The sequence below is a fragment of the Cavia porcellus genome, unplaced genomic scaffold (assembly GCF_034190915.1).
Source record: "Cavia porcellus strain 051 isolate PalLab524CR breed Dunkin Hartley unplaced genomic scaffold, mCavPor4.1 scaffold_27, whole genome shotgun sequence".
In the NCBI taxonomy this organism is placed as follows: Eukaryota; Metazoa; Chordata; class Mammalia; order Rodentia; family Caviidae; genus Cavia; species Cavia porcellus.
In genome coordinates, this window is record NW_026947510.1 from 32242015 (window position 1) to 32302962 (window position 60948).

Below are 60948 nucleotides of genomic sequence, written 5' to 3' on the forward strand. Positions count from 1 at the left end.
GTAAAACCCATAAAACATGCTATTCCTTTGCAGTACTAGTGTACCTCGGGGCACTAGAGAAGGTGTGATAGCAGGATCCTATGTGCTTGGAACAAGCACAGTATCTGCCGCTCCCACTCCTGTGGGTGCATCTGTCCTTAAAATCTACACCACTGCAGGATTTTTGACAAAGCACTAAACATTGTTTGGAGCCTGGTACATAGAATTACACTTTTTTCTATCCCTGTAGACCATTTGGTTACTTCCTTGCCCTTCCTATTCCTTCAGTGGACAAAGATCTGCATATTCCCTGGATTACCAGCATGACAAAGCTGTTATTTGCTCACAGTAGAGTGTCTGGGTGAGATTAAACAGACGTGCTGAGACCTTTCCTGTTCACAGAGTGATTTCATGACACTGCTCTGGTGAGGCTTCATGCTTACAGAGCCCAGGTGAGCAAATGGATGAGAATGCTTTCCTTATGAAGAAAAGAATGTCCTAATAATGTGGTCAGGTCTTAACTAATCAGCAGAAACCCAGGAACCTTCTTCTGGTAACTTGATGACAAAAGGATTGGAATTACTTTATATTTCTAAAACCAGAGGGATAATAAATCCATGTAGCCTTCTATGTGTGAATGAAAAGGAATCTCTCCTTTCAGAAGGCTACAGAACAGTGCCAGGACACACTGCCTATTCTACAGGGAATCAGGTTGCTTTCTGGCCTCAAAGCCTTTGACCTAATTTGTTTTAGCTAACAATAAACATATGGAACATTTCAAATAAATACTCTAATAAAGTAAGTTTAATTTCTGTAATTAAAATTTTGCTGAATGCTTTAAATGAAAGTTCTAGAACTCAGTGTTTTCTAATTCAGAGTTTGTTCTTCTATTTCAGTGATTGCTAGTATTGCATCAATACATGTGGAAAGGTATCCTTGTCTAAACCTTTGACATTCCACTCCATTTATGTGTGCCTGTCATCCATGATTTTTTAAGAATTAAATATGATATTTTTAGAAGTTTTTTTTTCATTGTAGAGGACAGATTTCAATGTGATATTTTGCTTTGATTGTTTAGTCTGGATTACATGGGTCACTGTGGAATACTAAAAGCATGAGATTTTGAAGCTAGAATTATTTTTACATTTTTTAATCATTTGTACTTATTGATGTAACTGTAGATGGTAAGTCTTTTATTCAGTTTGGTCCCCAGTCAAGCAATATTTGCTGTTTGTTGGAAATTTACAGTATCATGTCTCATCCCAGAACAATAAATCAAAATATGGCAAGAGTCTCAGCTTTGGGAACAAAAGGAGACTGGGTGCCAAAAGAGGCCATTTAATTTCTAATAATTTGTTCCCCCAGTCATTGACAAAGCTAATAAATTTATTATTATTATTATTAAGCTTTTTACTATTATTGAATAAGGTAATCTCTAAATTAAGTTCTAAAAGTGATTGCCAAATGTCTATCAACTTTACACAATGGGATGTATATCAAGAAAGTAAATATACTTCAGATGTTTTGGTCTTCAAACTTTAAGAAGTAATCTAAGAAATATTTTGAGCATATTTGATAAAAATAAATATATAAAATAATTTGAAATGAAATGCTTTATCAAATGGTGACTTCATATATTTTATTTCATTTAATGTCTGCATTGATATGTGTGGCTATCTTTCTTTACTTTCTTCAGTTCTGCATGCTTTAAATTATGTACAGCCTTCCTTTTTTTATTTTTATTTTTTTTTAATTTAAGAGGAAAAAGAGAAAAACACAAAACAAACCAAAGCGGCGTTAGGGTACACGCAATACAGAACTACAAAAAAAACAAAACAAAACAAAAAAACATAACAGTAAGAAATCACCTGCTAGTAGATTACACACTATCTTCTTGAAAAATAGTTACTCAAATCACAGTATCAAAGAACACAAGGTGGACATTCAAACAGGGAGACTGCAAACAGCTGTGTTCAATGTTCCAAAAACATTGATAAAGTCAGCTATTTAACACCCCCAAACACACTTGCTGTTATATCCGTTAGAGCTCTTTTTCTTTTTTTTTTCCCTCTCTTTTTTACAACAAAATTTACACATCTTGGATTTTATTACTCCTTAGTGCTTATTACTTTCTTTGGGGGGGGGGGAAGAATACAGTCAAATATGGCAAAACAAAGCTGTCAGTCAATACCAAGGATAGACATAGCACATGGTGTAGAACAGAGTACAAGTTTATCAACAATGGTTATCAACGTTGTCCCTTGTTTCCTTAAAAAGAATTGTCTATCTCATTAGATATTATAAAGTTGGACAAAACAGTAGAGAACAAGACCAATAAAACTTAGGCATTGTAAACATTACAGGACTTCCAAAGAAGACAATAGTCAAACCAGAATGGGTATCTTAGTGAATCTTATTGTCTTCAAAGTAGTTGCCTATGTCTTCAAACTTGATACTATCATATAGAATGGAACAGAGTCTAATCAGTCAAAACAAGATCGTGGGAGTACTACAGGACTTCAAAACAAGTTAATAGGAAATCAAAAAGAGTTACTATTTATATATCCTAATTTTTTTGAATTTTTTCTTTAATTAAGACAAACGTAAGAAATGACTAAAGCCTTCCTTTTTTTAACAGTATAACAGATGTTGGCATATATTCTAAGGACAATGTACATGCAACAAGGGCACTAAATCCACTACATGGGAGACTCAAGCTTTTGATCTAGCTCATGAACTGGAACTTTTCAAATTACTGTCAGTACTTTATTGCTTGCAGTACAAAATATATATTTTACCTTACAAAAGAAATGGACAGTTGTAATCTAATACATTGGTTTAGTAAGTATTTATTAGGCTATGTTTTCTCTAAACTCAGAACCTATTTGTTTTCAAGATATTATTCCAGGGAAAAGCACAATGCTTGAAAGATAATAAGTTTTCAATAAATATAATGCAATGAATATAAGAAATAGTTGAAATGCCATTAACTGAAATGATTTCTAAAGATTACGAGCCACCTTGGCCATAGAGATACAGTCTGGCTTCCTGTACTTCCTCTTCCTGTTTCCTTTCTGTGTTAGCTTGTGGAATTATAAAATACACATTTCAAGATAATTTTAGATGTAGGAGAGGAGTGAAATGTTAGCTAATATTGGAAACAGTCTCCCCTAACCTAGAGCTAGAACTTGTGAGTGCCAGAATTCCCTCGCTGCCTATCTTGAGTTGAGGAGAACATGAAGTGTTTGCTGTCAGGTCTCTTCACTTGCTGTTCACTCTGTGTGAAATGATCTCCTACGGCATATCAGCTTTGAGTACTTCCTCAAACATCAAGTACTAGTGAGGTCATCTCTTCCACTATATTTTGAACAATCAAGCACATTCAACCCCTACTCACTGTTTTCTCCAGCACATTTATTTCCATATTGCAAACTATGTGCTTCTCTTTTGTTTTTCTCAAAATGAAGACAAGTAATACATTCAGGACCTTGCAATGTCCTTTCCTCAGCCTTAGAATCAGTCATTTCTCGAAAGAGTTATGGTGTCTTTAGAGGAGGACAGTGCCTAGAAGTCAAGATTTGGGCGCTCAGTGTGTTCATAATTACTTGGTATCTTATTGCTAGTTCTCGGTGACTAAAAAGCCAGCAAAGGTAAATGATAGATGAGAGAGGAAGGCAGGAAGGAAGGAAAAAATGAAAGAAAGAAAGAAAGAAAGAAAGAAAGAAAGAAAGAAAGAAAGAAAGAAAGAAAGAAAGAGAAGGAAAGAAAGAAAGAAAGAAAGAAAGAAAGAAAGAAAGAAAGAAAGAAAGAAAGAAAGAAAGAAAAGAGAGAGAAGGCAGGAAGGAGAGTGAGGGGGAAATAAAAGAACTGAAAAGAAGGGAGGGGAAGGAGGGAGATGCATTATTAAGGTATTTAATATAACTAACAATTATGCTGATGTGACAAGGAAAACATTTGCATATACAGTTTTCTGTATTTGATTAAATTATTAGACAATATTTCTGGTCAGAAAAAATTAAAAGATCAGAATATTATTACAGCTAGCATATGAACTCTGTAGTCTAAAAGTGGAGTCTGACAGGCCCCTTTATTTACAAACTTATTGACACTGAAGAAATTGAAACCTCTCGGAGACTAACGATCTCATCTGTAAAACAAGCTAAATAGTGGTACCTATTTCATATAAGAATTAAGTGATTTATTAACAATAAAGATAGAATATGTGACATAAAAACTTAATAAATGTTAATACACATAAGATGATATTAGAAGCTTGACTTAATCAAAGTAAAAATCTTTGAGTTGGCTTCCTTTCTGCTTCTTCAGAAAGTGACCATTGTATAATATGCAGTTCTAGGACTCCACCTGTGTTTATACAGCCAATCTCAATGTAAGATTAACAGATATTCCAAGCCACAAAAAAGGATCGAATATTCAGAAACTCAAGTGTTCATTTGCTTGCTGCCAAGGCAGTGATTTATACTGTTCCAGGAAGGAAGAAGGGGCATAAATATTTTGCTGTGCCCTGGACGCTGAATAATGGATCTGACACCATACAAATTATGTCAGCCATATTTCATTAACCGAGTCCAACACAAACACGGGAAAGTGCTTCCTTGTCTACTTCATCTTTTATGGATCAAGGAAAAAAATACTCAAACCAAAAACTTAAGTGATATTCAGCTCTTTTAAAAGCCAGGCATTTTGTGTTAGTACTGATTAGAAGCACTACTCAGGATTATAAAATATGCTGGAATTAGCATAACACTAAAGTCTTTGTTTAAAACTTTTTAAATATCTATTTCCTTTATTTACTGACCTTGATACCAGTGATTTATCATATCTCTCATGTGTTATAAATAAGTAAAAGAAGTTATTAATGTCATTATATCACATTAAATGAAGAAATAGAAAGGTTTTTGGTTGGTTTTTCAGTAAACTGTTTATTATTCAAGACAGCTCTAAACAAGAGCAAAATTCTTTTATTTTTAAATCATGGCCTAGTTTTGATGAAATAACACAATAGCACACACTAATGCCTTATAGGACCAGCTGTTTCATGGCCTATGGCTTCACCTCTGAAATCTTTTACTTTCCTCGAGTTTGATCCTACTGCATTAATAAAATTAAGAAACATTAATTCCCATCACTAATTCTCACAGATTTTCACATATCTTTGAATCCTCCCTGCCTGAACCCCTCCTTTATTATTAAGGTAGGAACATTTAAGATGAGACCTATCCTTTAAATATTTTTAAATGCTTCATACAATATTTTTAATTATAAGCAGATATTGCACAAAAGATACCTAAAATTCATTCATTTGTATAAATAAAATTTTATGTCCTTTGAATATCAAATCAAATATCTACCTTCACTTCCCTTTTCACCCCCATCCGACTCTCTGTTTGTATGGGCTGCACTAGTTCATACGTCATATGTAAAGAGAATTTCACAGTATTTGTCCTTAAGCTTATGCTTCCCCATCTAAGGACAGTTCTCCCACCTGCATTTCAGATCTGTCTTAGAAGTCTTATTTCTTAAATAACTGATCCACAGTGGGAAGAAGCCAATGTTTTGAATCTTTTTTTTTTCCTCCTAAGATCTATGAGACTACCCATACTTAACAATGCCATTGCAATCTGCAATTTAACATAAATGCAAGTCAAAAACACATGAAATTGCTTCCTGTTCCAATATGCAAGTCAAATCCCAATCACTTTTCTCTGTCTTCAGTACCTAGGATTGTTAAGTTCAAGTCTATTTACTTTACTCAATCAACACTAAGCCTGAAGCTGGTGGGGCTGACCAAAAGGACCTGATCTTGTAGGGAGCCTGTGGAATGGATTTAAGTCAAGAATCCCCAAAAGCAAAAGATACCCTTGCAAGGCTCAATTTCGACCTGACTCGCCTGGTATCCAATCCATCTGCCAGCAGAGGCATTGTTCTTAGCTCAGCACCCAGGCTGCTCTCAACAAACACAGGATGTCTTAAAAGGGTTAAGAGGGAACACAGACTCTTGCAAGCACCAGGACATCTACAGACATCCCAGCATTCACACTGAGGATTTGAAGGACCTTGGTCCCTGAGCCTTGTGACATCCATAGAACTCTGACCACTGATGTTTACTAAAATATTCTCCCCAGTGCTGGGATTACGTGTGAGCATCCACAATGTCCAGTGTCACTTACCTCACTTGAGACTAACACAGGTTTCCTACTTACAGCTTGTTTTCATTTTATTAAGACTTAGTTTACTAAGTCTGAACTCAACAACTTCTATAACAAGCGTATTTTTTTAAAAAGTCCATTTGAACCTAGTGACAGCTATCCGTTTCTCAAGTGTGAAACATTTTGTTACCAGAAGAATTTTACTCATATTATATGATACATGACTAAAATGCTTTAGCTCTTCTTTCCTTACACTTGACTCAATGTCAAGATAATATGTTATTAAACCAAATCTGTAGGTTAGCACTATTCTCCTTCTATCAACATTTTTTGTTCTCCTTGTCTTTTATCACCATGTAAGATTTCTCCTTCATATTGCATTTGATTTGAAATTGCTGACTTAATATTTGCCTTCCTAATTTAAATGTGAGCTGAAGGAGAGCAAAAGCCAAAATAAAGAGGCAAACAAAAAGTATGAGACACTGTCTTCTTCCTTATTATATTTTCAGCAATTAGCACTATATAACAATATGGTTGCTTGATAAGTATTTTTCAGTGAATGATTATATTGTACTACTTATAATTTTATAATATATAACTATATATTATGTACTTTATAATTTTATGTCATAATATTGTATAACTGCATTATATTACAAATATATCATATTATATTAATTCTTTTATAATTATGTTGTGATTAATGCAAATATTTTGTGACAGAATTGAACAGGTATTAATTTTTATTAATATAACTACTAAATTCATATTTAAGGATTATATATATTTTTAATAACTACTTTAGTTTCTTTGATAAGAGTAGGCTTTATGGAATTAAAATCCCAAAGACTATCCAAATCAAAGAGGAAATGAGAAAAATGCACTGGAGAAGTTAGGGTAGCTTTGCAATAGGAAGTACCTTGGGACTTAGAGAAAAGAAACAATATCTAGACTTTACAATAGCGAATAATTTATCTGAGGGATTTTTAAAATAGCTGATCATAGTAGCTGATTGTAAAAGACGTTATCTAAGATGTTTACATAATATAAAACTTTCATAATTGTTACAATTATTATCTACTAAATACTTAACAAGAACTCAACATTTCTGCTGTGTTTTATGTCTGGACATTCCCTCAAACCTCTTGTGGATGATAAGAAAAAAAATTTTTTAAGAGGGCTGGAGATTTAGCTCAGCGGCATAAGCGCCTGCTTTGCAAGCCCGTGGTTGTGAGTTCGATCCCCAGTACCGATGATTAAATAAATAAATAAATAATTTTTAAAAACCTCTTGTGATCATGGAGTACAGGTTTTTAGAGGTGGCTGAATCTAGAGTCTGTGATTGATTCACGGTCCCATGCTGAGGTTAAGGGTGTGATTCCTATACCCACCCACCCAAGGGCCGGTATCTTGCATATAATATAGAGGACAGAAAGAGGTTTATAGCTCTCTTTGGTTGTTGATTTTGCTGTCTTCTGCCAATATGAACAGTTGCCCCTCTGCCATGTGTCACTCTGCCTTGGACCTAACTGATGATGAGCTGAAACCTCTGCAAACTCTGAATTAAATAAACCTTTTCTCCATAACTTTGAGTGTTGTGTATGTTATCTCAGCAATGAGAAAAGTAACTGACACAACTTTTAAATGCTTATGTGAAAAACAATTGAGATGTGCTATGTACATGTACTAACTCCACACAATGAATATAATCACTGTATACTGCAAACATACCCTAATACTATTTTTGAAAATAATCAATTGCAAGAGATAATCACTAATGCTTCTCTCCCCCTTTTACAATAAAGAAACTGGGACACAGTATAATTAGTTTTCTTCTTGACGGTCACATAGCTAGTGAGTGACAGATACAAAATAAGAATTCAGACACCTGGCTCTGGGCACCACACACCAAATGCAATTCTCAGACAATACGTCACCTTGTCTGTCTTGATATTCAAGTATACCTATTCATACTGAATATTTTATTGATATATGCTTGTGATATAAAACAATTGCATTTAATTCTGGGCAACACAGGCAAGCAGGATGCATCCCAAGTCCTGACTTGAAACTATATTACAAAGCCACAGTAATAAAATCAGCTTGGTACTGGTAAAGAAATAGACCTGAGGATCAATAGAACAGATTAGAAGATACAAACAGTACTACAAAGACACTCAACTACCTTATATTTGACAAAAGGGCTAAACATGTTCACTGGAAAAAAGCCTCTTTAATAAATGGTGTTGGAAAAATTGGCTTTCCATATCAATATAGAACCATGCCTATCACCACACACTAATTAAAATCAAAATGGATCAAGGATCTAAACATTAAAACAGAAACACTAAATCTACTGGAGGACAAGGTAGGTAGAAATCTTGGAGACATAGGGGTAGGCAGAGAATTCATGAATAAAATGCAAACCACACGGGAAATACTTCAAAGAATCAACAACTGGGGTCTCATATTACTAAAAAGTTTCTGCACTTCAAAAGAAATCACCGACAAAGTAAAAAAAAACCAAAGAATGGGAAAGAATTTTAATCAACAATCCCTCAGACCAAGCACTTATATCCAGAACACATAAAGGACTTAAAAATATCAACCCCCCAAATTCAAAGACCCTCTCCAAAAATGGGCATCAGAGATGAACATACAGTTCTCAGATGAAGATATACAAATGGCATATAAATACATGAAGAAATGTTCACCATCACTAGCCATTTGAGAAATGCAAATTAAAACAGCATTGAGATTCATCTGACCCTGTAAAGAATGGCTGCCATCAAGAAAACAACTAATAACAAATGTTGGTGAGGAACACTTCCCCTCTATTGGTGGGAGTACAGACTGGTGCAACTACTGGGAAATCAGTATGGAGATTCCTCAAAAAACTAGGACTGGAGGTTCAATCCAGCTAGTCCCCTCCTGGGTATTTTCCCAGAAAAATTGAAAAGGTTATGTCACATAGATATATGTGTACCCATGTTCATAGCAGCACAATTTACAATAGTTAAATATTGGAAACAACCAAAATGCCCATCAGCTGCAGAGTGGATGAAAAAGATGTGGTATTTTTATACAATGGAATACTACTCAGCTATTAAAAAGGATGATCTTGAGGCCTTTATAGGTAAATGGCGGCAACTTGAGAATATCCTCATAAGTGAAATAAACAAGACTCACATCAGTAAATATCACATTGTTTCTCTAGTGTAAAGAGTAATAAGAAAATACTAGCAAATTAGTTGGCACATATTTTATTGATTGAAATTCTTTCTTTCTCCTGACTGCTTCAATTTTTGTTGGTTAAATTTAGAATTGTTGGGTAGAAGCCATATGCCCAATAGCTAATGTTCTTGGCACCTTTGTCAAAAATTGCTTGTGAATACACAGTCCAGATGAATTTCTGGACTGTTCTATTCTGTTAGCCTATTTATATATTTATTTCTAATTTATTGAAAAAAACGCCATTAGTCTTTTGGTGAGATTACAATGAATCTGAATACTGAATTGGATGGTATAGACACTTTCATAATACAAAGTATTCCAATCTATGAAAAGCAGGAAATCTTTTCACTTTCCATGTGCCTTATCAGTGCTTTATAATTTTCATTGCAGATACTTTCCATTTTTCTTAGCTAAATTATTCCTAGATAATGTATTGTGAATATTGTGAGTGATGGTGTTTTTTAAAGTTCTTTTTCAGTCAGTTCATCACTGTTGTATTAAAATGCTACTGTTTTTTAATAGTCATTTTATACCTGCAATATTACTAAATTTCTTTTATTTCTAATGGTTTTTTGGTGGCGTCTTTAGGTTTTCCTACAGATAAGGTCCTGTGATCTGCATACCTATATAATACAATTTCTTTTCCAACTTAGAGGTCTTTTATTTTTTTCTCTTGACAAATTGTTCTGGTTAAGATACTGTGTGCTACATTAACAGGAGTGGTGAAAATGGTTGTTTGTGCTTTGTTCCAGATCTTAGAGGAAAGGTTCCTAGGTTTTTTCCATTCACCATGATGCTGAATATGGTTTGTGATGTATAGCCTTTTTTGTTGAAATATAAACCTTCTATTTCTAATTTATTCCAGGATTTAGTTATGAAGGATGTTAAATTCATTAAACGCTTTTTCAGTCTCTATCAATATAATCATATATTTTTGTCTCCAGTCTGTTGACATGTTGTGTTATATTAATTGATTTTCACAGTTTGAAACATACCTGCATATCTAAAGTCAATCCTATTTGAGTATAGGCTCTCCTCTATCTCATACATTGCTGGATTTGGCTTGCATTTTGTTAAGAAGTTTTGTATCTATGTGCATCAGGGTTGGTCTGTAGTTTTCCTTTTTTCTTATGGCTGTGTCTGGTTTGACAACAGAGCAATGTTGGATTCATAGCATCCTCTTTTTCGATTTTTGGAATAATTTGAGATTTGTATTGGTTCTTTTTAAAGCGTTCTGTATAATCCAGCAATGAGACCAAAGATAATTCCAGGATTATGTCTGCTGAGGGGACTTTTTAACCACTGGTTTAGTCTCATGGCTTTTTATTAGTCTTCTACTGTCTTCACGTGGTCCAACATACTATATGATCTGACAATTATATGTGTGGAGAAATTTATCCATTTATTATGTATTTTAAAAGTAGTTGATATATATTTGTTCTTTATAGACTGTAATGATCCTTTGCATTTCTGTGGTACAGATAATAATGCCTCGTTTTATCTCTGATTTTATTTATGTTTTCATTATTTTTTAACTGATTATCCTGGCTAAACATTTGTTACTTTTGTTTATCTTTTCAAAAATAACTTTATTTCACTGCTCTTTGATATTATTTTTTGGCCTTTAATGTTTTTATTTCTCTTTTGATCTTTATTATTTATTCCCTTCTACTAATTTTGGATTTAATTTGTGCTTGTTTTTCCGGTTTTCTATCTCACTGGTATTGCAAATTGAACCTGGGGCCTTTGTACTGGACTGCATCTCAGTCTCTTTTTATTTTCTATTTTTGAAATAAGTTCTCACTAAGTTGCCTGCTGGAGGCTTAAATTTACAATGTTCTTGCACAGCCTTCCAAAGTACCGCGAATACAGGTGTGTGCCACTGCGCCTAACCTCTCATTTTTTGATGTACTAATAGGTTTTTATTTCCATAAACTTTCTTCTTAGTACTATTATTTTCTTTAACTCATAGGTTTTTGTATGTCTTTGCTCTCATTTGCTTAAGAAAAAGTAACTTGTTCATTTCTTCATTAATTGACCTAATAGTAATCCAGCAGTGTGCTGCTTAGCTTTCAAACAGTTACACATTTTAAAGTTCATCTTGCTCGTTTAGCCTCATTCCATTGTGATGAGAGATGATACCTGATATTACTTTAATTTTTGAACTTGTCAAGGCTTGTTTTGTAAACTAACATGCAGTCTATCTGGAGAATGTAGCAAGATGAATTCTGCAGTTTTTAGGTGAAATGTTTTATAAATGTCTAGGTTCATTGCATTTATAGTATAGCTTAACTTGAGTATTTTGTGTTGTTTTTCTGCTAAGTAACATGCCCACCGATGAAAGCAAAGAGTTGAAGTCCACAGCTGTTATTTATTGGAGTCTGTCTTTAAATCTACTAATATTTGTTTTATAAAATGAGATGCTGAAGCACTGTGTGTATAAGAGTACAGATATTCTTTTTCTTTTCCAGTTCAGTTCCTCTTTTTGTGCTTTTCTAGTTTTTGACTTATGGCCTATTTTATGTGAAAGAAGTATAGCTGCTCGTGCTTTCTTTTGGTTTCTTTTTGCGTGCTATTTTTCCAATACTTCATTTCTTTTTTCATTTTAAAAAGAGAAAAGTCAGAAAATAAAAACAAGCAGCAAAACAAAACAACAACAGTAGAACTCAAAACAATAATAATATAGGTTTTCAAAACAAAATGATAGAAATTTCACAATGGTTGTTATATTGCGTGTTGTTCTCTCTTTTTCAAAGAAAGAAAATAGAAAAACAGAAAACAGGGATAGAACAATACAAAATTCAAAAAATTATCATCACAGAATCACTAGTCAATATGTTACTCAATGTCATCTTAAAAAATAGTTGCTAAAGTCAAAAAATTAAAGCATAAGTAGTGACTAAATATTCAAACAATGACAGTGCAAATCCTTGTGTTCAGTGTTCCAACAGAGATTCAGTAATGTGGTCATCTATCTTACACACTACACACACTGTTATACTCTTTAGAGCACTTTCCCTTTCATTTCCACCATATCTATTATACTTTTTGGATCCCATTATTCTGTCAGTTTTTATTAGTTTTTCACTGGAAAGATAATGCAATATTTACTAATTTCATTTCTTATCTATGTACATTTTTAGTAGTGAAAATTCTTGTAGACAAAATACAATTGGGTCTTGTTGTTTACCTACTCAGTCACTCTGTATCAGTTTATATTCAAGGTTATTATTGTTAAGTAAGAATTTACTTCTGGGGCTGGAGATTTAGCTCAGCAGCATAAGCACCTGCCTTGCAAGCAAGCAGTCATGAGTTCGATCCCCGGTACCAATAAAAAGGAAAAAGACCAAAACAACAAAAATAATTTACTTCTGTAATTTTGTGAAAACTTTTATTGCTTTGCATATTCTTTGTTCCTTTTCCTCTTGTATACATATATATGTTATCTTTGTGGTTTGGTTGTTTTCTAAAATGATAGAACTGGATTCTTTCTCTTTTTCATTTATGTATATCCTTAACCAGTAAGTTTTATTCCTTCCATGTTTTCATGATGCTGCTCATTGGCCTTTCTCATTTAGAAGTAGATTTTGTTCTAAGTTTGTTTTGAGGGTTTTTTGGGAGGTTTTTATTTTTGTTTTGGTACTGGGGATCCAATGTTTTAGTATTTTTTACAGGGACAATCTAATGATGATGAATCCCTGGAGTTTGCTTGTCTTGAACAGTTTCAAAAAAATCAAAACAAAGAGAGAGCAGATGAGATAACACACTGTTTCCAAGTTAAAATTATTATAAAGCACTGTTGTTTTTCAAAAAAAAATGGTGTTGTGTGTGTTTGTTATCTTTTCTTTCATTTCTTTAATCGCTGTAATAGGAAAGTTGAGCATAGCACCTAGCTAAGAAATCATATTATGTGTTGAACGTAGATAAGCATTTTGAATGTTGAATTCTCTATTATGAAATTCTAAAAGACTAACTTGACAACTTCAATCACCTGTAAAATGATCCCATATTGACATATCTGTTTGCATCATATTTTGGCAACATCCATAATACTTCTCTCAGTAGCTTACAACATTTACCTTTTGGCAAGTGGCATGGTTAACAGATCTTTATCAGATCTTTAGAGAAGTGTTTTCCTAATTCCTATGCATAACATTTTTGATGGCTCAGTAGGTCCTGTGATGGAAGTCCTAAAATAGTTTGAACTTTTAAGTGTCACACAACCACTTTGTTTTTCTCTTTCTTCCTGTCCAACTTGTGCTGCTGACTTCAAAACAGAGCAGCACCTGTAAAATTAAGCAGGAAATTTTAGATAAAGGAATATCCCCTGGAGAAGTAATGGAAGATGTACTCTAATTGTGATTGGTGGGTTCCAGAGTATCTGCTCCAAAAAGTAATTGATCTTTGACTGTGTGTAACTATAAAAGCAAAAAGGCAGAGAGGGAGGTAGAGTAGAAAGAGGGAGTAATGCAGAGAGAGGCAGTTGGTTTCTAGTAAGAGGGAAAAGAATAACTTCAATTTGTCATTGTTCAGCCATTGAGACAGAATGATGCCTACTGTTTTGCTATGCACCTTTTTGCTTCATTTCACTTTTGCTGTGGCTTCAAACCCGTAAGGAAATATTACGTTCTATTTATGTTAAAGTACTAGCAATATGACTTTATTAAAAATGTTTCATGTTGGACTGGGGGTTAGCTTAGAGTCGTAAGTGCCTGCCTGGCAAGCGCAAGGTGAAGAGTTTGAATCCTGGTACCAAAAAACAAAGTGAAACAAAAAGATCTTCATGTTAAATATGATCATATCTTACCATTTCAACTTCTGAGACAGTGCTTGTTTGCCCTATGAATTTTAAGCAAATGTGAAGGGAATGAATATCTATTCCTAACATACCACTATCTTTGTTTGCCAAGATTATTATAACTTTACATATGAGAGTGTATATGTTTCAGGAATACTTGACCTGCTAATATTGCTTTTTGTGGATGCTCTCCATGTCTCCTAAGCTTGTTTATAAGTTTTGGATACTTTCTTTGTACAGCCAATACATCCTATGGGTCTCCACTGTGGTGCAGCGCTACTACATGGAAAAAGCTTGTCTCCATCTTTTAAACCTTAATGAATCTGTATCTTTGAATGTTGTCTTAGAATATGATGGATCTAATACTACTATTTTTGATCTGCTTGTGGAAGAGGACACCGTCTATGCCTGTGCGAATTTCAAGGTAAGGTACTGAATTTAACATTGAAGACTGTAGATGGAAACATGAAAGCATTGCTTATGATTGTTTTTAGATTTTAAATCTTGATTTTGAATGACTTGTGAAAGATAAAAAAAAAGAAAACTAGGAATTCTAGGGAGGCAAAACATAAAAAGAGCATTTCTATATGCAGCAAAACATGAAATATTATCACTCTGATAGGACTTGATGAATTATTGCTGCATTTTATATAGCAAAAATGTTTTGCAGTATGAGTAAAACCAATTTAGATGAAGAGGCAAAAAGTCTCATCCATGAAAGAGGGAGAGAAAAAAGGAAGACATCAACCTAAATTATTATTCTCTCATAAATTAAGCAATTGTAACTGGCGATGAGCAAATCTTTCCTTAGGAAGTAATGAGTTTATAAGGCTCTCTCTGCCTGACAAGCCTAATTAAGACATGATCATTTTGCTGTTCTTCACTCTCCTGCATACACAGGTCTCTCACAAGTCCTCCGAACAGTTGGCTTTTATCACATTGTTGGTGAAGGGAGATACTCTTAAAATCTTTGAGAGAAGATCTGTAGCAGTCTCTTCAGAAGAAACAGTAACTTTTGGGCAGACAGATAAACCCATCTATAAACCTGGAGAGAAGAGTAAGATAATATTCTGACTTCATTAGTTTGCTTTTGACTTGTTTCATAAAATATTGCCCACCCTTTCAATGCATGCAAGTTCCAGTGACAAGCCTCCATAATGTAATGGTAACCAGCATGGAAAGTGAAGTATAACTATTTGGTCTAAATAATTGCTCCATAATTGGCCACTTGTGCAAGTAATTGATTCTCTTTATAGTCTCAATAGCTTTACCTATAAAGGTAGTGAAAGTTTCTCAGAGAAATATAGTAACAGTAAAATAAAGACCCAAGCTACAATTGTGCCTACACAGTAAATATCTTATAAATAATACTTATTTTTGTTATTATTTATTGGTGTAGATATAACCACACACCTGATAAATCTATGCAAAGCATTTCTATTTTATTTGTTATTTTTGTAAATAAAAGTAACAAAAAGAACTCCAACCTAGTATTCAGGAAGGTTTGGTTTTGATCTTGTCTCTCTGTTACTGGATTTTGCCGAGTTAACTTTTATTTTAATAGTTTGAAATTTAATTGTGTCATCTATAAAACAAAGGGTAAAAAATCATCCATACATTTTGTTTTCTTGATAGCACCAATGTATAATATTTATTGAAAAGAAATAAAATACTAATTCTTAAAGTGATAGCTTGGACACATTCTACTTCTTCTTCTAGACTTACTAAAATGTTATGGTGAATAAATATACATCTAGGTATAGATACATAAATACACAAAAAAGCTAAAATCTTTCTTTTGTAATGCTGCTAAAATTAAATTTTGCTATATTTATATATTTTTCCGGGATAATTATGTTTATCTTCCATCATACATATTCCACATTTGCGCTTCAATTGCTAGTTCTGTTATCAGGTCTGAAGAAATTTCTATGGGTTATTAGAGAAAAAGTTTCTTTTGGTTCCCAGTGTCAACCCATGTAGCAGCAAAAATCATTAATAGAACTGCAAACATACATAAGCGATCTTTCCCAGTAGAACCCAAATCTCAAAGGGTCAAATGAAATTCACAGAAACAGGAAGCTTAGTATTCTGCGATAGTAAGGCAATTAATTGCTATATCTATTAAAATTAAATTTAAAAGAAAATAAGAAAAGTATCACTCCATTCTCTTTTAGTTAAGTTTCGTGCTGTGACACTGGATACTCAGTTCAAACCTGTTGAGGATTTGGTGAGTTTGATAATTTCTAATGGTACTATAAAATTTAAAGATATGAAAATCCATTGGTATACAAAGTGTCCTCAGGGAGCTTTCCAGGTAAGGTTCCAAGGTGAAATAGCAAGCCAATCTCATGTTTAAATGTAAAATTTTCATTTATACTGAATTTGATTTACATTCCCTCAGATATCTGCATCACATGAAGAAGCCATGGGTTGCATGGAACTTGCTTTCCACATCGCAGAGGAGGCTGGGGATCTCTTTCACACTTAGAGTGTCTTTGGCATCTTTAGCTACAGACACTTGATTCCCTGGGGAAGTGAGAGTGCCAATGGGTATGATTTACACAATATAGTGAATATTTGGCAAAAAAATAATGTACTACTAATCTTCATTTTTCTTTTTCAGTATCCTTCAATCACACTTCAGGTAAGAGCTCTGTTTTACATACCCATTCTTTAAAACATTTAAATAATTAATGAGGTGTTTAAATTTCATTTTTGCACATTTATAAATTAAGATGACTGAGATAAGGGAAGCAGATGTCTTGGTGTGCATATATATACCTGTAGGTATCAGGTGAAGAGCTACAAGAAAGTTTGTTGAATTTAGTGCAGGGTATGGGGCAAATGCAATAATTTGACTTTTATGGAGTATAAAATATCATACTTTAATAATTTCCTAATTTTCTTAATTTTGGTTCCTGGTCCTTTCCTATCTTAAATAACCCATATCTTATTTTAAAAGAAATAGAAAACACAGACATTTTAAAATGTAGAAATACACTGTAAGGTGGTATCACTCATTGTAAAATGGATTCTGTTTTCAGAAGTTACTTTTCAGAAGTTGGTTAACAGTCTCCTTTTATTAGCCTTTTATAACAGGCTTAAATCTCTAGAGTAGCATGACCTTCAGAGATATTTGAAATTGTATGACTATCAATAAATTATATCAATCAATCCAGCATACATATTTTTTCTACTACAGTGTCTGCCATTATTATTAGCTAATTCTGAAGGATAGTTAATGATGTAAATATGGAGTTCGATTTGTCTTCTTCATGGTTTGAATGTTTTCAACTTTACATAGGTAGCAAATAGATTATCTTTACAATAAGCTACCTTTCCAGTAGGCAGTTCCATATTTTCTTCACAATTACTAATCCACAAATTGTATTATTTTCACACCTGCATTCAGAAAATGTCATTTCCCACTGTAAGCAACAGAAAACTAACATTGGCCTAAGTGAGCAATTTTTTTTTTCGTAAACCACGAAATCTAAGTTTAGACATTTAGAGTTAGAACAACTGCACAATATTATCAAGAACCCAGGCTGCTTCTGTGTAGCCTGTCTTCCACGTCCAACATGTGGCTTGCTGGCTTTTAAAGCCAATTAAATCCAATTCATTTTAAAAAAGAATTTTTACCCAGTGGCTTCTGCTACATTTAATTGACCAGCACTTGGTCACATGGCTAACCCTAGCTGAATGAAGACCTGAGAAATTACTTAAAAACAAGTAATAGTTTTGTTTCTTTTTAAAACTAATGATACACAATCTTGGGTTTTATACTAGTATGCTTTCTTTGTAGAGATCTTTTGTGAGGATTTGTGAGAATTAGATGGTATAAAATTATTAACTCATGTGATGTGAGCTACATCTGTTCAAATCAAATGAAAGGTAAAAGGTAATATTCTAAACTTTCCTTATCAGAGAGCTTCCATTTGACAGGTTTTATGTGCAGTGCATACCCATGACCATGTCATAAAGAGACCAAGCAAAAATCTGTGTCTATTTTGATACATATTGGTTAGGTGAATATTTCTTTTGCATTTGTTGGTTAAGTCCATTTTAATTTGGGGAACACAACTCAGAAGCAAATATATTGACTTCTCAATTCTTTTATTAAGTAACTCTGGTTCATAAAGATTAAAATAAAATTTAAATTATTTCTAAATTATGGATTTCAGTTGTAAATTACCAGTTATGAGTTTTATCTTTTTTAGTCTCAAGAAAGACATGCTTTATGACTGAATTTGAATATATTTGGCAAGTTACATGATTCTGATGATTTGAAATAATAAATTTAACATAATGGTAACACATCTTTTACTATAGAAAATACCAAAATGAAGGAAAAGATACTACTAGCATCTTATCTCGAATTGTCTTTATTTTTCAGGATCCTCAAAACAATATGATTTTTCAGTGGAAAAATGTCATTCCTTTCCAAAATATTACTCAACTCTCATTTCAACTGAGTTCAGAACCCATGCTTGGGGATTATACAATTGCTGTGGAGGGAAAATCAGGACAGACATGGACACATCAATTTACTGTTAATAAAGATGGTAACTGATTTCCTATTTTTGATTATCCTATGTAATGAGTTCAAATTAACTGAACAAAACCTTTATGTTTAGCTTAGGTAAAAGCAGGGAAACGATTTGATTTTCTGAGGTCTTCTCTCTTGCCCCTTTCTAGTGTCTCTTCAATCCTTTCTCGCTCCTTGCCCCGTGTCTACATTCCTGTCGTGCTTTTCCTCTAGGAAGCATACCCATTTCCTAGAATCCAGACAGTGTCCTAGAAACTATCTATGCAATTACAACAGAAAGAGAAAGTGAAGTTCAGAGGACAAATGAGAGAAAAATGAAAAATAAAAACTGATACTTTATGAGCTGCTAGCGCGTTCCGTGGACGAACCTGCTCCTGGTGTATCGGGGTAATTGAAACAGCCAGTACAGTGCGCCTGCAGGAAAATACTGGGTTCAAAGGCATAAGTAGCTTCGTGACTGCAGTAGTATGCTTCTCTGTGTTTTCAGTGTTGCCTAAGTTTGAAGTTCAGGTCAGCGCACCAGAAACAATAACTATTTCAGATGATGAATTTCAGGTGGATGCGTGTGCCAAGTAAGTTTTTATTCAAATTTGCCCCTGCAAGTAAACATAAAGCTCAGTGGAAATAACACTTAAATTTAATCATAATACTTTATCTACATAATTACATTAAAATACTTAGAGAATTTTTGAATATTTTAATAATTATAAGAAACCACACAAGCTATAAGTAATTCTATTACCATTAACATTGTGATTTATTTTCCTCTAATCTTTTATGAATATTTTTCATGATTGCAATGATAGTTTTCTAACTACAAAATTTAAGAAAATGTATTTCCATATTACAGTAATCTTTTCATCTGTTCCAATTCCCACTGCATAAACTTTTTATATAATCATACTAGATGCTGCTTAACTACTGTTTTACTGTATAACATGTAGCCTCCCCTTTTGTTTTCCTAGTAATTAATAATTGGTAGTATACACATTTTGGTCCAGGTGTATAGTAACGCATTTTTAATTATATATCTAAAAGATCTTGTTTTCTTAGAAAAGAGTTCCATAAACAGAGTTGCAAAGACAAATATTTAACATTTTTCTAGGCTTTCATCATTATTTTGTTCAGCAATTATAACATGCCAGTGTACAGTTACAACAGCTGGTATAAAAGCACCTACCTCACTGAAGCTAAATCACTGTTGAGTATTCCCATTTTAGAAAAAATATTATCAAAAGTATTCTAATGACATAAATGAATAATTTAATTTCAACTCATTTGAGTCTTCTTAAATAAAAATCTTAGGTGACTTGAAAATTTTTGTTTTCTTTTTGAGAAGTTACTTCTAATGATTTTGATCCCTTTTTGTGTTAACATAGTAAACAACTATGTATAATTGCATAGTAATTAACAACTGCGTAGTAATTGCATAGTAGTTAGCAACTATGCAACTACTACCAGACTATGAAATAGAAATGAGTATCATTTCAATTTTATACAGTTAATAAAGCACAAAATTGTAATAACTTATCAACATTAATGGAGTTTTTTATGACAAAACTGAAATTTACACCTGGGATGTTTTTCTTGGGTACCAATCTCACAGATAATTGAACACTTAATAATATTGATATTTTTCATATTTTTAAATCATTTTATTTAATTGGTGTCAGAAGATTCTTTTTTGTCATAGAGTTTTAAGGAAGGAAATTTTCCTAGAGGCAAAGAGATGTTAATAAGTCAAAGTTTTCAAATCGCAAAGGGGAAGGTTATTTTGTCCTCCCTGAGGATGTAAACCTCATGGTTCAGGGATATGTACTAACCTGTAGATAATACTACAAGAATTTTCTCTTTTTTTCCATTTTAATAAGTAAAAGACAAGAAATAAGAAAAACCATATTTCTTTATTTTGTGAATAAACTGAATTTTTTTATTCAGTCAACTTTCTATTTCACATGTAATTGATAAAATAATTTAAGTGATTTAGGTTAAGTTAAAATGTCAAAAACATAGATTAATTTAAATAGAACCAGAAAGTTTAATGTGGTGCAATGAGTGAGCAAGGACTGTAGGGAGAAATGAAACTGACTAATTTCGTTTCACTAGTAATGATGCAGAAAAGTTAGTGATGTGATCTCCATTTACGAGTCAGTCATTCAGAAAATAAATGAAATTGTATAGGTAAGCATGTAATATATATTTTACTGTACAACAATCAGAAAAAGTATCATAATCTATTAGTTTAATAATATTCAGTTTTATTACACATGAGTTTAACATTTGTTTTCTATTCCCTAGATGTAAGTGGAAAGAATCCTCAAGTTAAGAGAAAACACTCATAATCACTGAAATTCTCTTTGACTGAACTTTTAAAACAAAATATATATGCTTTTGTTTATCAGAAAATGAGATATATATTTGATCACATGTTCAGTCAAAATATATCCAGTTTAAGCAGTCCCCCTCCTTTTAGATTTATTCAATGGTGGTTAAGTAAGAATTGTTTAAAACGTTGATCTGGAAATTGTTCAAGATCATGAAACATTCGATCTTTACTTATATGCATGTTTTCTGGTAAATAAAATGTTGCAACTAATTTTATTTATCTGTTCTATAGCTTGCTATGATATCATTCCCCTGTAATCATAACCATACCTTTTCCACTAGGTACACCTACGGCGGCCCTGTACAGGGAAAAGCCCAAATCCGAGTATGCAGAGAATTGTTGGCTTCTACCGGCTGTGAGGAAGGCGTCAATGAAATATGTGAGCAATTTGTTGCACAGGTACAAACCATGATCTCTGCTTATAAAAGGTTTCACTCATATTTGTTTTTATTAATTCTTTGATTGCATTTATAAAAAGGACTTAACACTATTTTCATTTTGTGGATAATGGAGGTTGCAGGTAAAGAAAGAAGACAAAACACAATTTTTAAAATAATATTTTTCATTGTGATTCATCTATAGAATTTTTGGAATTTACAACTTGAAAACATCTTATTAGCATACTGTCTAGGTGGTCTTCTAATCCTTATTTGGAGAATCATTAATCATCCTCTAAAGAAATAATCCTACAATATTATTCACTATACAACCTAGAATTTTCCTTTTAAAAACAGCTTATTTGCAATATTTTAGACATGCAGATCTCTCTCTTTCTCTCTCTCTCTCTCTCTCTCTCTCTCTCTCTCTCTCTCTCTCTCTGTCTCTCTCTGTCTCTCTCTCTCCCTCTCTCTCGCTCTCTCTATCTATCCCTCTCTCTCTCTCTGTCTCCTCACGTGTCAAAAACAGGGGTCCTTGTGTGCTAGGTAAGCATGCTATCATTGAGCTCTACCCTCAGGTACTGCCGCTCAAATTGAAGCCTCCAGTTGCCTGTTCTATTTCTAGCACCTTAACCTTAAGTGAATAACTGTCCAACTATTTAAGAATTGCTTTTGGACCTCTAAATGTGAAATATTTACATGCAATACTATATGGTTGATAATTTCTCATCATTTAACATGAAGTTACCAAGTTTGGTGCATATTCTCTGGATAATGTCAATAATTAACTAATAGACAAAATTCTATCTTCACATAGAAATGGAGCTAAGAAAATCTAAGTGAAATTCATTGTCTATCAGCAATACATTAACCCATTAAGATTACATTATAGTGTAGTTTATTCTAATATTTTGCCATATATATTTTTTCATCAATTAATATTTAAACTTTTCCTGTATGGAAATACACTAGTAAGCAGTCAGATAAAACTATCTTCATATATTACAGGTCTTATTTATTTGAAATGGGTTCTTTAACATGAATTTCCTGAATAGAGGGAGATATGGAGAGATGTGGGTAGATAATTTAAATTTTTAGTTCTATTCAGAGTATTTTAAGTACTTGTCAGAAAATATATGAGAATATTACATTTCCTAAGTTATGTCTAACAATACATTTAGGAGTTTGAAAATTTTGTTATTTTGGTAGACACAAATTTACTTATATAACCTATTTATTAGCTAATTGAAATATCTTTTTCATACTCTTGTTATTTGGATTTGATGTTTTAAGAACTTTCAATTATATCTTTTCCTTGGTCACATAAAACTGCAACTGTCTTCTATTATAAATATCACCCTCCATCTTCTAAGAAAAAATTTATCATCTTTTATTTATATCATTCAAATAATGGACTTTGGGATTATAGTGTTTTTAACATACTGTACAAAATTTCTTAAAATTTGTGGGACCGCAGCAAAGAAAAAAAATCTATGACCTGCCCCTTTTATATATATAAATTGCTAAGTATGCTTTAAGATCAAATTTCTCCAGTAAACATATGATTAATTTTTATTATTTCTAAAATAAAATTTTTTCTTCTAGATAGGTATTGAGTTGTGTTAGCACTGTCTTATATGATTTTCTGTCCCTCCTTTAGATAATTTTTAGAGATTTGTGTATTTTATTACTTTTCATAATTTTATTTCTTTTGTTAATGTTATGTTCAAAAATCATTTATTCTATCTTTCATTGTATTAATTCTTTTCCCTAATATTTTTTGATCAACTTGTTTTTAAATATGTTTTATTCTTCAGCATCCCAGGAATTGGGTCTAGAATCTCCATAGGTACTAAATTCTATGGATGTTCAGCCTCCCTACAATAAATGACATTGATTTGCATGTAATTGATGCACACTGCAGAATACTTCAGTGTACTTAATTATTACATTATTTACTTGTATCTATTATTTTATAATTTTATAGTACCTAATATAAATGTAATGGAAATAGTTGTTGCAGTGAATTCTTTATTTTTTTTATTTTTTTAGGAATTTAACAATGGTTGTTACATTGCATATTATCCTCAGAATAATTGTTCAGGCTACCACATACAGGCATGCAAGACTGATCAAACAATAAAATTTCCCCTTGAGAAGTTTCTTTCTCTTTTACTAAATCTATTTTGGATCTTATTTACTCTTTCAGCTTTTTATACTACCAAGACAATATGCTGTTTACACATGCAAGTTTGATTTATTTCACTTGAGTATGGTTTCTAATTGCATTCATTTACCTATAAAAACCTCAAGCTTATCATTCTTTACGTCTGAGTAGTGTTCTATCATATAAAAATGCCACAGCTTTTTTATCCATTCCTCAGTTTATGGGTATTTGGGTTGTTTTCAAGACTTAGCTATTACAAATTGTGTTGCTATAAATATGGGCGCATGTATATTGCTGTGGTATGACGTTTTCAGTTCTTCTGGGAAAATACCCAAAAGGAGAAAAGCTGTGTCAAGTAGAACCTCTAATCCTAGTTTTCTGAGAAATCTCCATACTGATTTCCTAGTGACTGCACCAGTCTACTCTCCCACCAGCAGTGGAGAAGGGTTCCTTTTTCCCCACAGCCCTGTCAGCATTTGTTATTGGCTAATTTCTTGATGTTAGCCATTCTTTCCAGAGTGAGATGATGTCTCTGTGTAGTTTTAATTTTCATTTCTCGAATGACCAATGATGCCAAACATTTTTTAATATATTTATTTTCCATTTGTGTTTCTTCAATTGAAAAATGTGTATTCATCTCCTATGTATTTTTGCACTGGGTCTTTAAATTTGGGAGGCCTGATTTCTTTCAATTATTTATTTGTTCTAGATAAAAGTCCTTTGTGGGACAAGTGGCAAAAATCTTTTCTCAATCTCTGGGTTTTCTTTTCACTCTGATGGTGATGTCTTTAGATGTGCAAAAACTTTTTGACAAGATCCCAGTTTTTGATTCTTTGAAGTACTTCCCATGCAGTTTGGTTTTTGCTCATGAACTCTTGCCTACCCCTATATCCTCAAGAGTTCTTTCATTATAGGGAATTGTTTAAAGAATAGGAAAAAGTTTGTTTCTCCTTGGTATGGATGAATATTTCCCAAATATTCTCTATCGATGGTTGTTTGAGACCATGGCTGTGCACTCACCGATGCAGAGTATGTTGTCAGTGGCTTTATGTAGTAATAAACACATTCCGTAGTCTACATTTTTTTAACCAGAGCTTAATGTCATTTGATACAAAGAACTTTCCCTTTATCCTAATATCTAGATTTTAATGTTTTACCAGATATTTTTTCTGTTTGAGAATTATTGAAAACTAAAGTACTTCAATGTACTTCTCATTGCTTTATATTAGTGCCTTTTAATTTGATGTTCCTATGATTAAAGTAGAATTGTTTGCTATGTTATTGGTGTAATGGTTGACAGTTCAGAGGAGAATACACTCTGATACCAGAATAAATAGTTAGCTCCAGCACCTTTTAGTTGTTTGACCTCAGGTTAGAAAATGTACTTCTGCTTTAGTTTATCCATCCTTACAATGGGCATGATGTTGGTGCCTAGAACATATGATAATTTTGAAGATCAGATAAACTGATATATCCTTTTAACATTCAAAAGATAGTGACAGTATTTTTTTAAATATAGCTAAGTCTACGTATTTCTGATTCTTCACGTTACCAGTGAAAGATTACTTTCCTTGTTTTAAATAATCAGTTGACTTTAAATGAGACCTTTCTGATGTTACATAAAGAACACTTCTGTATGTTTTTAGTGTAGATAAAGATGGTTTTAATTTCTTTTAAATCATCACTCAGCTCTATTTTCTTAAACATTCTAATGTCTCTGCCCATCTACACAGCTTCCAAAAAAACTTTCCAACCACATGTACCTTCTTTATCTGCCTGGTATGCTGCTGAAATGTATTTTCTCCTCCTCCCCTCTTTCTCCCTTAATGTTTTATATCATTTCAACAATTTATGAGACTGAGCCAGGATAGAGGGGATTATAAACCTATGCTAAATTTTGGTATTTTTAAAAGACTTGAATTATTATTATTATTATTATTATTATTATTATTTTGTCTTTTTCTTTTTTATCAGTACCGGGGATCAAACTCACGACTGCCTGCTTGCAAGGCAGGTGCTTATGCCGCTGAGCTAAATCCCCAGCTCCCAAGACTTAAATTCTTAACTTTTCCATTACACTTTCTCTTTTATTTTTCAGTTGAAAAATGGCTGTGTTTCTCAAACTGTGAATACAAAAGTTTTCCAAATCAATCGTTCTGGACTTTTCATGACGTTTCACATCAATGTAATTGTGACAGAATCTGGGACAGGTAATGATAACCTTTTAAGGACAATCTGGGGCTACATGATTGCTCACTGAGATAAATTTGAGTTAGCAATGTGCACAAAGGGACATAAATTGTTGCTTAAAGTGGTAAAAAAAATTGCAGTTGTTGCCTTTGAATAAAATTTGCTTTTGAATAAAATTTTCCTAACAATATTTAAAATAAAATAATCTCATAAAGATTACACATGTATGTATGCTTCTACGATTGAATCAATCAGAGGAAGAGATTTTATTTGAAGTAGTAGAAGTGGGCTAATCAAATAGCTATATCTTTTTAACTTTGTGTAAATTAGTTGGTAAGTAATTTCCAGTGTGTGATCTCTGGTTTAATCCTCAGAGTTTACAATCTACACTTTTGAGATGTCAAATCCAGATCGCTGCTTATATCTTTATGAAGGATTTTTGGAACAGAGCCGTACTCATTTGTTTGCCTCGTTTAACTGCTACAAGCTTGGATAGTTTTATCAAAGTCCTTGTGTGGTCCTCATCTTGAAGTAAATATCAGATTCCTCGCAGAAAAAGTATGCTGACCCCAGATTTTGAACAACTGAGAACTTCTGCTTACCTAATAATCATTAGGGAGAAGTTTACAAAATTACTTACAACAAATTCTCGATAAATAATTGCTAAAATAATGAAAAAAGAAGACGTAAAAATTAATTTGGACCAGTTAAATTACTAGTTATTTCTTGTTACTTAAAAAGGAGTTGGGATCATATTATTTAGTAGGATTATATTATTTATCATTATCATTTAGTAAATATGTTTGGTCATTATTGTGATAACTTTTACAATAGGTAAATTTGTCACTTTTATACTATTATAGTAACTTAGCTCAATATGTTTTATTCCACCTATTCATTTGTTTTTATGAAATCACAAGGCATTTTTATTTACTGTACTTTCCTATCAGATACTTTTCAGTGCTGGCAAAGTCAAAATACTACACAGTTATTTAGTAGTCTTTAAAAAATAGATTTAAAAAACAAAACACTTTTATGTGAGATACTCATGACATTCTCCATTATAAAAAGAAGTTCCAAGCCAAAACTAAGTAGATTAGTAAGAGGAAAGAATTTAAATTTTCTCCTTCATCTATATATTAGTATCTCTACTGAGTTTGAAGAACACTATAAACAGAAATACACTGTGCTGAAACATACTTCAAAGTATATTTTCTTTTCTATGTAAATGAAAATATAAATGGGAAATATATTTGAAATGCAAATTAGTGTTTAGAAAATTATCAGCTATATCTTAAACTAGTTTTTCTTTTGATTTTTTTTTCCCTTTGCAGTACTAGGAATACCAACCCAAGTCCTTCTCTTGTAAGGCAAATGTTTTACCACCTAGCTATGTATGAAGTTCCAAAATTATTAAACAAATATTATTTCCTTTCTGACACTGTGTTTTGTCACTTTTTACAGGTGTGCAGATCAATACAAAAACTTCTATTGCTATCACAGAATTGCTTGGCAGTGTGCACTTTGAAAACATGGACAATGTCTATAGAAGAGGAATTTCTTATTTTGGAACTGTAGGTTTGGCCTCCCCCCAAAAATACTTATCCCTGATTTATTTTCATGGATCACAGAGTACTGTTTGGTAATTTCTGGATATTTTTTCCTACTTTCATGATACATTTTTGTCTTCACTGTGTCTGATATAAAAAAAAAGTCCTAGCTAAAGAACATATATAAAATTATACCTATTTTTATATTTATATATATATAATTTGTCCAAAATACAATTAGCTGAACATCTTTCTGTTCATCCACATTGAAGAAAATTACTATCGAGTGAATACAATTATGAACATGAAAACTTTTCCTGAAGAAATATTAAATGTTTATATTTTAAGAAAATTAACGCTTGTTTTTTTTTTTGGTACAGCTTAAATTTTATGGTCCAAGTAATGTGCCTCTGGTGAGCAAGTTGTTGCAATTGGAGCTCAATGGCAGAATCATAGGGAATTACACCACAGATGAGAATGGCGAGGCTCAGTTTTCCATTGACACCTCGGACATTTACGACCCTACATTCTCCTTGAAAGTAAGACACCAAACGACCAAATGATAGATGAGGACTTACATGGGCCCCAAAACATGTGACTTTTAGGGGTTTTAAATGTTAGCAATTCTTAAAAGTCAGCATATTTGATACAATATGTTTGTTTATTAAGTATGAGCATATTTGTTCAAGCTGAAGGGAATATGATAGCCTGTTACAACTGGTACAAATTCTATAATAACCACATTTTCTTCTGAGCTGCATGAAGAAAATTTTGCTTTTTTTCTTACATCTTTTCATGCAGAGATAAGAAAGATAATTCTCTTTTCTGCTGCTTAAACAGAATTTTACAGTTAAGATGTTTTAACTGCAAAATTGTGTTGGTTTTCAAATGTAGCTGAAAGAAACTGGGGAGTTTAGATCCAGTTCTCTGACTTCAATCAAAAAGCAAAAATTACCACCATTTCATTGTTAGACTGATGGACTATTCAGAAAATTGTGATCAGTTTTGTGATAAAGTAGTGGCAAACACTATTTTATTTCATTTCCAATTAACACTGAATTATCAGCCACAAAGTAGGATTCCTCCTTGATTTGCAGAGATGGGAAGGCTTTTGTTCTGTGGGAGCTCCTGTCCTAGGAGTCTTCAAGGCTCTAAAATCCTCTCTCTTTCACCATGTCAGGCCTCATTCCTTCAACCCCAGAGCTGCCATCTTCCCAGCTGGGTGACACCCCATTATTCGGATGCCTTCTTTGTTGTCTCACGTTTTTACTCCCGGACTAACAGCTTCCTGAAGATTGTGCCCGAACCGAAGCAGCTGAGATGTGACCAAGAGAAGATTATCACTGTGCTTTACTCCCTAAACCAAGAAGCATATAAGAATGTCTCAAATGTGAATTTCTTCTATTTGGTAAGTCTGAGCAGCTCCATCTGTGTCTGCTGAGCATAGCAGTTTAGAGTGCACCGTGCTTTGATCCTGTTAATCTGAGCAACCTCAAGCTTCTCACCTTGCTAGTGAATTATGTTGGATCCATTAATAACAAGCAAATACACAAACACATAACAAGAGCTCAAGCAACCTCACTTCCCTAAGCTTGGAAAATCCCTCCAGTCAGTCTGCTGTTTTAAGTTATGGTAACTCATTTCGAGTATTTAAAATCTTTTATGATGAAAAAAATGTAAGCAGAACACAGAAAATAAAATAGAGGGCTCATTTTGGTAAGCAGTAAAAGGAATTAGTTATTTTGATTCTGTCCACTTTGTCTCATCAATACATACGGAAGAGCAAGAAACACACACTTGGAAATTAAGACCCCTTCAGAGTTCAAATCATCCTAGTTCTCTGGTTGATCGTGCAAATTGGAGCATCATATTTAAAATCTCTTAAACTTTTGTTTTCTCAGCTGTATTTTGTAATTGGAAGTAATAAGGTTTGCCTCCAAGGCTAAGCATTATGTGTCAGGTATTGTTAAAGAATCTCCTGCATATTCACTAATGCAATCATGACTTACAGCTATCTCATTTTTACAGACTCCTCACTTTGCAGATTTTACAGATAAAGTTTGGGGATCACATTTTTACAAAGGCAAAAGGCAGAGCAACTTATTTTAAACCACGAAGTTGATACATTAGATGTAGGCAGAGTGGAAGCCATTGATCTGGACAACTGCTGCTACCTTGCACCCACACATACTGATACATAATAGGATCTCAGGCCATTGTAGTCACTCTTTTCTTTTACAAAATATGCAAAGTTCACTTTCACTATTCACTGGAGAAAGCTACCTAATGCTATGGAACAGAATTGACATTAGAGAATTGTATAATGACAGAATATCATATTAGATAATATATCTCCTGAAAATTTTTCTTTCTTTTATACAGTTGATGGGGAAAGGCGCTATCATCCTCAGTGGACAAAAGGAACTCAGAAACAAAGGTGTTTATAATACATTCATCTGTATATGTACTTGATATGCATGTTTTTACTTTTTAAGGAGAAATAAAATGTTGAAGTTAGAGTACTTATTTCAATTTGTGGGTAGGGGCAGCAGTTAGCATGACTTGAGGGAAGCTACTAAATATTTTGATAGAGAAGATTTCTGTTTCTTTCTTTTACTGTTAGGTCACCAAGTACATTATAGAAAAATGATGCTTACAGTCTTTCTATTGTCATGTAAATTGTGAAATATTTTATTTGTATATGCATTTCTATTTATTTGCCTTTAAAACAAAAGTACAATTTATTCTTTCTTTTCGCAAGCCAATTCACTTTTATCTAAGTACACCCAATGATGCAAGACATTGTTGATATTGTGTCTGTTGATCTATTTACCCAGCCTGGAATGGGAACTTCTCATTATCAGTCAACATCAGTGCTGACCTGGCTCCTATGGCTGTCCTGTTCGTCTACACCATTCACCCCGGCGGGGAAATTGTCGCTGATAGTGTCAAATTCCAGATTGAACAGTGTTTTAAAAACAAGGTGATGTTTCTTCTATGTCTAGCCTGTCCAGGAGGTAAAGAGTGAGCAGTTTTTTCCCTGCTGACCCTCTTTTATGTTACCACTATAATCATGATGTGGAAATTACACAATAAATGTTGACATAATTTAATTACTAAGAGATGAAAGATCATCAAGTAGACTGAATTATCTTTGGCGTCAGTGCTGATCCTGAGACAACAGCAGAATGGTGAAGTAGATGTTCCCGCAAAAAGAGTTTAGCTATGAAATTGCTAACGGCATTTAATAACCACAAATCATGATGTAATTATATACTTTGACTCTGTAAAGTTAAAATATGTTTCAACTTCTGAAATTACTTAGAAGCTTCTTAAATACTCTATAAGGAATATTTATGAAGATTATTTATAAATAAATACAAAGACTTTCTAAATTTCAAAGCCTGAAGAAATATCAACAAATAAAGAACAAATTTACCAATTAATAGAGAGTGTCCAGAAGAAATATCTTACATAAATCTATCAGGATTTACTTGGAAAAAGTTGAATTTATTCTCACATAAAATTGTTTCTACCCATATTCCTTTTCCTTCTATGCTTCAGGTTAGCATACAGTTCTCTAAGGAGCAGGAGCTACCTGGCTCCAATACCACTCTCTATCTTCAAGCTGCCCCTGACTCACTCTGTGCCCTCCGGGCAGTGGATAAAAGTGTCCTTCTACTGAGACCAGAGCAACAGCTGTCAGCAGAAAGCGTAAGCCTACCAATTTCCTCCTTTTTGCCTATCTCCTAGTCTTACCCCTTTTATGATATTTTACTTGAGATATGATATGTTGAAAATATTAATTGTTTGTTTCCTTTATTCATTTATGGGTGTCTTTTACTTTTTTCTCATTGCTGAGACAAAACACGTGATGCCCAGAATTAAGGGAGGAAAAATTTATTTAGTTCAGAATTTGTGGAGATTTCAGTTTATAATCAGTTGGCTTCAAGGCAAGGTGTGTGGCAGAGGAGCAACAGTTCAAGGCAGAAGACAGCAGAAGCAACAGTTCAAGTTGTTGCAAAAGCAACAAGAACTTTCCCTCCCTTACACTGTATATAGGTTACCTGCCCCAGGGTGGGCGTAGCACTCACACTCATAATCCCAGAATTCAACCAATAATTAATCATAAACTCTAGAAGCCTACCCACATGACTGCATGAGGCTTTGGGGGGACATCAAGACACAAACCATAACAGTGGGTTAGATACTTAATTATCTTTCTTGGCTAACTCAGCACTGGTAATATAGAATTTGTGTAGATAATTGTAACAGGTTAAGTTTTTAAAAATCATAGGTATAATCATAGATATAGATGCCTAGAGAGAGTTAAAGATAAATCTCTGTTTTGGAGGATATGCTTAGAGACAGTCTAAAGTTATTATTTGATATCTGAGATAGAATTTTCTTAAAAATTTCCAGGCCTAGGGTGTAGGTCAATGATAGAACTCTTACCTAGTATTGTGGTAGCCCTGTGTTGGATCTCTAACACCAACACATCAATAAATCAATAAATTAGTAGATATCTATATAGACAGAAACATCAGAAGTCCACATCAAAACTATTTTTAGTTCATAATTGTTGGATTTTTCCCTAGTAATCTAGTTCATAATTGTTGGACATTTTACTTGATTTTGTACAAATACATATTGAAAACATGACCTTTCTGATATGTATATGCTTAATTCAATAATTAAAATTTTTCTGATTATGAAAATCATATCTTTCTGTTGCTGTAGAATACATGCAAAATACACAAAGTCATAAAAAAATCTTTAAAACTGCTCATAATCCAACACATTTTTGCATTTCATTGCAATTTTTAAAACATCTTTTCTAAAAGCAATCTTTTATAAACTTGAGATCTAATTTTAAAACTCCAGCTTTGTGTTCTCCTTTCAATATTTTACCTTAAGCATTAAGTATTAAATTATGAAATTAATAATATTTAATTACTATAGATCATGATATAACTATATTTTTCCAATACAAAGCTATATTTTAATTTCTGAAATTATTTAGAAACATCTAAATAATAATCTACAGATTATTAATTAAGATTATTTATAAATAAAAGTGAGAAACTTCTAAATAGTTTCAGAATCTGAGGACAAATTTTCCCATTAATGTGGAATAAGTTTTTTTCCCTAAGGTTTCATGGCTACTGCTCACTCTTCCTTCAGCTAGAGACAACAAAAACTTAGGAAAACTGCCTTTAGAAATAAGTATCAAGAGATCTCAAATAGAAAATTTCAGAGGCATTTGCATGGGTCTCAGAATATATTAGAGTGAAAAGGAGTTGTCCTTTGGCTGGGACATAGGTCTGTGGTGTAGCATTTGTATCTCGTATATGAGGCATTGCGTTCCACCCTTTTGTCTAAAAATGTTATCAGTCTCCTCTAATGTCTTTTGGTTACATAAGCCTCAATCTCTGCTAAACTTTCTCAGATAGTCACTTCGTAATTATCCTTCTAAAGCCTTCATACGTGAAGAACAGGTTATCTGCATATTAAATCCTTGGTCATACTTTCTTAAATATTTTTGCAATACTGTTTCACTCTTGCCTTGTATTGATCGTTGCTTCAAAATGTTTTTGGCATCAATTAAATCCATTTTCTGTAGTAAGTTATTTTATTATTTTGTTTGAAAGCATTTAAGGGTTTTTTTCTTTTTATATTTTAATTCCAATAGTTTGTACAATATCTCTCTGAATTTATGGCATGGGAGAAGTTTTACTGGATACACAGTTGACCCATATATTAATCCCAAATGCTTTATTTTCAAAAATTGGTCCCGTATTGTAATTTTAAATATTAAACTTTCCATTTTTCCCTTTTTAAAAAAAAACTCCATTCGCTTTTCTTTACCTGCTTTTCGATTTAACCGCTTTGCCTATGACCTGTTTTAATTTATTCTTTTTCTCGTTTTTTGTTTTCTATGCTTTTTAAAAAAAACATAGTCCAGGCCACCCTTGACGTGACAATGTAGCCCAAAGTGGCCTGGAATTTAACCTTCCCGTATCAGATTTCATTGCTGGGATTATAAGCATGCATCACTAAACCCAGCTTTTCTATGCTGCTCTTGAAGATTCCTTTCATCTGGGGTGGTGGCACATACCTGTAATCCCAGCACTCAGGAGATTAACGCAGGAGGATCAGTGGGAGTTTGAAGCCAACTTTAGCTAGGTTTTGAGTTCAAGAAAAATATAGTTTTCTTTCAATCATTTTTTTTCTTGAGGTATTTATACCTTATAATTCATGTCTGACATTTTTTGTCTATTTCATCTATACCTGAGTTCAATAAATTCTCATTTTACTTCCCTTTGTATTTGTCTATTTTATTCTTTTATTAAATTTTTAATTCATGATACATGCTAGGCATATAAATCTCCAGCCCCACAAGTGATTTCTAAATACCCCCAATGCATGTTTGGAAATATTTAATTTATGCTTGGATTTTTTTTTATTTAAAGAGAAAAAAACAAAAAAAAATACATGGATATAAAAAAGGGTAGAAATAATACAGAATTACAGAAAAATAAACGGTAAGAAATCACCAGTTGATAAATTACATATTGTCATCTTAGAAATAGCTGTTCAGGTTACAAAAATAAAATATGCAAAATGTCATTCAAATAGTGACACTGCCAACAGTTCTGCTTGATGATCTAACAAAAACTTCGTAATATGGTTATCAGTCCTACACACTTGTTTTTTATCTTAAAGAGGGTAAGATTAAACATATCAAAGCAGAAAAAAACAGTTCAAAAGAAAAAAACAATTTAAAGAAATACAGATTTCAAAGCAAGTCCACTGGAGATCTTCACTGTTTATCTAATTGTCTCTAGTTTCTTTCAAATATTTGTCCCCATCTTCACACACATTAACTACATACTGCATATTATAGAATTAATCAAATCATTACAGGATGATGAAGGCTTTTTATGTCTTCAAGATCTGACATTGAGGAAGATAATAATAACTACCATAGTGTCTCTCATTCTCTTCGTAGTAGCTGTCCTTATCTTTACATATGCTGAAATTGAACTTAAGAGACTAGACTAATATCACTCTGATCAGTGAATAATAGTATTGCTAGATTTTATATCATAATGCTACAGAATTAGCATTGGGTTTCTTAGTGTCTCTTCTTCTTCAGAGTATCTGTTCATTACATCTTGTATTATATAATCTGTTCCCGTAAATAGTTTTTAAAAAATCTTCTCATGTGTGAATTTCTACATGTATATCTGTCCTCTTTGTATTATAGGGAAAAACAAATCATAATAAGACAGCAAAACAAATTCCATCTCTGCCTCATGTCTGCTACTCCACTTTACTGCTATAATTTGTCCACCTTACTCCCTCATTCCACTGTCTGCCCCATTCATTGAGGCCTCTCTGCCACTGTTGCTGGAATCCTGGTATCCCTTCCTCTCTTTCTCTGGAATGTCCTTCAGCACTCTCTGTAGGGTTGGGTTGGTGGCCATGAACTCCCACAGTTCGTCCTTGTCTTGGAAGCATCTTGTTTCTTCATTAATTTTGAGAGAGAGTTTTGATAGATATATGAGTCTTGGTTGCAAATTATTTTCTTTCAGGACTTGGAATATTTCTGCCCATTCCCTTCTTGATTTAAGAGTTTGTGTTGTTAAGTCTGTTGTTATTTTGATAACTTTCCCGTTGTAGGTAATCTGCTTCTTTTCCCTGGCTGCTTTTAATATTGTGTTCTTTTGGTGGATTTCTGAAATCTTGATTATTATATGTCTGGGTGTAGATCTGTTTTGGTTGTAGGTAGCTGGTGTTATGCTTAGATGTTTGAGAATAGTTTTTTATTCCTATTTATTTGCTTAGTTAATTACTTTGGCAGAGCAACTTCATCAGCAGAAATGTTTTGGTTTGCATTTTGTATTCTTTTGTGACTGTGTGGAGTTGTGTTTTTCTGGTGTGGACAATGTTCACAGGTAAAGAGTATCCTTATTATGTTACTTTGATTTAAAATTTTTTAATGACAAATGTTGCTAATGGAAATAAAAATGACAAGACTAACATGTTTATTTCTCTTGTTTCTATAGTGTCCTTAGCGTACCTTATTACTTCCTTCCTTCCATTAAGTGCCCTGTCTCAAAGGGTCAGTACCCTTCCTGTGCTGATCAGATGCTTTTCCACTGGCCACATAGCACTCAGACGAAGCCACTTCCAGAATGATTCAAACCCTTTCCCTGCACTCTTTGAGTTCAAGAGTTCATATTTAAACATTAAATGCTTTCTTCTACAATTTTATATCCCTTAAATTTTTACCATCCCTACAATCTCTGTTCATTTCTTTATTAACAATTTGAAGATCATAGAATTAGCCCTGTGTCCTAGTGATGCTAAACAAATAAATTATGGGCATCATTAATTGTTATTTTTTATTTTATATTTCCTTTGGAAAGTTATGTAAAAATATTTGAAAACAGAAAGCTAACATTTTCCTATACCGTTAAGAATTCTAGCATTATAATTTCAATGAGTTATCTATGCATAGTCTTTGGATTCATCAATAAATCCAAGCAATCTCTGTCTTACATGCTGTCCAAAATCCTGATCAACTCCTGAAAAAATTAATAAACATGGCATTGACTGTTGTCCTCATTACTGAGATACAATATCCAATACTCAGAGGTAAAGGGAGAAAATTTTATTTAGTTCACAGTTTGGAGAGGTTTCAATTCATAGTTGGATGACTCCAAGATGGAGTGGCATGGCAGAGGAGAAACAGTTCCGAGCAGACAGAAGGCAGAAGGTAGCAAGGCACAAAACAATGAAGCAGCTAAGCAGCAAGTGACAAGCAACAACTGCAGCTTGCTATCTGTTCCTTATATCCTATCCAGGCTGCCCACCTTTGGTGTGGGTAGCATTCACACCAAAGGTGGCGCACTCTTAATCCTAGCATGGTACCGTGTATCAGTTCCAGCATTGCATCCTTAATTCCAGCATCACACACTCTAGATCCAGCCACTTCTGAAAGATCCCCCCTATGAATACATGAGGCTTTGGGGGACATCTAGACATAAACCATTACAACTGCCTAAAATAAAATTAATTTTCTCTTTTGAAGAATTTGAATAAAATTGTTGAATTACAGTATAATTTCCATTCTCTTATAGAAATGAGTAAGAATAAGTCATTACAACTCCAAACTTTCTAATTCCATAATTCTTTTTTAAAAGTACTTAAATTCTCTGTGCTGTCTTTCCTAGGTGTACAACATGCTTCCTTATAGAGAACTATATGGTTATTTCTACAATGGTCTCAACCTGGATGATGGCAGAGTAGAACCTTGTATTCCCCAAAAGAACATGTTTTACAATGGTTTGTATTACACTCCTGTACCCATCTTTGAAGATGGAGACACCTATGAGATTCTCACGGTAAAATCTTTAAAGATATTTTAAAGTATTTTACATCAATTTTAATTTTAGTATTCATAATGCATATCTACATTCATTGTGTAGTTTTCTTCTGATATTTGGAGATTTAATTTCTATAATTTGCTAATAGAGTACTCAAAATTGTCTTATGAAAAGAAAATATTAGTTTTTCTTGACTTTCCTCTTTTCTATTTAAACTAAATTGTGTGGTTAAAATTGAAAAACCTTAGGATAAAATTATTGACACAGTCTGCAAGTTATTGTAATGCATCTTACACAGGAACAATCAAAAGAGGAGGCCAATAAACAGTGCCAATTTCATAAGTATTTTCCCTTAAAACTGAATAAAGAATTATGCAAAGTACTTCCTAAAATACTAGCACATGATAGTACTGATTATCATTTTATTTAAATTAGGATATTAAATCACATACAGGTGACTTGATTTCTATTACACTAGAGCCTTGTTAACACAGCAAATATGTTGAAGTATGGTCTGTTTTTTATTACAAAATGATAAGACTTTTAAAGTTCTTTCATAAAAGGAATGCACATTTTCTCTATTTCTTTCAAAGCGCATGGGTCTGAAAGTCTTCACGAATCTCCATTACCGAAAGCCAGAATTATGTATGATGGACGAAAGTGAACCGTATATCAGGCCATTGTACCTAGGAAGAGAAAGCTATGTGCAGTTTGCCTCGCCTGCAATGGCAAGTGGGTAACCCAGAGTTTGGGGCTGAGGGGGTGGTTGAACAGGTTCTTAGAATCACGGGGTATTTGGATTAAATCATACAAAATTGGAATCTCGACATGTTTTTGGTTACAACTGAACATCCTACACGTCTTTAAAGCAAAATAAGGTAGTCTGGAAATGGTTTTGACTATAAAGAGCAACCAGCTTCAGCTATGAAAGGAAGTTCGCCAGTAAAACAATATCAAAAGTATGCAGGTAGCAACATGAAATGTGTGGGGTGCAGGAGGATAGTTACTGTGACTGTGATAGAAGAGAGTTTCTGTGGGCTCCCTTATCTCCTTGTTATACAGATATCTAAATACAGAGTCAAAAGCAGAGAGCATTTTGACATCCTGATATTTAGACAGCTGCTATCAGGGAAATGTGTCCCAATACTAGTCTACTTTCAAGTGGAAGGACTGAAAGCTCAAAATAGGCCACACTGCAAGAAAAATAATGTAGGCATGCAGATTTTTTACATATAAATACAGTCAGGGAAACCAGATGGAGCCAGATCATTATAACAGACTCCAAATAAAAGCTGTATTCTGAATGCCTCTGAGAATACCCAACTAACTTTGATTAAATTCCTTTGGCTTCTTACTGACACTAATTCTGTGATTGAAGTGGACTCCATCCTGGAGATGAGTGTCAGACGTACCACTTGACAAACATACCGGCCTGACAACTTTTTAAAATGATGGATTTATTGAGTATTCAAAAGGCCCTGTAAAGTCTGAAAGTTCAAATCACTTTGTAGTCCTGGTCAAGAAATTAAAGCAACTTACTTACTTTTTAAAAAATTTTATGTTAAACAGATTAAGACAAAAAAGGACAGAACAAAGCAGATCAGAACAATGTAAGCAACACAGCACTTCACAACAAGACAACCGGATGATAACAGTAGCTACCATAATGTCTCTTTTTTTGAAATAGTTGATCATACCTTCACATACAATAATATCAAACATAACAAAATAGCGTAACACCATTCAAGAGAATGAAAGTATTACAGGGCATTCAGAACCAGATAACAGAAAATGAACAATGGCTACTATATTATCTCATTTTCCATATAGAATTTGTTTATGTCATCCCACATATTAAAATCCAATAAGATTCAATATATTAGAACCAATGGAAATAGAAGGACAAAAGCATGGTAGACTTCAAAGCAAGATGATATTAAATCAGCAATGGCTGCCATAATGTCTTATTTTCTTCCAAATAGCCGTTCATACCATCACACATGATAAATCAAACAAAACAGAGTAAAACCATTTCATTAATGAATGAAAACATTATAAGGCTTCAAAGCAATGTAGTAAGGAATCGTGATTACCATAAAATCTTATGTACTCTTACCATTTCTTACACTAGGGAGACTAGGCGGTATTAATACATGTGAATTTGATTCATTTTGCTTATAAGTATGGTCTCAAGTTGCATCCATTTATTTATAAATATCTCAGTGTGATCATTCTTTATAGCTGAATAGTACTCCATTGTGTAAAAATACCATAACTTGTTTATCCATTCCTCAGCTGGGATTGGAAATCCCATTTGACCCAGCTATTCTACTTCTAGGCATATTCCCAGAAAAACTGAAAACATCATACCACAATAATATACGTTCACCTGCACTTATAGCAGCACAATTTGTAATAACCAGATCTTGAAAACAATCTAAGTGTCCATCAACAAAGCTACTCACTTTCACTTACTATATTAAACTATGTATAATAAGTTTTATCAGAAACATCCAAACTTTTCTTATCTCTCTGGATAAAATATATTGAAACCCAAAGTTCTTCATTTTGTTTTCTTTTTTCTTCAGTCATTCACTTATGCAATCATTCACAAGTATTTATTGAGACCATGAACTGAGGTGCATGATGTGAATACAGTAACAAGCTAATTCCCAAAGCAGGGGAATAGTGCTTGTTAGGTTTATATGTAGGCCTCCAACCCCAGTCTCATGTGCTCAGAGGTAGGAATTTTGAAGGATGATTAAATCACAGTGAAGCTATAATTAAATATGATATTAAGAAGGTAGGCCTGGTTAGAAAAGACAGGTCGCAGAGCATATGACCTGGGGGGGCATACTCCTCTCTTTCATTGTTCCCTTCATTCTCTGCCTCTGGCTGCCATAATAAGAGCAGCTAACCTCCACCCAGGCCCTTCCACCATGCCATCCTACCTTGGAGCCAGCCAGTAGTGGACTACAAGAGTTAGGCAAAATAATTCTCTTCTCCTTTAAATTGTGGGTGTCCAGTATTTTGTTTCAGTGAGGAGCAAAGGGACTTAGACATGTATTTCATTTTAAAACATATATATCAAATAGAAGAGACTTAATTTTAAGGGCTTATTTTGTGCTCCTGGAGGAAGTAACTCTTGAATCGAGACCAAAACGTATCACAAAAGAGAAAGGCACTCCAACTAAAGAAGGAAAAGCTATGAAAGCTGAGGTAAGAAACCACACGCCCTTCTGAATGGCAAAAGATGCAGTTCAAATTAAGGATAAAAACCACTAAAGCAAGAGATGTATGTGGACAGATCAGTAGAACCTTATATGACATTTAAAGAATTTGGAATTATCCTATTATAATAATACCCTCTTGGCAATCTATAAGACAATATAGTATGAATTTTTAAACAGTATCTTTATTTGCTCTGTAAAAAGCGTTTGGGATTTAGGCTGCTTGAGAGTATGTGAAACGACCCAGATGTCAGGAATTCAACTGAGCAGCAGCAATGACTTGGACAACTATAAAAAGGCAGTAGAGACAGAGAAATGTGAATAGATCTCTGAGCTGTCCTCAACTTGTAATAGATGACTTCATAAGTTATGTGGCATACAGGACAGGAGGGGATCAGACACTGCTATAGGTTCTGACTTGGGTAAGTAGTTAGGTTTGGACACCCTTCATGGAAGGGAGAGATAGCAGTAGAAGCAGGGAATGCACAGGATGAGCTCATTTTGGGAGTAGCTGAATTCACATTCTCTGTAAAGTATCCACAAGAAATGAATGAAAAGATGCACAAGTCTAGATTCAAGAGAAATGTCCAGGTAGAAGATAGGAGAGGCATTGGAAGAACTATTGTGATTGAAGCTGGCAGGAGATATCAGTAGGAGATGGTGCCCAGTAAGAAGAGGATTTAATACGGCTCTTAGACCAAGCATGAGAGTTTACATCCTTCAAAAGAGAGTAGAAAACCAGGATTCTGTGTTATGCTACTTGACAATAGTGTCATTTAGGAGAGGATGCAATGATACAGTGTATTGAGTGCAGCCTGAAGACCGTACTTCTGAACAAAATGTTCTTAAAAATTCAAAGTCCTAATGTTATTGAAAACATTAGCAAAAGCAGAATTTGCAGACTCAGTATATTGGATGAGAAACTTCAACCAGTAGGCTGACTGTGAAGGGAAAGCATAGGCTGATTATTTGTCATTTTGTTGCTTTTTATAACAGTAGAGATTTGAGCTACCCAATACTGATACCCAGGTTGAGGTTCGCATTTGCCAGCATTTGAGCCCCAAGAATAAATTCCCATTTTGCGTTCACATTGAATCAGGCTACAAAAGACTTAACTTTATGAGCACACGTCATTAAGATACAGATTTTTTATTCCCAGTAATTGATGCATTTCTCTTTTCTTTAAGGTTTTGCATTGAGAGAGAATGCTAACCAAGTGCAACAGACTATGATAGAAACCGTAAGAACAAAATTCCCTGAGACGTGGATATGGGACCTTTTCAGTGTTGAGTGAGTTACTTTAGCAGCTTCCTTTCATATGTATTTGTATTTCTATTTTCTTTTTTTATTTATTAGCTTCTATTCCTAGTCATATTTGTGCAACATAGAACATTTGTTTAAACATTCTGGTCCTATTTCAATTTTTGTCTCACAGTTGTTTTTGTTTAATTTTTTTAACCAGATGTTTGTTGGCAATAAATTTCACAGTCTAGTTTAAGCTGCCACGGATTTTTTTAAGATAGTATTTAAAGAAATATGACTTTTTAAAGGTTAAATTTTTATAGAAATTCAGCTCTCAAGATTCTTATCTAATGCTCTGTCAAACACTGTAATTCACTTTTAAACTTCAGCTAATAGATTTTTCTTGCTGTCCATTAAATCCAGGTTCTTCATTTAGCTAAAGGATGTGTTTTGTTTTATCAACAACTTCTCCTTGCAGTTCCTCAGGTTCAGCAAATCTTTCATTTGTCACCCCTGACACTATGACTGAATGGGAAGCAAGTGCCTTCTGTGTGAATGGAAAGGCTGGATTTGGCATTTCTTCCACAGTCTCTCTGCAAGTCTCCCAGGCTTTCTTTGTTGAAATCGCTTTACCCTTCTCAGTGATCCGAAATGAACAATTTGATTTGATTGTCAGTGTCTTCAGCTATCTGAACACATGTGTGGAAGTAAGTTATTCCCCCTGATCTGGGGACAAAAGTCTGACAAAACTAAACGATTCCTTAATAACTTCTTTGAATATCTACCTTATTCTTAAAGTGATACTGTAAGGAGATGGCCTCATTTCCACGTTCCTCACACAAAAGCAGTTGCATTAATTCTCAGCACTGATTTGAGAATTGCACTGAGAATGACATTTCCTAATGAGGCCTACTCCCCCATAGTTAGCTTCTTGTGCAAATACGATTCAAATTTGTCTTTATTGTGGTACAGTAGTTTTCCACTGCGTGTACATACCATGTTTTCTTTATCCGTTCATCTGTGAATGTACATATGGGCCACTTCCAAGATTTAGCTGTTCTGAATTGTGCTGCTGTAAACATGACTGTACATGTATCACTGTGGTGTATTTAACTCATTCAGCAAGTTACCTAAAATGGGAGATGGAATTTTTACTTAATTTTGCAAACTTAAAACAGAATCGATGACAGATAGAATAGTAATATAAAAGTATTTTCAGGGCTGCCTTCTTACCATGACTATTTTTATATAGGTATCTGTTCAACTAGAAACATCTCAGAATTATGAAGCCTATATTAACACCCTAAAAAGCAATGGGAATGATATCATCCAGGCTGGAGAGAAGAAAACATATGTCTGGACTCTTATACCTCAAAACTTGGGTAAGGGGCTATGTGTCTATGCTAATGTCTCCTAAAAACAGACTCTTTCAGCTATTTACCTTAAATTCACTTTTAAAAAAACCTCATTTTATTCCTACTGTCTTTAGTTCTTTTTAAATTTTGACTTTTTAAAAATTTTGCTCCTTATAATCTGATTTCTAGTTGCTAATATTGTGTAGAGCAAAATTATCAGTCATTTACACAAAAAAGCATAATGGGACTACAACACACTATAAATGCTAATCCACATTATCTATCAAGTCCACACATCATATTTTCTTAATGCTGTCTTAATTCTTTGTACACTTGTCTCTTCACTCACAATTTATACAAAATGCCATTATGCATAAATTGCTTCTCAATCATGTTGATCAATTATGGAGATTTCTGGGACATGGAAATTTCCTCTAGGATCTCAAAATATTAAGAATATTAAGGATCTCAAAAAACACACAACACTTAGAGCAAAAATTCTTAAAATATTGCCTCTCTGCATGTAGTATCTATAATATAGAAAAATAGAGTTAGTCCATTCACAGTGGGGCACACCTGTAGTTCCAGGTACCTGAGGCACTGAAGTAGATTAATTTTAAGTTTTGAGTTTTAAGACCTGTCTGGGCTACTTAATGAGATCTGTCTAAAAAGTGAAAATAGAACAGAAACCAGAACAGAATAGAGGTTTAGAAGAATCTTGCTGAAAGATAGCAGAAGGAAAAAGTTAAGGAATTCTAAACATAACATGCATGATACTGATTATGAGTAATTTTGAAAATTAAATCATTAAAATTAATTTGTGTCCCATATACTCTGCAATATTTTAACAACAAATAAATCTGTTTTAATTCACCTATTATATAGATCTGCCTCCAATTTTTCCCACTAGGTTTAAACTTTTTTAGTTTTTTAGTAATGCAATAACCTCAAAAACATTATCCTGGCTGTTGAGTAAGAATATTGAAAACTTGCTCTTTTTTTGCATTTGGAGGATGCAGTCCTAAGAGTATCAAAGACTTTCTAAAGGAAGAAACAATGAACAAAACACATTGGCAGAGAATACCAACAGTATATCTGGTTATGTACATAAGTACATTTTTAATGTTAAGCCTTACAAGTAATTTTTCTAATCTTCTAATTTTTATAAATAAGGAAAATTGTGATCAGTTTTACTTACATAATACGATATCACAGGAAATTAAAAAAACCACAATGGACTGCTTTCTAGTTCTTAATTTCAATCTAGTTCTTTTCTGCTGTATTATATTATACCACTTGTGTTTGTTTGATTTTGGAAAATGTTAGGGGTCCCAATTATCCGATGTTATATGATTATAAAATCGTGTTATCTTTATAAACAACATTAAAAATTTGACTCAGATATCTTTTTAAAATGTTGTGTTTCTTAAAAATTCTTATGTTCTAATTAAATAAATGTAACAATAAAAACATATATGAGAAAAGTAGTTGATTCCTTAATATGAGGAATCTTAAAATGGATAAAACAAATCGTCCTAAATTACCTCCATTTAGGAGAAAAAACAAATAATTTCTTCTAAAGCATTAATAATTTCATAGACTTTGGTTCATCCAATTCAAAATAAGATTCACAGAATTTGAAATCATTTCGCATTATACTAAGGCCAGTGATCACTTTAACTTACATTTGGTAATATTTTCCAGGTAAAGTGAATATCACTGTAGTTGCCGAGTCCAGACAGAACAGTGCATGCATAAATAAAGCAATTGATCAGCAAAATCTAAACTGGAAAGACGTCGTTGTCAAAAGCATATTGGTAGAGGTGTGTACATGCACAGCATCACACTTTTCTCCATGTGAGGCAGGCAGCATCTAAGATGTTAGATCTGGAAACATGTCGTTGAAGAGACCTTATTTTTCAGTCTTTTTTTGACATGAAATGTTTCTCTCAAATAGACTGAAACATCATTAAATCTCATCCTTTCTCTAATACGTCACACTAGAGAATAAAACTTACTCCACACAGGCTTGATCTGGGGACACCTGGTGCTTCCTGTATGCCCAGTCCTATCCTCTTCCTTTCCTTTTTTTTTTTTTTTTTTTTGGTGCTGGGGATCAAACTCATGACCTCTACCTTTACTTTTTCAAGTGAGCTTCACATGCAGTAGCAAATCTATTTGTCCTATGCTCCTAATAAGCTCTTGTCATCGTTAGCAGGACTCAGTGCTTGATAGGGAGCATTCTTGCCTCACCTATTGGCATGTGCCTACTCTGCAAGACACCTTGGTCTATTGAAGATGGTAGAGAAGTGCAGAGACATTTAGAGTGTCACTCAATGACCAACCTAATGGTGTTGGTAACGTGTAGTGACTTCTAGATATGAACAGAGAGGATAATGCAAACCTGGCCAGCCATGCCTAAGGGAACTGACGATTGACCATTTCATGTAGAAACTTGACCCAGATTAATTGTCTCATTATTTGTTGTGTTTGGTTTTTATTTTTATTTATTTATTTATTGCTTACTTTTTGACAGCCTGAAGGTATTGAAAAAGAAGTGACCCAGAGTTTTTTTATTTGTACAAAAGGTAAGAGGACTTTTGAAAATAGCCAATTAGTCCCAAAGAAATTTTATCAATCGGGTCAGTTTATTTCTTCTCCTTTTACATTAGTTCACTTGCCATTTCATTTCATTTTAAATTCCTCTTAGAAGATTACCTATCTCCTATCTGGTCTTCATTGTGTAATTTTAGCAAATAAAAATATGCCTAAGAAATATTTTTTAAACTGGTAGCATCTTACTGCCTCCATAAAATTTGCTCATCTTGTATATTCTTAGCTCCTCTTATATAATCACTATACAATACTAGTCAATGAAAAATCAGGAGCATGTTACAATATTACATAATATAATCTTTGCCCAGGTGCTTTTAAGATAAATAATCCATAGATATATGGACCCGCAATCATCATCTTTAGGTGCATTGGAAGTACTATTTCATCTGGTGAATTGTGATTTGATTTTAACATCTAATCAGAATCTGCAAGCCATACCTTTTGTGTATGTGTTTTTATAGTCCTGGTCAGTAGTTTTTATGTTTTTATGTTTTTACATACATAAATGTTTTAGATTCTACATTAGTGGAAAATGGAGACACAAGCTTTTTCTGAATGTATTGCTATTCTAAACTTGACTGAGTCCTCAATTTTATTTTGTCTAACAAGCTATTTGTAGAACAAAAATAAATAATGGAAGTGTTAAGTGTTTGCTTTTAAAATCTACTACTGTTGTTAATAAAATGAAGTCTTCACTTTATTTTTTAATGATATTTTTCTTTTCAGGTACCAAAGTCTCCAAGGAGGTAGTGTTGGAGTTGCCAAACGACATAATAGAAGGCTCTGCCAGAGCCTTTTTAATAGTCTTGGGTAAATTTATTAAATTTTGTTTCATACTGATATAAAAGCCTTGGTTGAGATGGCCTCAAAAAATTCCTATAAAAACAGATAGATTTTCTTAATATATCGATTGGAGGCAATTATTGTTCAGACTATGCTCTATGTTGTTTCCATATAGGATCTGAAAGATCCAGTTCCAAATCTATGCCCATATGAAACACTAATCCTAGTAGATGATAACTAGTATTCAGAAAACAAAAGGTTATATTACAATCATTAATCTGAAATATTAGACTTACTTATCAGGAATCAGAATAAGCTATGCATGTTAAAGATATTGGGATTTTCCTCTAAAGGGGAAATATTTTCTAAAAGGCAAACTTCTTACCATTAACACATTCTGTCATTAACACCTTTTGGAGAGGGGTGGATTGCAGTTTGCATTTCATAGGACCAGCTTCTCAAAAACCAAACAAGCAAGAGAGCAAATGAACAAATAAATGCATTTTACTAGCTTCCTGTTTTGTCTGGTAATGAAAATTTCAGGAATATTTTTTCGTGTCAGAAACCCATTTAATTTATTCCGCATGGCTGTCTTCCTTTGTGATACTTTATGATGCTTTTCCTTTTTTCCACCTTTCAGAATCAGTAAAAAATATTTATTTGCACCATGTCTCTTTAATATATGTTTATTAATGCTGAGATAGCAACTATAAGCAATATGACTCTGCTTTTCCTGTTTCAGGAGATACTCTAGGAGTTGCAATGCAGAATCTGGAGAGTCTTCTCCAAATGCCCTATGGATGGGGAGAGCAAAATATTGCCCTTCTAGCTTCCAATACTTATGTCCTGGACTACTTGAGGGCTACTAAACAATTAACAGAGGAAGTTAAATCTAAGGCATCCTTTTTCTTATCCAACGGTGAGATGATTGAAGTAGTTTCTTCCCATAATAGGTGAAATATACATTTCCTATTATTAAAATGTCATAAAGCTATTCTTATGCTGTAGTCCAGTAAAGCAAAAGTGGACCTGAACTTACATACTACTGAGTCTTAGCTGTTTTATTTTTTATGTCAAAATTTGTATGGTAATTTAGCTCTATAATTGAGAATTGTAATAGTTCAAAATATGAGCTCAGTGATTTTTTTAATGCCTAGTATCTTGCCTGTTGTTATTGTTAATAGTTGTTATAAATGAATCATTTACTGACTTTGGGTATATTTATTTATTTATATTCTATTGCAATGAAGTGATCGGACTTAAATATAGAAATATAGTACATAAACCATAAAATATGATGTCAAAGAAAAACCAAGAAATGAATGGGTCCTTCAAAAAAAGTAAAACTGAATGAAATAAAAAGAACTTAAAGCAAAAGTATTCATTAATAAGTATCAATGATATTTATGTTAGGCATATTTGTATCTTATTTGTCATCAAAATTTTATGAAGGAGTTTTTTTCTCCATTAAATATAGAGTAATTATTTAGATATAAATTGCAGAGATTATAACTGAAAAAGTTATTCTAGAAAATTTCTTGTGTCTAACTACAAAACTCAGAGTATGTCCTACTCTGTTATGATTTTTTTCTTTCTTAGGTGAAAAAGTAATTTCCTACTGTGTTGTGTTCTAGGTTATCAACAACAGTTGTCTTTCAAAAATGCTGATGGTTCATATAGTGTGTTTTGGCAGAGGAATAAGGAAGGAAACCTATGGTGAGAGATTAAATTTTTATTTTCAATAATACACAAATCGACTGAGGAAGAATTACAAGAAGATGAAGGTGAAGGTTCAGTTCAGTGGAGGTTTAGCAGAAAAGTGGATTTCAAAGTGAATTTCCAGAGGAGAAGCAGATAAAAACCAGAATATTTGATTATTTTTAAATAATTTACTGAGAGTCTTGTGCAGTTTGCTTAGCTATCTGATCATTTCATGGCAGCTTCCAACATCTGTAGCTGGTTAGGTTCATGGAAAATGGCACACCTTACTCTTCACTTCTCCTGAAATTGTATTGATTCAGGAAAACTAAACTAGAAGGCCCCAAATTATCTGTTTACAATGTGTCACTCTCCATGTATGCATAATTAACTATAGAACAAGGCCTTTTGATGTAAACAGCCTGAAGAGAATGCACACTAATTTGTATAGAGCCCTATTCAAAATTTTTCTCTGACCCCACAGAGCTACTATTGATCAATACTTGTTACAAACGCTACTGGACAAGCTGAATGAATCCATTACATAAAGGCAGCAAGAGGGACGGATAAGTAACTGCTATCATCATTTCCATTTAATCTAACTTTTGCTCTGATGACCTGCACTACAGGTTCAGTGCCCTTACTTATAAGACATTTGAGAGAATGAAAGAGTATGTATTCATTGATGAAACAGTTCAAAAACAGACCTTAATCTGGCTTTCAAGCAAACAGAAAGCAAATGGCTGCTTTGAAAGTGATGGCCATAGGTCCAACAATGCTTGGCAGGTGAGAAGTAATAGCATGTGGCTTTTTTTATTACTCCATGTTAGCCTCCCTACCTTTACCTCTTGCTAACCACAACTGGAACATGATCGTTTTGTGTGTGTGTGTGTGTGAATCTTGTGCCTTCTGAGTGTGCTGTAATCATAACCTTGTGGTGTGTTGGTGGGCAGCCGCATCCCTGCTGCATGCATATTTAATCACAGCCTGGCTATAACTCCTCCTAAGTGTTTTGTCTATCTTACTCAGTCTTTAATCCATACACAGAGTCAGTCCTTTGTAGTAAGTAAAATTGAAAAGAAGAGAGAAATAAAAACATAGAGAAAGCACATCCGTAAATTTGGAGCAGACAGTACTATTCTGAAGAAGAAGTTCTTGAGTGTAAAAAGAATGTAAGTTCATTCCTAGTTACTAGTGACGAGAAAGTTTCAGGGAGACTACCTGGTAGTTTACATTGTCCAGGGAAGATAGCTCTTCTAATACCTTCTCACAGAAAATGACATTGGCCAAGCCTGCCCTAGGCCACATTGCATATGAGGTGAAGAATGTTTTGGTGAGATCTACCCCTTCACTTTACTTTACTTTTCTTGTCCATATTTGGGTAAATCGCTAAATATTTTCCTTCCTGGGCTGGGGATTTAGCTCAGTGGCATAAGCGCCTGCCTTATAAGCAAGCAGTTGTGAGTTCGATCCCTGGTACCGATAAAAAGGAAAAAGACAAAAAAAAAAAAAAATTTCCTTCCTTCTGACTCCCTTTCTTTGAAGATCAAAAATTGCTATCCACCTTCATTTCTTTTCTCTTTCATTCCCCTAACTTGTTAGGAATATTCCAAAAGCTGAAAGTACTCAAAACCCCTTCTCATGATATCTTAGCCTTTGCTGGCACTCCATAAAATATCTTGAGCTTTGGCTCTGTGTTCCTCATAATCACTGCTCCCACTCATCTTCTGTTTATCTTTCTTCTTCTTAGATAAGTTACTGATCACTGCTTGCCTTTGTCGGATTTTACCAAATCCTTTGTCTGTATTGTATAGTTAGTCCTCTGAGCCCATGGATGCCACAGGCATGAAGTCATCTGAACTCAGACTGAAAGAACCTGAGGGCCAGAGGGACTACACATGAACTGAACATGAACAAATTTTCCCCTCTGTATTCCCTAAACAATACAGTATAAGAACTATTTATATAACACTGTAGTTTGAGCTCCTACGGGTTTTATCATCCTTACGTGGTCCAGAACCCATCTTCTGTGACTATGAACAACTGTAATTAATGTGTGTGTAGGGAGCTGAGTACTTTCAGTTAGGAGAAAGAAGCAAGAGCAAAGTAAAAACACTCCTTTAGAATTTTTACCTCATTTGTTACATTTTAAAAGTTATGAACCATCATATTTTATTTTCACGTCCACTATGTGTTGCTATTTGCATCTTGACAACTTAGTTTCTCAGAAATATTCCATTTCTTTTTTTAAAAAAATCATGTTTTGCTTAAATAGATGAGAATTTCTTACTAGGTCAGTGGGTCCCAAATGCCATTCTGAATGTTGTTTGCGTCAGAATCACTATAATCACCTCCCTGTCTTGAGTTTTTAAATCATATTGTTATTTTCAGTCCTGACTTATTTATGTTTAAATTTCTCAGGGGATATTTATGTACAATTTTCAAACCACATTATGTATAGTCTTTTCTGAGTTTGTATTGTAATAATCTATCAGGACTGACTACTGAAACTTCCCAGAGTACCTTTACAGGGATTTTTAAAAGAGGTTTATTAACCAATTTGTTTCAGTTCAAAAGAAACTCTTTCTTTTCTTTTTTCACATTAATATCAAATCTAGTTAGAGTTGTATGAATTACTTGGAATGCATATGTAATACCAACCACATTAAATTTTAATATGCCATTAAATATACTTAAAATTTTATGATTTATGTTTATATCAGACTTTAATGGATTCTTGCTCAAGAAGCATTGCTATTAATTCACTAATTTTAATATAACACATGTTTGATGTACCTCAGATGTACCTCAGTAGTAGAGAGCTTGACTAGTTTTGTGAATACCTGGGTGCTAACCCACAAAAAAACCTTAAAAACACCACAAAAAAAGAAAAAACCCACATTCAGGTGTTTTTATGAACAAAGGCCTTCATTCCACTATTTCTTTATAGTTAGTTTCCCTACAGCACAGCCTCTCTTTGGTACCCTACCATCCTATTTGACTCTGTTCTTTTTTTCTTAGACTGGAGATGAAGAAGCCGTTGTACTCACTTCATCTATCGTTGTGATGTTCCTTGAAGCTGGGCTCAATTCCAATGTACGGATTCCCATCATCATTTGGCTTCAGTCACCTAAATGCACATTAAATAGACTACATTCTGAGTGATTTGGAGTTCTTAGACTGCATGATACATCAAGAGAGCATTTCACTCATTTCCATCTTTAAATTGATGCTGTTTTAATTTTCATTCATAGACTCCTTTGATATACATTGAGTTTTCCTTTGGGAAAATATATTTAACACACACATTCAAGTTTTCACACGGTTTCAGGTATTCAGATATCTGCTAAAGTTCAGGCAAGAATTTGAGATTGAGACCCTCTATCCTAAGTAAATTTGTAACTTTGAATTCTGTTTCTCTATATATATCCAAGGAGTAAATATTTTCAGCCTAAACGGGATTTATACTGGCTATCCCCCTATCCAAAGTTCAGCTTGTCTGATTCCAAAACCTATTTCTAAATTAAGAGGTGGGAGTTTTTAGAATCACTGGCATATCTTGAGAAACATCTATAGAACTGTAAATCCGTATTTAAAGCATCAAAGTAAAATAATTTAGACGTTACGAATAAATTTATTTGCTTTCTTAAATAGATGAAATTTATGTTATAACCAAGATTTTACTGGTAAGATATTAAAACTGTGATTTTCTTACAACAGAATTTTCTTTCTTATATACTAACAATGACATTAAAAATTCATTTTAATGATATATTAAGGTGTATTATATATGAATAGTATTAATGGGTTTGTTAGTAAAATGTACTTCGAGGCTGTATTCTATACATTATAAACCACAATGAGTTTGAATATTCAGAGTTTATAAAACAGTCAAGTATCATTGTAAAATATGTGTTTTCTCCTCACTAGTTTCCTGCTTTAAGAAATGGGCTCTTTTGCCTGGAAGACACCTTGGAAAGGGGTGTCAGTAATGGCTACACACAGGCAATCCTAGCCTACACTTTTGCATTAGCCAGAAAAGAAGAGCAAGTGGAAGCCTTGCTCCAGATCCTAGATCAGTCTGCCACAAAGATAGGTAAGTTGAGTCATTCATTTTAGGTAGTGGGAAATGATCTTGATGCAATTTTCTAAGCAATCATATGGAAATTCTTACTTCACCTGTATGCTCCTGTTTCTTTTCTGGAATTCATCAGTGTCCCTTTATCTTGAAAGATTATTATGTATTTTAGATTTCACTATTTTTCTTTTTACAGCTCAGCTAAGTGAAGTAAAGGAAACCAAATGCCATGAACAATAATAGCTACTTTTTATGTTAAGGAGTTGCTCGTTGAGACTATATTAATTGACTGATTTATAATAATAAAATGCCACAAATTGGTTAATTTAAAAGCTTATATTCTCACAGGTAGCAGTCTAAGATCCAGATGTCAGGAAGTATGGATCTTTTCTTTGGTAGATGGATGTCTTCTCCCTCTGTCCTCATATAGTTTTTCTTCTGTATGTGTGAATCTCTGGGGGTCTTTTGGTGTAAACAAATTTTCCCTTCTTCAAAAGACTACCTGATTGAATTACACCTCACCCAAAAGACTTATTTCAATTTAATGACCTTCTAAAAAGCCCATCTCCAATGCAGATACCTTCAGGTCCCAGAGGAGACGGCTTCAGCATATGAATTTTAAAGGAACATAACTCAGTCCAAAACAAGAGAGCAGGAATGGAATTTGCATTCTCCATCTATGTAGCTTTGTAACGACTTGTTATAAGAGCCATGTAAAAAAGTTTTTTCCATAGTGACTATGTGAAGTTCTTCCTGTTTTCTCAGATAATATGATATACTGGAAGGAAGAAGAGAAAGACAAGACAGACAATTTCCCATCCTTTATCCCCTGGGCTTCTACTGAGACTGAGAAGACTTGTTATGTGCTGTTGGCTGTACTGTCCCGAAGAACTCAAGACTTAGCCTATGCTAGTAAGATTGTGCAGTGGCTCATCCAAAGGATGAACTCCCATGGAGGCTTCTCTTCCACCCAGGTGACTGATGCGGGCCTGACATTAATAACAATGCAGGCCATTTTTCTCTACAGTGAGTTTAGGAAGCAAAGATAATGACCAAATTTCACCTTCTAGGTTGAAGAATATTTTATTTTTTAATCCTATTTTTTGGACAAGAATCACTTATGGATGGTTATAATGTATTAGGCATCCTTAAGGAAATCTCTATATACAATAAGTAAAATGAGACCTTTATATCTTACCTGTAGTTTTCTTTACACACTAAAAATAAAATGCAATTTTAGAACATGTTTTTGGCATAGCCATCAGAATCTTGGAACATTAGATATCAGGCAGTGCTGTACTCAGACTACACATCAACCAAAAAGAAAGATTTCTCCCTAATCCTATGATATGTGCAATGGAAAAGGAACATGAAAGGAATGAATAACAGAAGAAATGAATTAACTATAAAACCAATAATTTATTTTTTCAGGAAAAATTGAAAGCAAATAAATATAGATTTATTTTTATGAGGAAAATACTCATTTCTCTCTTTTTTTTAAATCTTAGTTTTCTAGTAAAACTTTAGACAAATAGAGTCTTCAAAGATCTTCTAATTCTATCTTTCCTTCTTTTTTAAGAACAGGGACATTAAAAATTCATTCAGTAAGTACAACACATAATTTTAAAATACCCTTCAGTTTCAAAGTCAGTTAAGAAAGTGAAAAGGAAGAAGAAATGAAGGGAATATAAAGGACAGAAGAAAGACAAGGAAAGGAGAAAGAAGCAGAACAATGGGAGGCTGGGGCTGTTTCACCGAGCACCATCCTTTGAAATTCTGATCAAGTACTCTTGACCCACAGAGTGTTAGCCCTTGTTCTGATGAAATAACCTCGAATCTGCCCAACAGAACTGATGGAGGGAGCTCTAGACCACAGGACTTTGAAAGCTGGAATGAGTGGAGGTAGAAGAATGTGTTGGAGGAAATTTCTCCTTCATTCTTAAAAATTATCCATCCTGGCTTCCATGCATCTTTGTTTGTTTGTTTGTTTGCTATAGGGTCTCTCTTAGCAGTTCAATCTGATCTTGAACTTAGTAGGATCCTCTTGCCTCCGCCTTCCAACCGTTGTGCTGCCACATCCAGCTCCGCCAGGTTTAAATAGTGTAAACTCTTTCAGATTTTCCAGCTACATAATTTCACACTGTCCAAAGCCAGGGTCGCCAGGAGACAGGTCCCAGAATACCTAAAGGTCTAAAGCCACAGTGACAAGTGGAATTTAAGGATGAAGAAAGAGCCAAAGCAAAGAATAAAGTTTCAGGCTTAAGGCAGAAAACAGCATTAGACAGAAAAAGGCTACCAGACAAGGGCTCTGAATACTGGATTCAAAAGTTTTTCATGCACCGGGAAAGCAAAGCTGAGACTGCAAATGGAACAGGACCCCAAGAAGACAGAGAAATTTGGGATTGAACAGAGAATTGGGAAGAAGGAAGAGGCAGATCAGCAGCAAACTCCAGATGTAACTAGCAGACCTCTGTCTTTTCTTTGAAGTTGACCTGCGCTACTGCGAGGTCACCAAACTATATAACAGCTTTACTTTCAGAATTGTTTTCAAGAGCAGAGGTTGCATTTTATCGAATCACAAGTAAATATATGTTTTATTGTGCAATATGTTGCTTTGTAATGTTCTGTTGACCTGTTTTAGGAGTACTTCTATGAATTTATTGAAAGATTGTAGTCAAATGAGGACTTATATTGTATCACAACAGCTTGTACTGTTCTTCACAGGACACAACAGTCTGTCTTCTTGCCATAACCAGCTACATGAAATTAACCTTCTCTAATGATCAAAACACAGTCACCTTTATAAGTGAAGAATCCGTTGAAATTTTTGAGGTTAACAAGGATAACCGCTTACTGGTTCAACGTTCAGAACTAACAAAAGCGGATGGACAATACACAGTCGATGTGGAAGGACAAGGTTGTACGTTTATTCAGGTAATAGACCTCTTCCTAAAAAGAAGGAAAATGTTTGCCACTGAAAAATCTGATTCAGTTATTATATAGGAAACATGATTTTGTCATTTTGCATGACTCTATGTTTATCTCCACTCTTTCTCTCATTTGTTTCCTAATCAATCACAGAAACTGTCAGTTATTTTGTGAAGAGATACTCTCTTTAAGTGTGCCTGGCTAGTAAAAGTTTTTTCGAGTATTCTGTCTTTCTATTTCTAGAATAAGTAAAATTCTATTTCAAGCATTCTGTCTTGTTTAAATCACGCTGTTAAAGATTCTGTGTCTGTTGAAAACTAAATTCAATGTAGCCTGATTCTCTGATGGGAAAACTGTGAAGCACATAAGTAGTGGAAATACTACATAAAAATAATAGATCCTTCAGTTATTACTACAGAATGAGTCTTCTCTTATTTGATATCTGTTCTAGGCCATCCTCAAGTTTAATGTGCCACTACCCAAAAAATCATCTGGATTTTCCCTTTCTTTGGGAATTGTAAAGAATACTTCTGCCGATGAATTACAAACTAATTTTGACCTTACAGTGACCCTCAAGTAAGTGTCAAAGTCTGATTTTAACTCCAAAATTAGAAATATATCAAGAAATAAATATTTTAAACAGGAACTGAAAGATAAAAATAAGAATTATTGCAACGATGATGATGATGATGATGATGATGGTGATGATGGTATTATATATACATCACAATCCCTTCATGCCTCCCTTTGTAGACATTACATAAAGGTATAATTTATCCATTTAGTACAATTTTAGCTAAATCAGAGCTAGGATTATGAGCAAGAATAATTTACACACTATGCAAGTATACTTTGAAAGCTTTTGCTACAATGACATTCCAGCTCCGCCTTTGTTTTTTTCATATGGAGGTGCTGCCAGTTTGGGACAACAGAGATACAGCACTTCCTCCTCACGACAAGTTCAGATAGCCCTATAGTAGAAAGACAGCAACTGTTTATTTTGTACTTATAAAGACTAAAATTCAGATTTTCTTTACTTTTTTGAAGATAAAATAATCCTCTCAAATTCAAATATGATTTACAAAGTCCAGATTTTAGCCAAAGTTCCCATGCAAGTTAACACTGAGCAAAATTATTCTGGGAGATTTTTCTTAAGATTTATAAATATAAAATATCTGGAACATAAAAATTTTGAATTGAATACACTGTGGAAATCTTAACCTCAGGTCTAGTGATGCTATGCAGAAGTAGAATTGAGACTTAGAATACTTTTTGGGGACAAATCTCCTTTGTATTCTCCAACCAATTGTCTTTGAAACAAAGGTCCTGGGTGTTGACTAAATGTAAGGCCAGCCTGAGTCGATGCAATTTACAAATGAGTAAGATTTGTTACAGGTTCTGATTCTGAGATCTTAGTTGTGCTTAAGAGCAAGATTTGGGAGATGTTAGATTCAGGTAAGTCTTTATGTGCATACGCTGTATATCTCCTCATCCATCGTCACACAATTGTTTGAAGAGGGCTTTCCTTGGCTTTCTCCCTTCTGTTTTCACCTGTGCTCCACGCTGTACCTTCTGGCCTCACTGGCATAAGTCACTTTCTAAACTGACCAATGAATTAATGGGCTTTTTTCTTTTCTCAATTTCAGATATACCGGGACTCACAATAACCCCGACGTGGTCCTTGTGGATGTAAAGATGCTCTCAGGATTTACCCCAATCCTGTCATCTATTGAGCAGGTAGATAATAGAAGCATTATCTTTCAGTACAGAGAAATTGCAAATGTGTTTAGAAAAATTAAACAAAACTGTAGAAGTCTTCACTTAGATGAACCTCAAAGTTCACCATTGTATTTTCGCTGTAATGAAGCATGAGGATTAATGTTCATAATTTACAGCAAAACAGTTGTTATTTCCCAAGGTTTGTAATGTATTTCTTTCTTTGGTTTCTTATGAAAACATTATGATGCAAGGAAAATCTCATAAAACTGAACCTGACAAAATAAAAAGCACAAGCATTCATTCCGCAGTGATACTTTCATATATTTTAATATTTACTCCCACCTTTCCTGCCAATTTTTTCAAAGCTTGAAAACAATGGCCATGTAATGAAGACAGAAGTCAAGAACGACCATGTACTTTTCTACTTAGAAAATGTAAGTTCAGCAATACTGGTATTCTTTCACGGATTTTTTTTTCCATGAAAGGGCTTCTGCTTCTTATGGCTATACATGATAGGATCATGAAAATGTGGGACACAAAAGAAGACAAGTATTCTGCCCCACTGATCATCTTTCCCTGCTAACACTCATTTATCTCATATTACAAAGCATCACTTCCCTTTGTAGACAAACCTAAAGTTGAGAAACATTATCTTCACATTTTCATTTCTCATTTTATCTAACATAGGCTACATAGTAGATATATAATTCTTTTATGGTTTAACTTAAACATCAATAAAAGCTGGCATAATTTCTTAAAAATTCATTGCAATTAAATATATTTAAGATATACAGTGTGGTATTTTGATGAGCATGTATACAGCAAATTAATTAAGCTAATTAACATGTTCATATCAATATAGTTACCTGTTTATGTGATTAAAAACCCTATTGATCAACACTCTTGGCAAACTTCAAGTATACAAAGAGTATTAGCAAGTATAAACCTCAAAGTATGTACTAGAATTTTAGTTATTCTACACAATCAAAACTTTATACATTTGACAAGCATTTCCCCCATTTTTTCCTCCCTTGGTAACAATCTCTACTCTCTGCAACTATTAATTCAACTTTCTATGTTCCTCTTCTAAGCATGATCACATAATAGTATGTATTATTAGTCACATAAGCATTTATATTCCTCTAAAATTTTAAACTAAATCCCTTGCCCTTCAATGAGAAATGGGAATTAAAATTCCACAAATTTAATGTCAACTAATTCACTTTTCTGTTGTGTATGATAATGATCACCCTAGATCTCTTTAATTGGATTGACAATGAACTTCTGGAAGCAATTCTGTCATTTTCCTCTTTCAGACTTACTACAATATATTTATAATTTGCATCTTTGTAGGTTTTTGATACAGCAAACAGTTTCACTTTTTCTGTTGAGCAAAGCAACCTTGTGTCCAACATTCAGCCAGCTCCAGTCATGGTCTACAATTATCATGCAAAAGGTAGGCAAGCATCAGTGGCCTAATGCTACGAATACAAGAGCAATAAAAACAATTCTAAGCTATTACATTTTCCAAAGTCAGCCTGTGTTCAGATAAACAAAAGACAGTTTTACCTTGTATGAATGACCTGTTTTTCCCCATAGCATAACTTCTGCTTGAGGCAATTTCCAGTTAACAGAGTTTTCAATATTTAGAATGCTTTCAATTTACAATGTAAAAAGGCTCCCCTTTAACTTGACATACAAGCCACATTATGCCTCCAAGTGTTTTTGTTGTGGTCATTGTTGTTCTGCCAAGACTTACTATGTTACGCTATCTTTATGGACTTTGACTTAAGAATGGAGTGGACAGTATTCTGAAATGTTACAGGAAAATTTTGAAAGATTACATTCCAAACAATTACTAACATACTGCAGTGATCATAAAACAATTCTTCGGAAGTTGGTACTTTTAGTTTGTTAACGAATCTTATATGAACTTTGTCAAGTAGTCGAGTTCTGTCTCTTTCATTTGTTCATTGACTGCATTTTATCAAGTAGCAAATTTTAGTGGAATGTATAAAATCATTGAAAAACTTGGATCTAGTTTGCTTACATAAGCTGATTATATACAGTTGGAGGTTTAGTAAAGATGTATGTTCCTTTGTTTTCCAGAAGAATATGCCTTTGATTCTTACAACATTGATAGTACTTCTGTTTCCCAGTGAGACACAGAGAAGAAATGGGTAAGGAAATTAACATTACAGGCCATTGAAAATTTATCTGGTAAGAAAATTATAAAAATAGAAACCCAGCCAGGAATATAGCTCAGTGGCAACAGCACCTACCTGAAAAGTACAAGGTCATGAGTTCAATCCCTAGTACAAAAAAAAAGGAAAGAACAGAGAAAAATAGAGAAACAAAGAGAGGTCTCTGACCCTTCATACAGTTTGTATTGCTGTATGTAATATATCAATACTCTGTTAATCATTAAAGTTGTATTAATTCCTTAAAATAGTTTTAAAGTTTTCACTGCTGTGCACATACTTTTTATTAATCTTCTCACTTTTGTTTTATAAACTGAGAGATCAAATATGTATGTACATCAATTTTATGCTTCATATATCATGTGCATTTGTATATATGTATATGCATATGCATGTTTTGTATCTATCCTATATATACATACATACATTTGTTTATCATTTAAACTGTGTTTTAAATTCTAGGTGGAAAACTATTTCTTTAACAAGCTCCTCTTCTATATCATCGTAAGAAAGAATCATGGCCTGCCACTCATCTTGAATAAGCCACAATCTACCATGTTTTCTTGTCAAATTTTGTCTCTTTTCTATTCCATTAAATGCTATGATGTCACATCTAAGTGCATGATTTTCTTTTCTTCTAATACTTCATTCAGTTTTTATTCTAGAAAATGCAGGGGGTTTTTTGATAGAAAATTGAATAATTTATTGTTAATTCTAAATTCAAGTTTTAGATTTTGGCTTACAGAATAGGATTCCTCTAATATCTAGAGAAGGAGGTACAAGAAACAAGAGAAAGAGACTAAGTGAAAGTTGAAATGGACTCTCTGAAAGGCCAAGGAAACAAAAATAATCACCCAAACACAAGAAAACCCTTAGATTCTTCTCAGTTAAAGGTCATCAAAAATGAGGGAAACAGTAAACAATAGTCACAAACTAAGTGTTGAATTAATTGAGTTCATACACAATATCATGCAATTAATCAAAGGGCATGTTGTATTTTAAAACTTATTTCATTGTTCTGGCTGTTCAACTTACTATTGAAAATAGTATCCAATAATTATTCTATATAACAATACTATAAGAGTGTTAATGCATTATTTAAAAAGTCAATTTATATCATGGCAGGGAGAAGTTACTGAGTATTACTTTTCAATGATAAGTTACATAGAATTGTTATGAGAGTAGTAATACTCGATAACTATTCCTTGCCATGATTTATACAATTGATAACTGTAGAACAATAATCATACAACTGATAACATATATTCTATCAGTTCTGTTCCTAACCAATATACCAACAAATGAACGTCACACAAACTAAATTCCTTGCATTTTCCTTGAAATTTTATCTCAAACGTACAATAGAAGAGTCCTATTTTCCTTGAGTTATATCTTTAAATATTCATAGGTACTGGGGTTTTTGTGAAAAATATGAGTGCTGGTATCCAACATAAATGTTTGAGATGCCATGCTTTGATAAATATGAGGACTGTAAAGGTGTAAAGTAATTCTTAACACAGTGAAATAAATTTGCATAATACTCACATGCATGGACCCTGAGAAGTTTATTGTGAAATCAGTTAAAGGACATATTTGTTAACATCTCAGTTTTAATTGAGGTATTATAAGCATTACACAGTGTCAGGGAAACTTCAAGAATAAACAAGTCTAATTATCCTCAATTGAAATGCTTTGTATTTTAATGTGGTATGTATATATGTATATATATATATATATATATATATATATATATATATGCACTATATATTTATACAAGAGAATTTATTAGGTAGACTAACAGGATCAGAGGCGAGAATGTCCACAGTGGCTCTCTGTGTGCTCAAGAGCTGGAGGAACCAGTAGATGTTAAGTTCAGAAGCCACAGAACAGCAGGGATTGAGGATACAGTGCTAATCAAGTAAAGAAATGGAAGCTCCCTGTAGAGTTGCCAGTATGAGTCTGCATTAGGATATAACAATGAGTGAACATGATAATATAAAATAATAAAAATGGCTGTCCTTACAGGGCTTAATTCTAGTGCAGGAGACCATATAATCAAACAACATAGGAGACATAACAATAGACTGACAGTGTATAGAAAGGGGGAATTTATGAGTGATATGGAACTACACAGGGTAGGAGGGATTCGAGGATCTAGAGCACCCTAGGGGACAGAAACAGGAGAAAGACTGAGAAATGAAAGCTGATGTTTAAGGATAATCTCATTTTAAAAAGTGGCTTGACAAAAAGTTTTGAGGAAGAGGAGGAGGCTAACCACATAGATATCTGAAGAAAAACTA

At 33.5% G+C, this 60948-nt stretch overlaps 1 protein-coding gene across 1 annotated transcript; it reads left to right on the forward strand.

The window, feature by feature from the left end:
- The first annotated feature begins 14037 nt into the window (after nt 1–14037).
- Nucleotides 14038–59260, forward strand: LOC100728240 (ovostatin homolog). Its single transcript, XM_063238281.1, has 36 exons — nt 14038–14087; nt 14422–14605; nt 15082–15238; nt 16359–16411; nt 16808–16828; nt 18581–18749; nt 19221–19305; nt 21401–21518; nt 25762–25873; nt 27318–27427; nt 27784–27942; nt 28584–28811; nt 29786–29840; nt 30241–30386; nt 30968–31117; nt 36646–36816; nt 37392–37530; nt 41216–41318; nt 41749–41977; nt 42523–42652; nt 44330–44448; nt 45162–45213; nt 45968–46051; nt 46767–46943; nt 47659–47740; nt 48352–48508; nt 50744–50818; nt 51653–51818; nt 52566–52774; nt 54525–54734; nt 55180–55304; nt 56375–56465; nt 56813–56881; nt 57801–57903; nt 58557–58627; nt 59111–59260. The coding sequence occupies exons 1-35, from the start codon at nt 14038–14040 to the stop codon at nt 58607–58609; spliced, it is 4341 nt and encodes a 1446-aa protein (XP_063094351.1). The 3' UTR covers nt 58610–58627; nt 59111–59260.
- Nucleotides 59261–60948: the final 1688 nt, after the last annotated feature.

Coding starts and splice junctions, on each gene's coding strand:
- LOC100728240 (XM_063238281.1), top strand. CDS start 14,038: ATGACTTTATTAAAAATGTTTCATGTTGGACTGGGGGTTAGCTTAGAG. Junction 14,606..15,081: donor ATGCCTGTGCGAATTTCAAG/GTAAGGTACTGA, acceptor CTGCATACACAG/GTCTCTCACAAGTCCTCCGA. Junction 18,750..19,220: donor ATTTACTGTTAATAAAGATG/GTAACTGATTTC, acceptor CTGTGTTTTCAG/TGTTGCCTAAGTTTGAAGTT.